The 72,089-nt window shown below is 45.3% G+C and overlaps 1 protein-coding gene across 2 annotated transcripts; it reads right to left on the minus strand.

The window, feature by feature from the left end:
• Nucleotides 1-202: 202 nt before the first annotated feature.
• SLC1A2 (solute carrier family 1 member 2) lies at nucleotides 203-42,142 on the minus strand. Of its 2 annotated transcripts, none has more exons than XM_016206215.2 (10): nucleotides 42,004-42,142; nucleotides 40,043-40,195; nucleotides 38,281-38,531; nucleotides 35,359-35,527; nucleotides 30,610-30,736; nucleotides 22,429-22,662; nucleotides 17,481-17,675; nucleotides 13,766-13,900; nucleotides 4,862-5,093; nucleotides 203-993 (listed from the first exon to the last, which is right to left on the minus strand). In XM_016206215.2, exons 1-10 carry the CDS (start codon nucleotides 42,134-42,136, stop codon nucleotides 922-924), a joined length of 1,701 nt encoding a protein of 566 aa, XP_016061701.2. In that variant the 5' UTR covers nucleotides 42,137-42,142; the 3' UTR covers nucleotides 203-921. The 2 variants fall into 2 exon arrangements, with proteins under 2 accessions (XP_016061701.2, XP_087677938.1); XM_087821812.1 differs by lacking the exon at nucleotides 203-993 and adding an exon at nucleotides 4,551-4,749.
• Nucleotides 42,143-72,089: the final 29,947 nt, after the last annotated feature.

Raw genomic sequence — 72,089 nt, forward strand, 5'->3', positions numbered from 1 at the left:
ATTTGGGGATCCAAAATGTCTTTTTGTTAGAAACCCAAGCAAGAGCTTTATGGGTAAAACAAAGAAAGTGAAGCAGAGACAAAAATAATCTCACTGATTTCACTCTGACAGATGAATGCAAACCAAAGATCAATGAATTTGAACATCTGAATCTGTTTAAAATGTATGTGGACTGTGTTCTCTTACTTTTGTCAACATCCATTATCAAGTTTAGAGCAAATTATGCAACATACTCTGAAATTTCAATAATAAATGTTCACAGACTAGGTAGGACAGGGCAGAGGCTCAGTGGGCTCCATAGCTAGCTGTCTTTAACGGTATGGCTCCCACTGCAACTCTCTCTGAAACACTGAGCTAAAAAAGCAGACAGAAGATAAATTATCACAGTTCCCTAAGACGGGTACTTGCTTTTATCAACACATGAGCAAACTCTACAAGACACTGAAGGAGAATTACTCTGAGAGGCTCCCTACAGAATCTCTTGTGCGTAACAAGGCGAAGCATAGAGAACACTTGGAGAGAGAACACACATGAGATAACTGCTCATTACCCCAAGTCCCTGGAGTGTACCACGGCGCCTGAGTCACATCCCCTGGGGAAAGAGCATCCACGGTCCTGCATCTTGAGGGGAAAGGGAAGCTGGCAAGAATGTGTCTTCAATTCAAACGGGTCCCTCCAGAAGCATCCATTCCGACAATAATACAGGTGAGAAAATTAGACGGTTACGAAGCATTATTTGGCAAAGACACAGCACCATGCCTATCACTGACTCACAACAGATCCTCTAAGCCTCGGGGAGCAGATTAAGTAAACATAGAAATATAGGTATTTTTTTCCTTTTTAAAGAAAGCTTGTTTATATTCTCTTTTACCATGAGATACGTGGGGGAGTTTATTCAAGAAATTGCTGAGAGTCACGTCCTTATTTTTCACGTTTCCAAGGTTCTTCCTCAACACTGCCATCTGCTGACTTCCCATTGGCTGCCAGAGTTACCTGAAAATAATTATCGTCAACATCCAGCTTAGAGGCCGTGCACCAGAGAACCACCCGCGGGTTACATGGAGGAGCACAGATCCCGGTGAGACTAGGCGACTTCAATATCAGTCTTACACGCTGCTCCTCCCAGAGAGATTCTGAGCTAGTCTTGGGACTCAACACTGATTTGTGAACATTAAAAAATACTTACTTGCCTTGGGGGCTATAGAGGGCCTGGAGACACTTGGCGATTGGGGGATAACCTCCACTATGCTTTTAGGGTTGTGGGGTGTCTAACTATCCATAGACCCATCACACAGTGATGCAGTCCTTAGATAACAGTGCCCATGTGCTACTCCATACAACCACAGAGAAAAAATCCAGAGCCAGGCAGCTAGTTCTACTCATGCATGTGAAAGGTTCAGTTGCAAGGAGGCCAGGTGAATTTGATACATGTCCAATTTTAAAATCAGAAAGCACAATGGCCTGGATACCAAATAAGCTATGCAGGCTTTAAAAATTAAAAATAAAAAGGGGGTGTTAAAAACCTGAGATCATTTACTAATCGAATGTAATCACCAGACTGTCTATATCCCACTTCCCCGGCTCTAAGCGAACTGAACCCTTACACAGAATGGGAGGCTCCCCCTCCACTTCTACATTTTTCCTAGCTTACCTTCCATCTGTCTGTCCTCAACGTCATGTGCAAACTTAAACCCACGACTGATATTCCACATAATGGAGGGACTGGATTTATGGAAGCATTAGAATATGGAGACATGACAAACGCAGCAACGTTTGAAAAAAATCTGGCCTTCCCCGAGTGGAAGTGAAACACATGCGCTATAAACACACACAGCATACCAGGAACAGAAAACCAAGTGCCCCTCACGAACCAAGTGAATGAAAAGAAAAACTAGCCATTCCTCCAGCCCCCTTAGGCCCCCACATGCAACAAGCAATGACCATTCCCATGCAGTTACTATAATTAAAATACAGAAGCTATCGGGTAACTTTCAAACTACTATCACCATGCAAGAGTTAGAAAATAGAGACCAACGTGACATGACAATGCTTGGGGTGGTTAAAGTTTTGACCAGAGCTGCAGCAAAGTTGTTACCCCTTCAGTGAACTGCAGGGAGAGACCCCCCCAGGAAGGAACACACTGTCTGCCTGGAGAAAGCTGCCTGCTCACGCCGACCTTGAATGTGCCTACTTGGCTTTCAGTGAGGAACCAGATCCATGGCTGTGCAGAATTAGGAATCACGGTGTGGTGCCTTTGGAAAACCAGACAGCTCTTGGAGGAGGGGGTTGTTCTTTTGTTTTGTTTGTTTGTTTGTTTGTTTAATGCTGGGGCCTGTGTTTCAAAAGTAGTTGGGAGAGCAGCTATTTTGGTATTTCTTTTTCTGGCTGGGTCAAAGAAATCTGGGACACCACTCCCTGATCCATTCTACTCCTTCTGCCCTAACCACCTGGGTAATAGAAAAGTGAAAACAGGGAAGGAATTGCCAGTAAGCACTGATGTCTCCCATCTCAGGTTTTAAAACAATGAGATTGAGAATGGGCCAGAAGGAAATTCAAAGGCATGAATAAATGTGATTCAGATATTCTGGCAAAGTGTGCAAATTCATCGCCATAGCTCTGGTTGCCTCCTCACATTAGAGTCAACTCAGTTAGTTGGTCTAGAGTGAGAAGAGTCAATTTGCCTCACCTAGCAACGGCTGAGGACCAACTAACCTTCACTAAAAAATGCAAACAGCCCAAATACTTATTAAAGCAATATGGCCATTATCATTTCCATGACCTGGTGAATGCTAATTCACCAACAAATTTATAGATGGTTGGTTAGGTGGCCAATTATGAAGAGAGACTGAGCCACTGTTCATGATACTGTCCAGAAAAAAAAAAAAGGTTACCTGAATTAAAGCATAGGCTCAAGATGCTACAAAGCTACATTCAACAGATATTTCTAGAGCACCTACTGCATGTCAGGTGTGGCTTCAGGTGCTAGGACACAGCATTGACAAATGGGGGCACAGTCTTCTCCTTAAGGGCTTACTTCCTACTGATAGGGACAACTGACAAACATTTCCTTTTAAAACTTGAATTGTTTTGCTTAAAAAATGAAGCAGATTTCTCCTGATGTACTTGATGTCCTTTAAGGGAAAAAAAAAATCCAGGAAGTCTGAAATATAAAGATATCTCCCTGCCTACACATCTTCTTCTTCCATACATGTCCTGATCTTTGAGATGCTCCAGAAGGGTCACAACATAGACAATTAACCACGAGGATTCTTCTTATACATCATTGCAAAATTAAAAATATGTGATTTCATTTCATTTCATACTAATATGTTTCTTTGTATGGCAGTAATTTGGGATCAAGCCTTATGGCCACTACAAAATCGTACATTAATTCTCTTGATCTCCCATGGCCCATTCAAGGCTTTATACATAATGGTCACTCAATAAACATGTGATGAATTATCAAAATACACATGGTTATAGGAATGAGATAGGGTTGCTCAACTAAACTTCACAAGGCACGCAATGAATACTTATTAAATATAATGGAGCATAAAGCCATTCCTTGGGAATGTTGACCCTTGTTGACCAAAACCAACATTTTAATGGGGAAAAATCCAGGACATTTATTTAGATGTGAGGAATACTAACTTTCTAGGAGAATGGAGTATACTCTTTAAGTACATCTGAATTTCTAATAATTTAAATCATCTTCACTAAGTCAATTAAGTTATGCAATTGCCTCTTGATGGGTGGGGTCCCTACTTCATCCACATTTGTACTTGATATAGAAGGGAGAAGCAAAAGGCTGTGGCTGGTCCATGAGACTTCTGGACCTATGTTGCAGTCCAGTAAATAGAATTGCTTCTGTGTCATCCTAAGTGGCCTGGCAGAAGCCATTGTGTATATTTAGAATGACCCAGAAGTAACACAGAAAGAAATCAACTATAAATGCAATCTCATCAAAAGGAGTCAAAAAGGTATCAGAAATTTGTGTTGAGTTCAAATTGTCCTCAGATGCTGCCTGGAACCATTTTAGCAACCCAACCCCCAGAGTGGACTCGGCTCACCTGCCAGGGTTTCTCCAAGTTTGCTTCGCTCTGGTTATGTCACTCTGTCTTTGACAATGTAAGTTAGTTACAGAGAAGGTTAGACAGAGCCTATTGAGCTTGAAGACAGCACCCAACAGCTTGGAAGAGTCCAGAACATCCATGCTTCAGGAAAGATGGTGCTGCCTGGCAGTGTGTGAAATGTAGTGTTTTTTAGAAGACATCTATGGATGATTGTCCTGAAGGATAGATATCCTTTACATGAAATTTTTCTCATACTTGGAACAAAGTGACTGCCAGGTCAAAACTCACATTCCCACAAAAATAATTAAGACAAAGATAGCTGCATAGTTATGTGGGGACATTTTTGACCCATTCATGATTCATGATCCACAGCAAGGAGAAATACTTGTGCTATATGAGTCAAATGATTCTGGTATGCCTCTTGGTGCTTCACTTGAGAAATAGAAAACTGAAAGCCAGCAAAACCCCAGAGACCACAAATTCTTGGGCAAAATATTCAAGAAAAACAATCAAATGTGTGGAGTGGGTGAATAGGGGAATCAGAATGACTGCTTTACATCACATGGACGAAAGAAGCAACTGATCGGCTCTTTCACTGTTAGACCTGTTGATTTCCAGTCGTGTTAGACACAGAGTTAGATGATCTGGGACTCACAGAAGCTTGGGTTACATGATTCTTTAGAAAAATAAATGTGACAGTAATACATGCAGGGCTTTGGTGCTCATTTTAAGAAATCAAGCATGCACTATTATATACAGGTCTCGATATCCATGAATTGGAAAGGTACCTTGCACTCATCTACTATGACAGAGTTGTGTGCGGCATAGACACATTGATTAGAGTTGCTCTCCCTATGGTTCTTCATGTCATCATAAATGGACTGAGTCTTGGTCATTTCAATATCTTCTTGCGCTCGGTGCTGGGAGTCAATGTTATCCAGCTCGGACTTGGAGAGGTGATAGACAATCCCAGCCCCAAAAGAGTCACCCACAACATTGACTGAAGTTCTCATCCTGTCCCTGGGGACAAAGAACAGAAAATGTTTAGTGAGGAAACACAATACTATGGCGGTTGAGAGGTCAAGGTCTAGAACCAGAGACCTAGGGTTGAATTCTGGCTTTACCTTTCCCTCTGCCTGATCTCAGGCAAGTTGCTTGACCTTGATTTCTCTGTTTGTTCAGTGGAGATAACAGTCATACTTCTCTCATAAGCTTGTGTGAAAATTAAATGAGAAAATGTAGATAAATTGCTTAGAAAACTGTCTGATGAAGGTTAAGCACCCAATAAACAACAGCAAAGAGAAAGGAGAAGGAGGGAAGGAATGAAATGATTAGAGGGAACTCATGCGTCCAGGTCTCAGATCTCAGAATTAGTACCTGGTTCCAGATGCTCCTAGTTGCGTCCAGCACTTCTTGATTTATACTGTTTGTAGAAGACTCCACTTCAAAGATTACCTCCACTTAATTTATGAATTCGCTAGGAAAGAATGACCACCTGCACATTCTAATAACAGAAAATCCATCTTTTTGTAAGGACTGAAACTAACACTGTCCTTCCCCCTACACCCCAGTCACGCCGCAATAGACACATATACACAGACACAGCTGTTGGGTAAGAAACCCAGGCACAATTTTCTTCCTGACCAATATGTGTAGTGACTATGTGTCTTGGAAAAACCAAAATACTTTGTCTTACTCTCTTTATTAACCTAAAAAAATGAAATCTTCCAGAGTGCCTCTTGAACAAGAAATCGTTAAGAAAAATCCTTCCTCAAATCTTGTTTTTCAAGTTCTGATTTGAAAAAAATGGGATGGTTGATAAGTCTCTCTCTTAGAAGGTGGTGGATATGGAGAAAGATGAATCTGTGAAAGATTTAGGAGACAGAATTACAGGACTTGAGGACTGATTGGTTGTAGAGAATAAAAAAGAAAAGCCAAGGATTCCCCTCAGGGTTCTGGTTTGGGCAGCCGGGGGATAGTGCTACCATAGTTATGGGGCATAACTGATTGTGGTGGGAAAGACTCTGGTGTCCACTTGAACATATTGAGTGTGAGGGGGTCTGGACCCAGCAGAGGGGGGATGGCCTTCAAGTGGCTGGGAATATGGACTAAAGATCAAGAGGGACATCTAAGCTGCAGGTAGTGAATTAGGAGTCAACATCTAGAGAGGCTATGGGTGGATGCCACTGGTGTGTTTGGTTTAATCCCTGGAGAGCATGTAAGGTGAGAAAAGCAGATACCACCTAAGGAATGAGCAAAGAAATAAAAATCATCAAAAGTGAAAGGGGAGTAGAAGAGTTTGGGGAAAGCATGTTTCAAAAATCAATGCCCATCACTACCTAGAGCTCAAGTAACGTAAGAAAAAGAAGTGTCTCTTGGTTGTAGAAACCCAGAGGCCATCATTGACTGGCAAGGGCGCCTTCAATACGGGGGCAGGGAGAGAAGTCAGCTCCCCATAGGTGGAGGATTGAACCAGAGGCGAGGAAGTGGAGACATTATGTATAGTGAACTTATTCAGGAAGATGACTGAGGAGGTGAAGAGAAGGGATGGTAGATGGAGGGACACAGAAGATAGAAGAACTTTGGGTTTGTTTTTGAGGCCGCCAGGGGAATATCTGACCAACCCTGGGGAAGTCTGGCTCTGGCCACAAGCAGGATGTGGGAGTTTATGGTTCACATGTGGAAAATTCCTTTATGGACTAATACTTTCATTTTCTCTCACAGCCAGCTCTGACCATTGAGGAGGCTCTGATGACCTCAGGAGCTTTTAGGCTACTTGGTAAAAATAATTTTAGAGTTTTTGATGCTATCCTTGGGTCTGGATGCTGTGTGTCAGGATTATGGGAAGGAGGCAGAAATGAGAGCAGAATGTTTCATTGGATTAGCTTCATTACAGGTGATATCGCTTTTGGAGCCACTAGGAACCAAACACGAGAGGGGGACTGAATGAGCTGTTTCACACTGAGGCACTGGGGCTGGTTCCTGGAAGAAAAGCCAAGGTGTTCTCTCTCTTGTCTATCTCTCCACCTAAATCCTCTGGTGGGAAGATGATGGAATTGTCTGAAAGTCCTGGTTCTCACAGAAAAACAGAGCGGGGAAGCAAGGTCGCCCAAAATTCATCTGGTTCCTTCTATTGGGTTGAACCACATAAACTTGCCATTTCTATAAGTCCCCTACCAGCAAATATTGGCAATTTCATATGACTCAACTTAACATTCATAGCGACAAGCCATCGTGTCTGCCTCTCAGACGGCAGGATGCCCAGTGTGGTAGAGGGGTCACCTAAGGCCCCAGACCTGACAAGGCTGGCACAATTCTGGGAATCCAAAGACTAAAGCCACTTGAATTTTGGAAAGGGAAGGAGAGCCCACGGAAGCACTGGCTGAGTGTGAATTTGGATTCCAGCCTGGATTGTCATCCTGGCTCCAGCAGGGCAAGTTACTTAGCCCTTCCTGCTCAGCCTGCTCATTTGTAAAGTAGGGAAAATAATATCCACCTCCAAGCATGCTGAGAAGGAAATAACTGCTGACATGCACTGAGTGCTTGTCATCTGAGAGGTCCTCTGCCAAACTCTTCATCTAAAAGGCCTGACCTAGAGCCCAACACAAACTCAGCACTCAACCCTGGCTTTTCATCACCATCGTTGTTGCTGTTACTATTATTATTATTCTAAGTAATCAGGGGAGTATCATTTCCTCTTTCATTCCTCCACTCACTCATAGATTCCTCTTTTTGCACCTAATACACTCTGTTGGGATTTTTTTTGACCACATCTGTCCCCATTACTAGACTGTAAGCTCTTTGAGGGCTGACACCATGGTTTACCTCTTTAAGACACCAGGCTGGTGGGAAGGGGACAGGCAGGAATATGAAGGAGGTGGGGATGGATTGTTAGTTTAAGAGGGCAGATTAACTCTAGAAAAAGAATTATTTTTTTGTTTAGCAAACATCAGTTGGATGTTTTGGTGGTGAAAATTAGGACTCTGGGCGAGATCTGCCAGGAGGAGGAGGGAGACACAGAGAGCCAAATCACCCTGCCTAGGAAAGTGAGAGCTGTGTCCTGAGAGCTGGGGAAAGACACAGAGATGGAGGGAGGGGGGCCCGGCGAGGTGGGGAAGCACTAAGACTGGGACTAAACACAAGTAGGGAGGGATTCCCAGGGGTGGGGAACACTGAAGGATTTTCTTTTTTAAGGAAAGGGATGCCTAATATTAAACTTTTACTTTTTTGCATTACCTAAAATTATTAACAGTGACTACTTCAGAGAAACAACACTTGAGATTGTAGGGGTGGAAAAATTGTCCCTCCTTCCCTTCTAGGTTCTCCAGCTGGTCTAGTAACTAAATGAGCATAATACAGATAAACAGGAAAAAAAAAAATTTAGTTTTGTACTTATAGAAGCCCCATAAAAACATGAGACTTCCAACAAGTCAGGGAGCTGAGGCTCATATACCATCCTGAGCTAAGGAGAGGGGTGGGGGTTTGGGGCTTCGCAGGGAAGGAAAACGATTCACAGGCAGATGAGAGGAGCAGATGTTTGGTAAACAGATGCTTGCCCGGCCATGCAGAGAAGTCTTTTCAATGAAAAAGTCATCTTTGGTAAGAGCTCTCTTCCTGGTACAGGATCCCTTTCAAAATTCTTTTAGGCAGTTAAGGGGGAGGTAAAAAGTTTTTCCTGCCGGCAGGGTCTCGATTGCCTTCAGCTCAAAATAATCCACATGGCAATTGGAATATTTCAGGGGTAGCCTATTCTGCTCCCCTTCAAGATCCAATTGTAGGTGAAGGGAGGTTTGTTTCCTTCGCATCTTATAACTCTCCGGAGCTTTGCCCCTCCTTTCATTTTTCCACGAGCACGTACTTCTCTGATGATACATTAAAGAATGATTTTGCAGTGCAGATCGATAGCCCCATCACCCTGATCTGCAATTACACTGCATTGAATCAGAGACACTTTGGCAGGGAAGGACTGAGCAGAAAAGGGTCACGTTCCACGCTGAGCTTGACACAGACTGGAGATGAGGCAAGATGTAGGAAGGAAAGAATTCAGTGGAAGTGGGAAATCAAAGCAAAAGACTTCAGCGTAAGCCCTTCGAATCTTCAGAGATACGGTGAATGTAAGAATAGCTTCCCTTTTCCACAAGACACGGAGCGGGGTTAAGTCAGTTGTGTGTGTGTGTGTGTGTGTGTGTATGCATGTGTCAAATTAAGAAATGAGAACCCAGATTGGCAGGCCTGGGACCCCCAAAGAACAACCACCTGATCATCTGGGTTTGAAGTCCAGTTTAGTCATTCAATATCCGCTAAACTGGGATAGGTTACTACTCTCTGAACTTCAGTTTCCTCAAATGTAAAACGGGCATAATACTATTAGCTGCCTCATAACTCGTTGCAACTTTGAAACAAGTCCATGTAAAGTGCTTAGAACAATGTCTAATGCTTAAGGAGCAGTCACTAAGTATTAGCTATTCCCATCCTGCATCCTTTGCATTGATTTTCATTGTATGGATGCATGAACTGTCACCTCTCTCAACTGGTGCTCAGGAAAGCATAGAGATGCTAACTCCCCACAGCCAAGAGCTCCTGCTCCCCTTTCCCATCTCTAGTCCATTGCTTCTAGAAGTGAGGTCCCTGCACAGCATAATCAGCCTCCCCTGGGAACTTGTTAGCAATGCCAATTCTTGGTCCCCACCCCAGCCCTTCTGAAGCTCCAGGAGATACTGGTGCATGCTCAAGTTTGAGAATCATTGCTCTATCTCCTTCAGGGATGGATGCTAATGGGGGAGTACCCCCTGCAGGGAGGAGGCCCTTTAAGGCCTTCCTTTTAAGGGCCATCTCAACCATACCCAAACTAGTAAACGGGTTCCCAGAAATGACCTCACCAGCAGTCTCACGTGATAAATGGGCCATCAATCCACTTGGCTTCCACTTTATTTTGGCTTTTCTTTTCCCACCTGTGGCCAGACCCAGGTATTTATCACCTCTCTTGGTACCAGCTGCCAGTTTTCCATTCTGACTCCTCCAAATGAGAGGGGTGTCAGAAAGGCCTCTGAAAAATATCTGCCAAGGATTCCTGACACAAAGAGCTTCCTGGACTTGGGGAAGGTTCTAGTTTTACCAGCCCCACCCATCCGGTGCTCTAGGAGTCTAGGACTCGGGCATTTTTTGGGGCCCAGAATCTTGGTTTTCACCGTGACATTTACAGAGCAGCTAGCCTGCCCTTTGCAAAGCGCCCAGGGCTTGGCGGACAGGGGTGGGGTGGCTGGTCTCCAGCAGTTGGCAAACAGCGTGGCACATGAAATGTCGCTGCAGGCTTTGTTTGGTTTTAAATTGAAAAATTGCTAGAGTTATGAAAGCTTACAAGTCTTGCCTAGAGGAAAAAACATCCCACTCTACCTCGGAAATGAGCAGCCTCTCCCCTTACACCCTATATCAACTCATCCCCTGCCCCACTCACACATTAACGGGCACCCAACAGCGTGGAGCCCACGGCCAAGGGTGTGTTTCCGGAACGCCTCTTGCTGGTGGGAAAGAATGCAGCTTCATTACTAATTCAGAGCAGGTCTGACCTAGCTACAGACCCCTACGCACATTTTCCCAGGATCCTCGACTCTCCCCTTCTCTTCTCCAAAGGAACATTCATGCTTATTTGGATTACAAACCTCCATCACCTGCAGAATCCTAGTGCGGGTCTTACAACTAGAGGGCACTCAAGGGCGCTAGGTCTAGACTCTGCTTTCAAACCGATAAGTTGTTGTTCCCTGGGCACAGGACGTGGTTGAGGTCCAGAGAGTAAGCAACCTGCCCGAAGTGCTACAGAGGACAAGCGAAGGGCTCAGACCCAGGGCACCTGCCTCTTCGCCTCCCTTCCCTTGATCGCCAGAGAGCAGACCCCAGAACTTGAGGACAGCTCTTCATTCGCTCCTTCCTTTCCAACCCAGCCTGGGATCAAGTTTTCTCATATATGGTGTCATCAGTATAGATAATCCCAATGTATCAACCTTTCTGTTGTTGTTCAGCCAACTCCCTTCCACTAGCACGTTTCAGCCCTGGAGTGAGGATGCCCCGCTCTCTGTGCAAGTGTGAGCACGCGAGCGCCTGTGTGGGGTGATCAGGGAGGACCCAGCCCTCCTATTCCATTTGCTAGCATTTAGGTCAGAAGTAGGCAGGGCCTTGGATGGTTCCTGATCTGAGTCTCATCCAACAGGCTTAGAAGCAAATGACTGCCAAGAAGACCAGGCCCACAATGGCTGACCTCCTGGGACCGGAGAACTTGAATTCTAAGAGTGGCTGAGACCTTGATGGTACCCCATTTGTCCCCACTTAGGCTTTTTGTTTTGTTTTGTTTTAATCCTGAGAGGAGGGAAAAAACAGGTCAAGCAAAAAATCCTCTGGTTAGCATGTAGAACCAGAGGTGACCCTAATAGGGCTGCCTTCTCCAACCTTTCCAATTCTGGGCCTCTCTCTGCTCCAGCTTCCCACTGTTAGGCCTGCTTGGGACTAACTAGGAAGCTGTGTGGGCTGGAGCGAAGGGCCCTGACCTGGCCACACAAGCTTTCCTGTGCCCCAGGTAAGAGACCTGACCCTTCTGATTCCCGGTTTCCTCTGTGAAACACACAGTAGGGCTCTTTAGGAATTATCAACAGATGTGAGGAACACTGCAATACCCACAAATACAAGCTCCTTTTCTTCATTTCTGGATAATATTAGTGCATTTTTTTTTGCACTGAAAAGCATTTGCATTATAATGGGGGAGGCAGCCTCTATAATAATAATTTTTAAGACATGAATCTCTAACAGTGAATTTTGGACCTCAGAAACAAGCCCAAGAAAAGACTAGGCAATATCGTCACAGTAGGCAAGGGACCCTTGATGACAACACAGGTTTGAGAGGCTCCAGGGGCAAAGAGGTGGAGGACTCAGTGAGCAAAAGTCATAGGAGAAGAAGATGGGATTGTAATAGCTTTCTCTGTCTTTCTTCTTGTGTAGAAAGGCCCCTGGTTGTTATGCAGCAATTCTGTGGTTAAGTTTAGCATGAATTTATGAGTCTTACTGTGTGCTCTGTCCCCGAACCATTGCCAAGTTTTATGGAGAGACCGGGCTATCTTCTAGCCTTCCCCGATGTCCTTCCCTTAGCCATGCGCATGGTTCGCTCTTTAAGATATAGAGGGAAGGAACTTACTTTAGCACTGGGGAAACCCAAGTCCATAAAATGTGGCTTCTGGTTCTTAAAAGCCAATCCATATCAGAAAAACTGCCCCTAGCGTGTGGAGCAGTTTTAAAAACGTGTAGGTACATGGGCCGTGGACCCCTGCGTCAGCACTGCCACTCTGTCTCTGACATTGAAGTCAATGGCACTCACCAGCCCCTGTCATACAGCTCCAAGACTGGACAGGAGACCTCGGTGCACATCCCACAGAACATGAGCCTGAATGTGTCCTTAGCAAGGATCAATTCCCACCTCCATACTGGGGACCACCTAGCTGGAGGGGCCACCTTTGTGAATGGACAGGGAGCATCCTACACTAGGAAAATATATTTCACTGGGACAGGTAGCTGGGCTATGTGTACAGAGTCAAGTGCAAGCTTCTCCACATGGCCTTTAAGACTGTCCATCTTGCCTCACCTTTTGGCACTCCCTGCCTCACACTTTGTGCTCCAACAATACTAAACCATTCGCCAGTCCCCACCATGCCACCTCAGTGCCTTTGTGCAGACTGGCTTTGATTGGAATATCCTGTTTTCCCTCCCACCTATGTATACCTGGGTAACTTCTACCTGCCAGTTGTGATTCAGCTCAGCTATCACTGCCATTACAAACTTACATATGAATGATTATGAATGTGGTGGCCTCCAAAACCAAGCAGCCCTAGGGTTACATCTCTGTTCATTCTCAAGTAACATTACCTCCGTCAACCTCAGCTCCCTCATCTATAAAATGGGAGTAATACCACCAAACTTTCAGGAGTTGTCAGAGGAAGATGTAAAGTGCTCACTAGAGTAGTTGGCACATGGTGAGTGCTCAAATTCAGTAGCCATTCCCACTGTGTCCTGATTTACCCCCTCTGCCCTACCGTCCTAGACTGGGATGGTGCCTCTATCACTACCCTTTCATGCGTGTGCTCTCTTTTAATCTACCCTGTTGAAGAGGAATTTACGCACAATACATGTACCTATTTTAAATGCATGGTTTGATGAGTTTTGACAAGTGTAGACACCTATGCACACCTGTGCACATAGAACAATTCTGTTACTCCTAAAGATTTCCTTGGGCAGTTTCCCAGCTACTCCTCAAGCCCCTACCCCTGGGCTCAGGCAATCACTGATCTCTTTATATTGCTAGGGATTATATTGTCTTTCATAGAGCTTCATATAAATGGAATCATACAGTATGTACTCCTCAACGTAATGATTTGAGATCCTTTGCACGCATCAGTACTTGGTTCCATATTGCTAAGCTTCTAACCTTATCTTACAATTTATCTGATTCCTCCACTAGACTGAGAGGCCCTCAAAGATTGTGTCTTCTTTGGTTCCCAAATAGGCACTCAGTAAACGTTAGAGGGAAGAAAGGAGGGAGGAAGTGAGGGAGTTGCAATGAGGACTGGCTAAGATCTTGGCTGCAACCTTGCAGCTTCTCCGCCCCTGGAGGCAGTAGTCCTGTCCCCAGCAGAACCCCATCCGCAAGCACTTACAGCAGCCAGTCCACAGCCACCAGCAGGCTGATGTCCTCCGTCGGCAGGCCCACAGCTGTCAGGATGAGGAGCATGGTGACCAGCCCAGCACTGGGGATGCTGGCTGCTCCAACACTTGCCAGCGTGGCCGTGAGGCTGTGAGAACAGAGAGGGTCAGGTCATGGGAAGAGAAAATGGCCTTGGCAAAACCACCTCCGGCAATTTTAAGCTTTCATGTTCCCAACAGTCATAAATTCCCCTTTCCGTCCCAAGAAGTAGAGAAATCTAGAGTACCAATGCCCACGAATTAGGATTTATTTGGATTCTGCTTAACTGTGGTGGAAACTTATAAATTCATGGGTTGAAGTCTTATCCCCATCATGATATTCAAGTAGCCTAGAATATCACAGGGCTCAGATTAAATAAATAAAAAAAAGCCTGGCTCTAAAATCAGGTAAGGAAATATTAAAGAAGAAAAACAAATCGCCTTTAATGCTCCTACGGGAACACCACTCTTTCTGCTTTCGCCTTTATGTCTCTGTGAGCACCAGAGGCTTCTGGACTACGTGGCAAGAGTCTGAGAAGACCATTGCCAATGTTAACATGAGAACTCAGAATAGCAAATATCCAGCCCAACTAAGTGGACATCAGGGGAACAAATCAACAGATTCCAAATGACATTAGGCTTCAGATGCCTGGATGCTTCATCATAGACTGGAAAATCCATTATTCAGACAGCAGGTGCCAAGAAATGATAATGAAATAACGGGATGTTTTCTGTTTGAAGCATCTCGTCATTTGCTTTCCAAGCAATGACAAGGGCACACCCAGCACCATTTTGAAGTTATCTCTGGAAGAAGGGTTTAATCGAGGGTTCAAGCTCCCTGTGGAGACACCAGGGGCCTCTGTGGTCCAGCAAAGGGCAGTGACTTTTCTTCCTCCTTCCTGGAGGCCATTTATAAAAGCTGTCATTTCTAAGTGGAAGGATGCTTCTGAAAATACAGATCCCCAACTTGCTTTTGTGGGTGCTGGAAAGCAAAGGGGGGCTGATTTCTTCACAATAATAAAATTCTAGAGTTTCTAGAGTAGCTCCTTGAGCTCCAAACTAAGAATCAGGCTCCTAAACTGGAGTAACCAAGGTCCAGGCCATCAGTGTGACCAAGCACAGAATCCTGGGGTCTTACAGTTGGGAGGGACCTGAATTTATCCAGTTTCACATATGAGGAAAGGAAGGCCCCAGGACATTTTGTGGTTTTCTTTGTTTTTCCATATTGTCCTCCTTCCATACTTAGGCCTGTTACAGTGAAGATACCTCCCTAGGTGGGGTCTACAGAACCCATCTGTGCTATTCCCCTGCCCCACCGACGTGGAGCTGATGTCAGGGTTTAGAGAACTCCATTTTCCTTGGCTCCATCTGGGTCACAGGAAGGTCACAGACAATCCATCTGTGATTATCACTGAAGGTTCTGGAGTTGAATGGCCGGGGTTCAAATCCCAGCTCTGCCACTTATGAACCACATGACTTTGGGCAACTTTACCTCTTTGTGCTTTGATTTCCTTACCTGTGAAAGGGGAGGAAATAATGGGATCTCACTCATGGGACTCAGGAGCTAATAAACAAAAAGTACTTAGCAGAGGCACATTGCAACCCCCAATAAATGTCAATTATTATTCTTGTCAGAAAACCTCCACAGGGTGAGGCTGCTTTGCAATGAAAAACTTCCCTAAAGCCCCAAGAGCTGAGAGGTGGGAATTCTCAGCCATTTCCCTGACCCGGATAAAGCACCAGGGAAGGGGAACTTCCCAAGTTCCAACAATCTTGGCCTCAATAATTTTATTTACAACCCCAGCTGCTTCTGTTATGAGTCACTCTTACACATGCCTTTGCACTAGGGCCACACTGTCTGGTTACCTCTTGGTTGTGTGTGACAAATTCTACGAAGAGAACACTTCCTGGCAGCTGGTTTTGCCTCTCTTTCTCCACTCCAATCATATCCTCGTGGGCTGAGTGTCCACGCAATTCTAAGTTCTAAAGAAGCGCCCCGAACAGTGATCTCCCCTCCATCCCTTATCCCTTTCTGCTTTCCCTTCCCCTCCTTGGCTCATTTCTCTAGGGCTGGTTCTTGGATGCTGTGCACTCATCTACTTGATTCCAATGCCATGCTGTTTCTGATGTCCTTTGATTCCTCCCCACATTAAAAACTCTAAATAAATGAATTCTAATCACTTGGTCACTGGTCCGTTCTCCCATCTCAATGTTCCCATCGAATGGTGTGAACTTGATGGGCGGTGTGGTTGCCTTCAAGGCCTACAATTTGTGAACCAGAAATCATCTTTGCTTGGCTTCAAAAGAAGGGGCTTCATTAAGAAGCCCTTTTCGTCTTTGAGTTTTAAAGCAAGGGACTCTGGCAGTCTCACATGCAGTCTCTTAGGACATGATTTAGAAGGCTTGATATTCTGACCCGAAGCATGGCTTCCCTCATGACGTCACTGTCACATTTTTTCTTTCATATTCTAGGAGTATTTCATTTAGTATCAATAACAGTAATAATACTAGTAGCTAACACTTATTGACAGACGACTATATACCAGGCGCAATGCTCTCAACCCCTAGAATGTGTGATGATTGCCCCCATTATACAGATGAGGAAACAGGCTCCTCTATAGTAGTCCTATGGACTGAGTTGTATTCCCCCAAAATTCACTTGTTGAAGCCCCATTCTCCAATGTGACGGGCTTCGGGAAGGTAATTAGGTCATGAGAGTGGAGCCCTCATGATGAAACTAGTGCCCTTATAAGAGGAAACTTAAGAGAGCCAGCTCTCTCTGTCCACACATCAAGGCCAGGCCAACAGAGCAGAAACAGTGAGGAGGAGTTCATATGCAAGCCAGGAAGACGGTCTTCATCAGGAGCTGAATCTGCCAGCACCCTGATCTTGGACTTGCCAGACTCCAAAACTATGAGAAATTAATGTCTATTGTTTAGGCATCCAGGCTATGGTATTTTATTATAGCAGCCTGAGCTCACAAAGACAAGTACATACCTCATAGGGTGGTTGTGAGGACTGGATAAATTAATATAGGCAAGTAGGTGTGATCTTTAAGTTCATGGAGAAGCCATGTGTTTTCAATGAACTCTTAGGCAATTGTTCTTTCTGAATTTTAAATGATGAAGACATATGGTAAAAAATACCTTTAGTAAAAACAAAAAGATTTGCTATTTAACTGTAATAAAATGTTTTACGTTGTATTGAGGAATCTCTTCCTTGCAGTATTCCATCATTTCATCCATCATCCCATGGAATGCTAAAGGAAGCACATTTTAATGAAAGAAAAACTGGATCCAGAGTCGGATAACGCTGGCCCCAGACACAGCCCTGCTAGCTCATTACTAGTGATATAGCCTCGGACAAAGGTCCAAGCCCTTGAAGCCTGCGCTTCCTCCTCTGTTAAATGAGCATAGAAATAACTGCCTCGCGACATCACGGGGCTGCTCAGATTCAACTCTCAAGTTTCCGAAGCAACTTCCCACGTGCCACACGAGCAGAAGGCGTTGGCCTGAGCCTGCTTCTGTCCTGCAGTCTCTGCCTTTGAGCTGCCGACAGCTCCTCCTGTCCCTTCTCTCCTCATCGCTCTGCTGCCAGGAGAACTGAAGTTCAAGCGGCCCCGTCGAACGGAGCTCGTGGAAGCGGGGAAGGGGAAAGGCCGGTCGGGCCTCACCCACCCTCCGCACCCACCTCACAGTCACGATCTGGCCTCCGTCCAGGACCACGCCGTTCATCTGGGCAATGAAGATGGCAGCCACCGCTTCGTACAGGGCCGTGCCGTCCATGTTGATGGTTGCCCCGACAGGGAGGACGAATCTGGTCACGCGCTTATCGATCCCCAGATTTTCTTCCAGGCAACGGAAGGTGACAGGCAACGTCCCAGCGCTAAGGGACAGAGAGGGGGAGAAGGGGAGAGAGGAGTTAGGGCCACCGTGGGGAAGCAGGCAGAGGACCTGGCATGCCACCACAGAGTGTTTGTTCTTCTGTTCCAGTTGAGTCGTGTGACACGGAGAAAAAACAGTGTCTGGAGCCAAATTAAAACCCAAGCATTTGAAGGCTCAAATTCAATCTTATTAAGATGCTAACAGGCAGCAAAATCCTCTCATTGGTCCTGGGGTTTTAGATCTCCTCAGAGCTTCAAGCTCTCCTTTTCCTTCCGTCACTATTTCCACCTTGGATTCATATCGAAGCCCACCTGATTGCCCACCTTAACTGGAATGTGAGAAAAAGGATGGCTCAGGGGAAAAATCCGCTGTCAGCAGTGACATGGAATGAGGACTGGCCCGCAACTTCACGTTGGGACGCCGACTCCAGCAAGATGAGGACGTGGGTTGGTGCGGGCCCGGGGAACTGCCCTGAGCTGGGCCTCTACTTTTGCAGATGCTGGACAAACACGCTCAGCGCCGTTAAGCCTGAACCCGAGCTCCTAACAGTTCCCTGGGGACCCTCACAGGCAGTCCAACTCCCTGATAAATGGCCAACTCTACAGGCTCTCCAGCGACACAGGGCAGAGAAGCATGTGCTTTGCAGTGACTTCACCCCCGCTCCTCCCGGGCATGGGACGGGGAATCGTAACCACATGACCCGGCCTCTCAGGTCAGAGCGCCTGACGTGGCCATGTGGCCTCTAAAACAGGAGACCTGTAGGATCGGGTCTGCTGAAGGCCAGGATAGTATTTCCATGGGGTAGAGGTGCATGGGAAGCGAGGTGGACTGGCCTCAAGGTTTACGTAACAAGGAAAGCAGTGCCAAACACCCACACTGCCACAGGAGAGCTTTGTGACCTAGGCTCTTGTTTTTTGGGAGGTTTTCCTACGCAAACCTCCAAAGCAGACAGTGCTTTTTTCTCTCCTGCATTTACACCCTTAGTCACAGTTTCTCCTCCTACTAGTCAGAATTAGGGCTCCAGCCAAGCTGGACAGCACCTGCCGAGGTCTCGGTTTCTCAGAGAGTGGGAGAGGACCCTCAGCTTCAGAGAAGCTACTTGAAATGCAGATTCCAGGGCCTGCTCTGAACCAAGGAATTGGAAGCTGTAAAATTCGGGTCACCTAAACCTGCATCTTATCTAACCACTGACCCACACGTTACTAATAACAACCTAGGGAAGCCAGAGTCCTCTGACTGGAGTATTCTTTGTGATTTCAGGTTAGGGGCCTGCCTCAGGCCCCCTCCTTGGTCTTAGGTAGGGAGAAAATACGTTTGGAGACCTCTCGTTACTAAAATCTTATAAACCTAGGGAGAAAAGTTGGAGTCTGGCTTCATTCACAGGTGGGGATGCCATCACACCTGGCTTGCTAACCCCGCTGCTTTAATAAGAAGCTGGGTTCCCTTTATGCCTCTCCCAGCTGCATCTCCCCCACCCCACGCTTTCCTAGGACCCTTTCAAAGGGTTGCCAGGACACCCTGACTGGTCCGAAATGGCTGCTCAGCTGTGGGTGGCGTTCCGGAATCTCAATGGTATGAATCTAAGGACATTTCTGGGAGGACTGGAATACACTAATTCGTATTATTGCATCCATTTTCCCAAAATGTCATCAAAGGGGTCCTTAGATAATTACACAGATTAGGGAAAATAATTGGTAAAGCATGAACATATTTTCAATTTCTATACCGGTCAGGCTTTGTGTCTTAAAAATCTATATATAACCAACCAATTCGATCTGAGACGTGAGCATTTTATGCTTTCCTGTCCTTCCCACATTCCGACATTGTTTTTTGAGACCCTGGTTCAGTAGCCATATGAGTCTTCAAATGTTGCTAATAATAACTATCAGATACTTGAGATTCTTTTTGTTCCCCAGATTAGTTTTAACAGCATGCACCAAAGTGGGAGGGAGGCAGAGAGGTGTGTCCCAGGCCATTCCTCCTCCCTCCGCCTCGCTGACACTGGCCTCTGTGTCCACTGAGAAAAGGGGGTCAACCGCTCCCTCCAAATCCCCATTCAGTCCAAGGCCCAAGGAGGTGGGAAGGATATTTAGCTAGCTGTCCTGGGCTCCATATTTTCCCGCTGTGGCCATGGTGGCAAAGATAATTCTCAGTACGTGACTCTTATCACATTGGCTTTTTAAAAAGTTTTTTCTTAAAAAAAAAAAAAGGAAATTCTACATCCACATTTTAACTGAAGATTAAAACCACATTGGTTTCTCTCTTTTTTTTTTCCCAAATGAAATACAGGGTAAAAAGCAAAAAAGGGTCTAGCATTTGTGTGGCTTTGGCCAAATAACCCAAGCATTTGTCTGATTTAAATACGAATATGCCCTTTAAGATTTACCTTATCTTATAAAGGTACTGGGATAATTGTCTAGTTATTGAAAGAAAGAATAATTATAATATTTTTGAAATAGCTTAAAGATCAAAACCATAAATGTATTGGAACAAAATATAAAGTAATGTTTCATTATCTTTTGTGGAGATGTTCCTGAGCAAAACTGAAATTCTAAATAATAAAGGAAAATGCAATAACTGACAGCTGCAACAACATGCAAATTAAAAACTTCTATTGGCAAAAAGGATTGTAAAATTTTAAGATAAGTGTAAAGTAGTGGGGGACATTATTTGTAACATTTGACACATGAGTTAATATTATTCTGATACATGAAGAGAGCTGCAAACCAACCAGGAGAGGATGAATGCCCCACCAGGAAATTAAGATCTCAAACAATTCACGGAGTGAGGGAGGGGAGGGCACGGTGGCCAACCAGAAGAAAAAAAAAAAATTCCTCCTCTCGTTCGTAATCAAAGAAATGCACGTCCAATGAGGTCATTCTTCAAAATCAGAGTGGAAAGTACTGAAGTCACTGATAACCCCAGCGCTGTGAGTAGGTGGTGCTGGGCGTGCCCCACACCCATGCAGTGGGACCTCGGCCAATGCGCTTTCCTGAATAGCAATCTGGTGACATGCTTTTAGACGGCCCACGTGCTTACCACTGAGCTCAGAAAGCCCACTTCTAGAAGCATATTCTGAGGGGGTCGTCAGACGGCCTTGCAGAGACGTATTTGCAAAGATGACTGTCACCGTCCCGTTTAATAGACACGCCTTAAATGCGCATCGCCGGGTGGGGATGGGGGTGGTACTGGGATACGTACAGAGCACTATTAAACAGCTTTTAAAACAGTGGAAAGAGCTACACTGATAGATGTAACTTTTAGATGCTGACCAGTGAAAAACAGCGGTTTACTATATCGCTATATAGTAAGAACTGGAAAGATACGTAACTGTAAAGACGAACTAGAAGGTTATTAGCACCAGTGATCACTGGGTGGTGGGGTCACTGGTGATGTTCACTGACCTCTTCAATATTTTATTCATTGTCTGAGCTTTTTCACAATGAGCAGATACCACGCTCATAACCAGAAATCAAAAATAAAATGCAACATAATTACTTTTATGTTTGGAGAAAAAAAAGATTTACTTTTTCTCCAAAGAGAGAGGATCTTTATGGATAGAGAAATTTAGCCATAGCACATTTATAAGCCTAAAAAAGGAAAGGCAAATTTTAAGGTGTTTCCCTTCACCTTAGGAAACTGCATGCAGAATCTACATGCCCAGGACTGTGTATATTTCAGATTTTTCTGGAACCCCACAGTCTACTAGTCCTGGATTCTCATTGATTTGCAATGTGGAAATATAATTTGACTTCCCAGACAGTCGCCACTATTTGCCTGCTAGGTCACTTAAGGAAAACCTGACTGCCTGCTCACTAGCCTTGGAACAGCAGTGGCCCTGTGTCACGGAGCGGCCACCTCGTTGGCAGTGCAACAAGGACCTGTTGACTTGTGACTCGAGAGATAATGCTGAGCCATGGGTTTGCTTGCCTCCCTGCCACCTGCTTTATGACCTCGGTCTTGGTTTGTGACCCAAGGAAATACAAACAACTATTGCAGATGGCAAGAATGAATTGCCAAGCATTTCTTATGTATTTGTCTTTGTTTGTTTTTGCTAAGTTCATTGCAAGGTGAAATAAATAAAATTGTTTTCTCTGAATATATTCAGAGTCCTCATTGGCTTCTGAGGTGCTTGAACCAGGTAATGAAGAAGGAACTGACTCTCAGTCAATGTCTGGTCAAATCAATGCCAGGAGCCTGATTTTCTCAAAATCGATGGGGCAGAATGATCCATTGGAGGCTCATGCAGAGGTCAGAGACTTGACTGACTTATGGTTCGTTTGAAAAATCTCACCTAACATACCATTTTCCCTATAAAATTTCGTTCTCTTTTTGGAAAATTACTCTGATAGGCTGATGTTTTGTGATAGCACTTTTTCAAATCATGGGCAGCAGAGTTTCTTAACTAGAATAACATCTGTTACATCCTTTTGGAAAACATTTAAAACTAATAACTAAATGCTACATTTGGAAAATTAGGCATGTAGATGAATAGCATGCATTCATCTGAGGAATCTCATGTGAGGTCATATTTCCAACACAGTGGGCTACCGGCAAAAATGGTCATCAGAAAGCTCAGAAGTTCCTAGAAGGAGCCAAAAATACTAAGTGTTCACCTTTTTCAAAGATATCTTAATAAGATGTCCAAAATGTTCTCACTGAACGTTGGGATGGGACGGTTTTGGAAACCGAGGAAGTGGTCAAGAGGGAAAACAGTTCGCAGAGAGAAAGAAAGGCAGTTTCTGCTTTTCTACCTGGAAGCGGTGCCCAGGGCAGTGATCCAAGCTTGGAAAATGCCAGCGAAGAAGGTGAAAGGGTTTTTCCTGGTCACCAGAAAGTAAATCAATGGAAGAAAGATGCCCCCGTGGATGATGAGACCCACGATCACCGTGACCATGTACATCCCCAGCTGCCGGGCAACCACTTCTAAGTCCTTGATGGCGATGATCTTCCCACAGATCAGGCAGGCAATACCCAGGGGAGAGTACCTGGAAAACATAAAGGGAAAAGACAACACTGACGAGACTGCGGGACTTGGCACTTAAATCCGGGCCTCCCTGGGCTGCTGCGCCCTGCTGTAAACTTGGCATCTGTTCAGAGTTTTGCTGAGAGGGCCATGACTCAGTAGATGCTACGTGCTCCTCCAGACTAACTGCATTAGCTGAAATCTGGTCCATGGATTTGGTGGTTCCTGCTCTGATATAAAATCCAAAGGCAACCTTTGTTGCTTGGGTGGTTTTTAGGAATAGCAGAGACAAGCTTGACCATCTCATAGGTAAGCACCAAGCTTCAAGTTGGGAGACCCACAGGGCAGGCCCTTGAGAATCTTGTTTGATTTCTTTCCACAGCTCCTTCCTTGAAAATTGGCAACAGATTTTGAGTTTCTCAGAGAGCTGATTAGAGTTTAGGCAAGTTATAAAGTGGTGTTTGCTTTGTTTCTGCCTTGGAAGATAGGAAACATATTTAAGAGGGAGAAAGAGAAAGAGAGAGAAAACACAAAACAAGAAAACCATCTGAGCGAAACAGTACATTGAGAGAAATGTGGTTTTATCACTTCTAAGTCTGAAAGTATTTCTTTCCATACTGACTCTAACAATGATGCTGGCTCCCTAACGGAGCGCTCCGCACACATCACCTCATTTAATTCTTAGCACAACCCTAACATCTAGGTTTCATTGTTACTATTTGGCAAATGAGGAAATTGAGGCTGGACAAAGTTAAATAACTGGCCCAAGACCACAAAAGCAGAAAGCAAGAGGAGAACCATCTCAGGTCTGCAAAACTCCAGGACTAGGGTTTTTTCCCCTACAAACACAATCCACTTCCCTTTAATGAGCAACCGTAGCTTTCTGTAAATAAGCAGACAACTGACCCTATACCAATGTATGTTATATAAACTTATTTTAACTTCTATATTATTATTATCTCACAGAGCTCTGGGAAACAATTTGCAGTTTTCCTCACTCTTGAGTAAACTAACAGAATTCTCTCATCTCAAGTGTATTTGTCACATGTTGGCAGCGTCCCTTTTTTATTACCCAATCTGGGGTTGTTGGAGCTTGGACTTGCTCATTTCAACTGAAATGAAAATGTTTGTGAGAAGGCTGATACCTTATTAAGAGTTATAAGAGGAAGACAAGACTGTGAGGAAAATGAAATCCTGGAATAAGGCTCCTGAGTCGAGTAAGGGAATTAGGAAAGGGAGAGGACGCCTATGCCAGATTCAGTAGTTTGTTATTTTTTGTAATTGTGCCTGGAGCAAGCCCTTCCCAGGCTCAAAGAAAGCTGTAAGGAGTAGATGAGAGTCATATACACAATAACATAAAACATGGAGCTCATCCAGCCACTTACCAGCTGCACGACCTTGGTTGCTGACATTCCCATTTTACAGATATGCAAGTCTAGGCTTAGAGAGGTCCCTCCAACCTCAAGGGGTTGCTGTGAGGATTACATTTGGAACACGCATCTCTATACACTGTCAACCATCCTTCCCCCAGCCCTGCAGCCCCATTGCTTCTCCGACTCCCGATGAAGGGATTCTTGTATGCTCTGTTCTCCTACATACACCCGTGGGCTCTCATCACCCACGCGTAATGAGTCAAGTCTGAGCGCTGAGGCTTTCTAAAACATCTCACAGGCTACTGCCACCCAACTGTGGATGTTTCTACGAGCAAAGTGTTTTCTCCAGAGGAACCTTCTCCTGAGAGGCAATTTGTAACTGACACAAATTGGTTAAAACATTAGCATAGCTGCTGCCCTCCTCGCTGGTGAGCTTCCTAGGGCACTTCTCCTTTCCCTGGGGTGGGGGCTGACCTCCTTTAAGGGCTGCTTTCGCAGGCCTCGGGGTCATGTCATTTACATTCTTCTGGTGTGCCTAGAGTCACAGCATCCCATAGATCAGCAGGGGAGTCTCAGGGGCCAGCTCTTTCTGTTCCCTGGGATTGTAAATAACTGAGCAAAATGTACCTTCTGATAAAGCCAACAAGCATTTATCTTCATAAACCAAGAGATTAATTCTTTCCAAAGCACCATCACCCTTCAGAGATGGCCAGAAAAACATGATTATGAGCTGTTTGGGGTGCCATCCAATTTTCCGGCTCTTCTGGGACAATTTGTAGAATGGAGAGAAAATGTTTCCAAGGCTCTCCGCCAAGCAAGACCAGCTATAGAGTGCCCTGGAGGACACAGCTGAAGCAGAGCCAGATGGACTCGAGATCGGTGACAGGTTACCTCGGAGCACTCAGCTCTCTGAGAGAAACATGAATTCCCACTATAAATGGAGAGTGGACTCAAAGGCCAGAAGGTAGAGTGTTAGGGGGAATAAATATGGCAAGCAGGGCTCCGGCTGACCCAAACACTTTGGTCTCCAGAACTAGAATGAGTATTTATTAGGACAAGGAAAGAGTCTTTGTTTTATGATGTCTTTTAGGGCCATTAATTCCCTGCACCTGTTTTCAAAACAAGCAGTTTAAGCCTCTGCCTAGAAGCTGGAGCTTTTCAGTTCTTGGGTTTCCATGTTAATGAATTATCTCGTTGAAAATGACCCTGCATGGAAAAGAAAGGGCAAATGTCCAGGGTCCAAGGTCACCACTCGAGGCCTCTGAGCTGAAGCAAACAAAGCCTAAACCAAAGTGCATAAAGAAGCTGATAGCTCCAGTAAGTGTTCTGAAGCCAAATGATGCCAAGTAATTGTTGGACCAGCTTTTAAATTAGAAGGAAATGACTACAGAGTTAGGAGGAGGGAATGGCTTCCACACGGCCCTTAGACTGGTTGTATCCTCAGCTTTGGGCACTGTTTTCAAAGCCACTGATTCATCCAGGACTGGCCTGTGGAGTCTTTTTCTTACTGTTGAATCACCCATTCTTTCCTCTGCCCACTTTGTACCTCAGTCCTTGTCATCCTAAGGTTCCCACCAAGATGCCCTTCTTAGGGACTGTTCTCTACTCCACAAACACAAACTCATTCAAAGAACCTAACATACCCAGAACTCCTTCAATGTCTCTGTGCCTTCGTAGACACCTGCTTCAGAATCACCTGGACTGCCTGGTAACAATATGTGTTCCCTGGGCCCATCACATACCTACTGAGTTAGAATTTCCTGGAGCTAACCTTGGGACACATATTTTAAACAAGTTCCCAAGGTAATGTTGACATGTTTGGAAACCAGTGTTTCAAGGAATAAAATCTGACCTGCAACTGATGTAATGCAGATATTACTTGGTTAGCCTTTGGAAACCATTTACTTTAGTTTCAGTTTACTCAAGGCCTCTTTGGTCTTAATCCACTGAATTAATGTAGGACTCTCAGTCATGGGACAGACGGTGGGCCAGACACTGGGAGTGGAGGTAAGGGAGTTACGTCGTTAGGAGCTTTGGTTTCAGTCCTGCCAGAAAGCCACTCTGGTTCTGTCCCGCACATTTCCAACAGCAATGCCAGTCTGTCAGTTTGAATGAATCCCAAGAGAACTCAGAACTGGAAGACTGTGTCAATAAAGACTTAACGATACATTCCAGTTACCTAAAGGCGCTGTCGGTACTCAGGCTCAGGAAGTAACACAAACGTACATTTTGCCCAAGCCACTTAGGCAGAGGTGTTCTGGATATCCAAGGGGTGACTTTTGCTGAGAGTTACCATACGTGGATTAGAATTTTTCATCAGGTTCGAGTAGAAATTAGTTCATAGACCCTCCAGGCTGCTACCCTCTGGGGACTTCCTACTGCAAATTCATAAAAGCTCAACTCACCAAGGTGGCCTGCAGGGCCCCGTGGGCTGCCCGCCTCTCCAACTTCACCAGCCTCCGCCACCACCACTCTCACCAACTCCAGACCTTCCTTTCGACCCTCAAAAATATTCCACTTGCTATTTGTTCTCCCTGGAAAATTCTCCTCTAGGTTCTTCATATAGCTGCCTCCCTCTCACTCTTCCCACTTTCACCAAAAGTCACTTTTCCAGACACCCCTCCCTGACCCATCTGTGACAGTTCGCTCTTTACTTCCATTCCCCCCATCACTCTCTCTCCTCTTTCCCTGTCTATTGACCTTGTAGCACTGGTTACTATACGGATTTTTATTTGCTTCCTTTTATTTTTTCTCTCCTTTCAGTAAAATGTACGTTCCGTGAGGGCAGGAATCTTTCTCTGTCCTATTCACCATTATATCACCAGTGCCTAAAATTCTTACTAGCATTGAAAGGGTACTCAAAAAATATTTGTGGAGTGAAAGAACAGAAGGATGGATGGATGGATGGATGGATGGATGGATGGATGGATGGATGGATGGATGGATGGTGGTGGGCTAACTGGGAGGGAGAACTGAGAGAGTGAGCAGAGATTTCACTTCTCACTTTATGTTTCTATCATTGTGAGACTATAAAAAGTTTTACTTTCTGTTTAAGTTTTTAAGATTAAATATTTTAAAGAACTTTGCAAAAAATGAGGATATGAAAATCACACAAAAATCAAGTGTTTCTCTCTTTTGAAAATCATATATTTTTGCAGGCTTCTTAAAGAATTCATGAACAGAGAGAAACGCAGGTTCTGGATAGAGCTGATGACTAGTAATGGTAATCACAATGTCACAATAATAATACTAGTTCATGTAAAGTGCTTAGACAAGTGCCAGTGCATAGGAAAAGCTCCACAACTGTTGGGCTCAGTTTCACACAATTCTCTGATATGGATTTTATAATCAGTCATTTCACGGATCAGGATGTGGGGGTCAGAGTGCGTCTGACTTGCCTAAAGTCCCACAGGTAGCAGCAGGAGGACCCTGAAGTTGGAGGAGCCTGAAGTCGGACGGAAGTTGAGTTAGGTACCACTTTCACACGGCTCCCATCCCTTAGGCTGTGCAATGCCTGGCAAGTCAGCCTCTGGGCTCAGTTTTCTCATCTGGAAAATGGGGCTAATGAAAGTCCTTATTTTTGTTTGGTATTATTGTAAAAAATAAATGAGTTAATGCATATAAAGCAATTGGAATATTAATAATCTTAATTCAGGAATTTGGTGAGTCTTAGTTATGATTTAATAATGATTATAATAATTACTATCTTCTCAGTAATAAATAGGTAGACTACAGTAATTGAAACAATGCTGAGCATATAGCAAGAATTTAATAACTCTAAGCTATAATTTAGTAGTTATTAGAATAATAGCAACCACCTCAATGTTAAATTGCTATTATTACTATTCTTACTACCACTTATAGAAGAACACGCCAAGAACTCCGATTCTTTAAGCTTTGAAGGGGTCAGTGAAAGAGTGGTTGACTCTTTTATCCAGAACCTTTTCACACTCTTTGTTATCAAATTTTGACGAGGCAGCTTAAGAATGAAAGAAATGTGCAGAACTGGCATCTCATGTCATGTAACACCCTCCTAACTGCCTGGATGAGGTAACTAAACAGCTGTCAGAAATCATTCCGTAGGTCTTGTTCCTGACTCACAATCGCTCTTCATCTCCTGGGATATTAGCTAAATCTTTAGGAGTCCTGGTTTCAGTGAATGGGAAACTTCTTGATCCACACCCCCTCTACCCCTGGGGAGAAAAAGGGCTGCATTTTATCCCATGACTCATCTAATTTCCTAGAAGACTCCCTTTCTTTCAAGGGCTCAGTGGAAATGACGCTGGTACAGATGAAGGAAGGAGCTTTCATACGATGCCCACATTGTTGGCTTCATAATACAGAGATATGAACTGCATTTTTAGAGCAAAGATGCTCACCCTGCTAGAAGTTCTAGGAAACAAGAGGTCTATTCTGCTTTATGTAATACCATTTATTAAATTCTCAACAACCTCACAATGGATCGAAAAGACTTTTTAAAACTTTTTACAGCATCACATTGTGTATGACTTTAAGTCTTCACACAAAAGAAACATTCAGAAATCTAGTGTTGCCTGGGAAGCTGAAGAATCAGTACAATAATCTCAAACAACACATTATTTACTAGCATCCTTTTCATGTTTTAAAAGTACAGTAAAGCAATGATCTGGCCAAGCTAGATCTATTAAATATGGTTCATGAGATCACAAAGAACATCTTCATGATCTGAGACCCTGGGGTCTTCAGCTAGCCCACTCAGACCTGAAGTTTTCATAAGAATTTACTATAAGCACATCAGTGTGTTCAGGTCAGTGGAGATAAAAATTTAAAAAAAGTAACGAACAGATTTTTGCCCTTGTAAGGTGGGAGTAGGAGCCAAAGAAAAAAAAGAAGAGAGAAAGAAGGTAGAATTTCAGTGGAATGCACCTCATAGAAGGGGGCGGTTGAGGGTGAAGGTGGGTAGGCCTGGGACATGAAGAGATGGGGAATTCATCACCCAGAATTCCTGTGGCAAACAGAACTCAGATGTGGTTTGGTCTAAAAATGGTTTTGTTGTGTTGGGTTTTTTTTAGTCAGGCATACGGGACCATCATAAGGGTCTGAAACCAATGCATGTGAAAATCTATCCGATAAGGGACCACTAGGAGGTTCCGGTGACAGAAGGTAGCACAGCTTCCTTGGTGAAAGAATGGGCACTCATGATCTCCAGGGCTACCCAAGGCTTGAAAACCACAGACCATAAACACACATAAAATGAAGTGGAGATGACGTTGCTTAGATGATTTAAACCAAAGCACCCCACCCGCTTACCCATCAAGGATTTTGAAATCAGTATGAACTCCAGCTCTCCCTCGCTACATAACCTTAGGTAAGCCAATTCACCCCAGTGAGCCTCAGTTGTTTTGTCTGTAAAATGGGAATAATAATTCATCTTTGCAGTGTTATTGGGATTACATTTGATAGATACTAAGCTCCTATCATGGATCTTGGCCGATAAAAGAAAGTCATAAGTGATAGCTTTTATTATTATCATCATCATGTGCAAGAATCAAGATTTAGTGTGTTTGGGCCACAGTTTTCTCTTCTGTAAAAGTAGAGGGTGGGGTGAGATTCCTAAGAGTATTTATAGTCCTAATATATCCTCTGTGATTTCACTTTTGCTTGCATGGCCTAAGAACTGCCTCTTTTTTCTTCTATTTGAGTCATGAGTAACCAGGTCAAAACTACACTGCTTTCAGACACCAGAAAACTGGAGCAGTGGGTCATGCCATGTCCCCTTCGGGCTTATCTTAGCTTCCTGATACTGCTCGGTTTCAGTATTACTGATTGGTTTTTCCAGCGTATCTCTCTTCCTCTCTCTTTTTTTTCTCTTTCAGGGCAGGGATCAGCAAACGCTGTATGGAAAGGGCCAAATAGTAAATATTTCAGGCTTTGCAGGCTACACGGTCTTGGTCAGAACTACTCAACTCCACTTTTTAGTACAATAGCCACCGTCCACAATACGCGAAGCGGCAGATGTGGCAGCGGCCCAGGAAAACCTTATTTATGCCCCGATTGTAAATTCCGTATCATGTCCATGCATTGCAGAACAGTGTTACTCTTTTGATTTCCCCCCTCAGCAAAATAAATACACAGAACTCATTCAGGCCATGCAAAACAAACGGCAGAGGCCTGGCAGGCGTGGCTCCATGGTTAGAGCGCCCGCTCTTGTACCAAAGGGTTGTGACTCGATTCCCAGGCACAGGAGCTACCTGGGTTGCGGGTGCAGTGCCCGCCCTGTCGGGCATGGGTGAGAGGCAACCAAGCGATCTCTCTCTCTTCTCTTCTCTTCCTCCTCTCTCCTCCCCTTCCAGTCCCTCTAAAAATCAATGGAAAAAACATAAACAAAACAAATGGCAGATAGAGTTTTGCCCAAGGGCTAGTTTTTCATTCCATTTTCTAGGAAAAGCTCCAAAGAAGAGATTTGCATTCCTTTCTCAAAGTCTTTCCAGAGAGCACTTTGCTTGGTCCACACCCGCCCACTCTTTCCTGCTGAGGGGGCTCAGTATTTTCTGGGGATGCCAAGACCTCACCCCCCCCCCAGCCCACCATGATGAAGTAAGAACAAGCCCACTTACCACATGATCATGATCACCAGCTTCATTACAATCTCATTTAAAATGTTGAAGAATTCCACCATCAGCTTGGCCTGCTCTCCCATCTTCCCCATGGCGATGCCGAAAGCAATGAAAAACCCTATCAGACCTGTTGGGTGAATCACATTGCACAGAAGGACACATTATAAAGTCTGTGTTTCTTCCCGCTTGCTCTTTACCTTTCCCGATGCATGGAGCCACATGCTCGCACCTGCCACCCACTCTGTGAATGAGGCCTGAAAAGACAAAAGCGTTAGATGTCGTGCGGAAAATACCTTCCCCCCAATAATGACGGCATTCCTCAACACTCTACCTGCGCAAGCTGAACTATCAGCAGTGTTAGCTGCTTGAAGAAAATGAATTTATTTTCATTCCAAACTAAAAAGTGCTCTCTTTTCTCTCCTCCTCATTATGAAATCATGTGTAAGCAGATTTTATTAGCACATAGATTAATGAAAACCAGGCTTGCTGGGACTTGGAGATTAGCATGCAAACGTTGGAGCAATATGAGAATAGCAGAGATCAATTAGCCAATAAAGCCTCTGCCAGGGTTATGTCTATATTGGTTTGCTGTTACCCCAAATTAATGCGTGGCTGGTATGGTTTATTCTAGGGAAACCCTGAATGTAAAATTATTTTTCTGTGGCTAGACGCCTAATGTAAGAAGGAGGGTGAATGTCAAGAAATCAACTGGAAAGCAAAGAGAAATCCAAAACTGATGGGAAATCCCAGCTGACCTAGTATGTTTGGGTTTAACCTGTTATTAATTAACTCATTGTAATTCCTTTCTTGGTCAAAATGGTTAGAATGCTGTTTTTAAATTGTATTTTTTTCAGGATCTTAAAGACAGAATGTAGACTTTGTTCCTTCCGAGCCCCTCAGCCCTTCTCCCTTGGCTTGATATCATTTGACTTCCATCTACGCCCAGCCCCCTCAGGCTCCAGGGCCAGTCCTAGCCCCCGGCCAGGGCCAGAGGATTCCAGGAGCTCTGGGCCTGCCGCAGGGTGTCGGCAGCAAATTGCAGTAGGGCCTGGACCGCCTGCTGCGCTCAGGCTTGGGTGATATTTCCGTGCTGGTTTTGCCTCATTCCCTGTGCCTGCGTTTTCAGTCCTGGGAACCTACCCTATACTTTAGTTCCTCCAAGGCCTGGCTTTTCTCTCCTTACCAACCCCGTGCCCGGCCTGGAGTCTCACTCAGATCACCCTGGGACCAAGTGCACCACATGGCTAACAAACGTCCCCGTGACTGCCTGAAGACTGTATTTCTGATTGCCAGTCACCACGTGCCCACCCCAACTCCTGGCCCAGTATTGCTGCTCTTGGGGTTCCAATTCTGATGACTTGCATGGGCTATAAATCAATGTCACTGTCCCCTTGGCTACAGGATCTTGCGGACCATCTGACTTTTCTCCGATCTACAGTGTGGGCCAGCTTCTCTCCTCTCTCTCTTCCTCCTCTGCCCCACCCCTACCCTGTCCCAGTTTGGCAGACCTAATTTCCAGACCCTCCCTCGGATAGCCAGTTTCCTGAGGTGTCCAGTTATGCCTAAAGTCTTCAGCTATATCAGGGAAATTGTAGCATTATAATCTGATTCTTAGAGGGGAATTCTTTCTCTCTGAGTCCCTGATTTTACCTTTTCCCTCATCACCAAAACTTCTCACCACCTCACACCAAGCACATATCAACTCAGATTACTCAGTTGCCCTTCACTGGACCCTGTCCATCTTCAGCAGAAAGAATCCAGTACTTGCACTTGGGATTGTTAATCCTTGACATTTAATATTTCCCCTTCTCAGTCCTTGGCCAGAAAGATTGACAAGTGACTTACAAGGAAATCATTGGCCATGAAGACAAAGGCTCAGTGAGAATTAGATCCAGGAGAGAGAGGCCTCACTCAGCAGTAATGTATGAAATCAAATCCAGGCTATTCTCCAGCCCTTCTCTGGAACCCACGGAGACGAGTTTGTGAGGTGCACAGTGAGACATAATCCGAACATTCTGACCGAGAGGAGCTAGTATTACTCAGTTAATCCCATTTGGAAAATTTAAGAGAAAATGAGCCAGGTCTCAAGGTCCCAAAAACCTGGAATTAAAAAGTTCCCCTTGCAGGAGGAGCAGAAACTGGACATATCCACAAGTGTGAGAGAGAACTGTTTAAAGGAGCAATCTCTCACAGGTGATTTAAACAGCTGGGATTAGAGGGGAGCCCAGAAGTGCTCTGGACATTTTCTGGGAAAGAAATGAGTCTTTTAAAGAAGTGCGAGGCCAGAGCCAGGGTTTTATCTTTATTTATTGCAATGCTTGATCCTTGGGACTTTCCAAAGCCCAAAAGCAAAACACAAAGAAAGTCACCATCTCTACCTTTGGAAAACTATGGAAAGAACCGTTATTTCAGCCGTGATTTTTTAAGTGGGAAGTTTCTCAACGGTCTAACTTCCCTTGGCTTTGTAGAACCTCACACTGCACTTGGAAACCCACGTCCAGCTCATTATTTCCCTCTGGAGACACTGACTCATTGAATTCACTCTGGAACAGGGGTGTTTCGTCTGAACAAAGCCCTCTTAGACTTGGCCACTGGGATTGAGAGAGTAGTGTGCTGTGTTGAAACTCCCCAGTACAGTCAAAGGTTGCGTGACTTCCCAGAATCCACCGAGACTCTAGAAACGACCTTGAAAGTCTTCTGAATGATTCACTCCAAAGCTCTGGCCCCATTCCTCAGAGTGTGTGGAAGACTACGGAGCCACGCTGACCACAGAGTCTGGGAGAGTCATGGCAGTTGGAAGGTCCTGGAAGGGTCACAGGTATCTGGGCAGGGGGAGACATGAGCTACTGAGGGATGGACGCTGGGGATATGTGCAAACCCTCCTTCTCAGAAGATTCTCCTACTCTCTCCTCTCTCCTTCCTCCTTCATCAGACACTAATGTCAGCAGTGTTTGTTTACCTTCCATTGCCTGGCAACTGAGTCCGCTTATCAGCACCCTCAATCCCACTTACCCAACAGTTACCCAACCAACTTCCTGACAGGCCAAAAGAAAAAAAAAAAAGGAAACAAAAGAAAAAGATCCCCGACTGATGCTTCTGCTTTTCAGTAGCTGGATAATCCTGCCTTTCCCCTCCCCCCACCTCTCCCAACCATTCTGGATAAATAAGAGTAAGGTTATCAATTTTAAAACAAACAAATAAGATACCTAGTTAAAATCTGAATTTCAGATAAACAATGAATAAAAAAAAAATTTTAATTGATTTTAGAAAGAGAAGAAGGGAGAGGGGGAGAGAAAGAAACATTGATGTGAAAGAAACATAGATCCACTGCCTCCTGTATGCCCCGTAATGGGGATCGAGCCCACAACCTGAACATGTGCCCTGACCCAGAATCAAACCAGCAACCTTCTGGTATATGGGACAATGCCCAACCAAATGAGCCACACCAGCCAGAGCAAAAAAAAATTTTAATATCAGTATGTCCCATGCAATATTTGGGTCATATACTAAAGAATTATTTGTTGTTTGTCTGAAATTCAGATTTAACTGGGCATTCTGTATTTCCTCTGTCAAGCTGACTAAAGAGACAATGGTATTCAACCTCCTAGATGGCCAAATAGAGGGCCCACTGAGCTCATCCATTTCTAAACAGCGCTCATTCAGATCCTTAGAAATTTTGCTCGCATGGATCATCAACATACTTCCTCCAGCCAGATTCCCCGTTTTCCCCAGTTTATAGTCAAATGTCCCTCTTTCTTGTTTTGGGACACCATTCTAATAGTGGATGGGGGTTAGTGTGAGAAGTGGACCCAGGGGTTGGGTGTGGAGTAAACTGAGCAAACTGGAGTCACTCACACTATGGGGGACTCTATCCTCTGTGGAAAGGAGTGTTTTTATTGAGTTCCTCAGCTCACTTTTAGTAATGATTGTAGCTCACATCAATAAAGCACATGGCATGTACAATTGTGTTCTACATACACAATCTCACTTAATATTCATAATGATCTACAAGGGAAATGCCCATCCCATCTCCACTTCACCAATGAAGCTCAAGAAGTGGGGTAACTGCCCATGGTCAGATAACCAGTGAGTAGTCTTTAAGGGACCCAAACGTAGTCAGTCCAATTACAGAGCCAAAGAACCTCCAGGATGGCATGCTAAGAAGGCTCCAGACTAGGGGAAAGGGCTCATTAGAATTCCAGAAAGTTAAACAAGATAATCTCCTTTTGATATGCTTTTTTTGACATCAACAGCCAACACTCTGTACTCCTGATAGCATTGCATTTGTCTATAGACTGTGAGAGTTGGGGAGGGACATCCTCCATGCCTAGCACAGTACTGGTCTCCAAGGACAACTCTAACAAAAATGCTTAAGAAATGAAAGAATTGGATGTGTAACTGCATGAAATGGAGAGTCAGAGAAAGTGACTTGCCAACGCCACACAGAAAGTCAAAGAACGTGCCCAGTGAACGGTCATCCTGTCTTTCCCACACCTGACCTCTAGTTGTCATGTCCCCTCATGGCAGTGCTTCTGCCCACCTCCCTCTTCCTAATCCCTCAGCTCTCGGTCCCAGTGACCCTTGAACCCCTCCCAGAGAGAGCCTCCTGTTCCAGCTGGAGGACACCAGAGCCACTGTTTTCCTGAGAAGGGAGTGAGGGATGCCCAGCTGCTGAGATGCAGGAGAGTTGAGCCACTGTCTCAGAGACAGAGACGACTCCCCCGGGGAAATGAACACCGGGTTGCCTACCTAAGACATTCATGCCGTCCTTGAACTCCAGGCCCTTCTTGATAACCACCTTCATTTCTTCAGGTGCCTCTGTTGCCGTCTCGGTCAACAGGGAGACAACAGAGGTGGTTACATTGCTCTCCTCTTCTGACTGAGGTGCCTCCAGGACTTTCTTCGTCACTGTTTGAATCTAATGGAGTGAAAGAAAAAAAACCCATAAAGATGAGGTCACCAAAAGCATGGCCACTTATGTATTTTAAAGTGTCCAGTTATGTTAAAAATAATTTTAAAATGCCAAAACAAGGTTATGAAAATTGGGGAACATTTTATGTTTGGGCTTAACAAAGTGAGGTTTTATTACTCATATAGGGTGGGACACGACTGTCCTCATCACATGATAATTACTGGATTTGTAACATACTACAGACAGAATGGCTCAGTAATGGGACAAGAGCTTCAAGTTGGGGGGTGGATGTCTACTTCTTTTATTCCCATGGCTGTAGCTCTGTCCCTCAGGACAACATCAAACATGGGGGCCCTGTTGGATGACCTTCCCAGCCCCTCACGATGGAACCTGCTCAAGAAGAGAAGGACAAGTGTCCTGGTTGGGGTTAGATCAGCACCTCATGACCTGCCTGGTTAGTTCCTTCCTGTCTGGTTCCTGCAGGACAAAGTCTTCACAGACCAACCCATGTGGGTCCTTCCAGGGCCAGGCTCTGCTGAGATCTCCATCTGGGTGCCAGATGTGCCAGCTGCCAGCAGCCTCCTGGGGCCTTGGCTTGTATTTCAGATCCCAATGTAAGATGGGAAGACACCTGCTCCTACTGGATAGTGAATGCCAAGCATTACTCAATGTTCCCCAAGCATCTCTGTGCAAACGGTCTCCCAAGAACCTCTCATGTTATTCCTCGGCATCTGTGGCAGCCGTCCTATTTTTAAAGGTGCCAGGCACCCTGTACACAGAGCACAGTGAAAACTCACATCTGAGCCCAGAGAAACACTACCGCCAGGGGCATGATATTAGAACTTGTGTGGGACCCTAGAATGTCAGCACCGGCATGTAGCAGGCAATAGATGGCTGAATCCTGAATAGATACGGAAAAGGAAGCACGGAGAACTCAAGTGACTTGTCAGACATCACAGAGTTATTGGCAGAGCTGGGACTTCAACTCAGATGGCCTGACTGCGCTGAGTTCTTTCCACCACATGTGCCGCGTGATAAACTGTGTGGGCCCAGTCCCACTGCGGCTGGGCCCAAGAGCAGGCCATGCTTATCTGAGCACTTGTCTGAAGTGGGGGAGAACACAGCACAGCGCCCTGCTCTCGGGGTGAGGCAGGGTGTTCTGTCCTAGCCTGGCCACATGTTCTTGCTAAGGGAGGGAGAAAGCCCAGGCTAAGTGTGTGAGCTGGGGAACAGGCAGGCATGGGGCCCTTGGTCTGGGCAATGTTGGCGTGAAGAGAGAATTCAGGAGTGATCAGAAGGGAGGCTTCTGTGAGCAACAGAACCATGCTCCCAGGAACAAAGCGGAGAACAGAAGCCCACTGTAGACCCATGCTGAGAATACAAAAGAAACCCAGGCTTGAGTTCAAAGCAAGAGACTCCATCTTCTAAGCAGGCTGGCTCAGGGCCAGCACATTATACGGAGAGTGCCAGTAAGCACCCCTTCCTTAGCCTGCTCCCATCTGCTCCCCATCCACTTCCCCGGCCTGTTAATATAGCTCTTTGCTCCAAGTGGCACCAAAGTGGCATTGGGAATCGGAGACCATATCCCACCTTAGAGTCATCTGGGCTCAGCAGTGGCTGGCAGTTGCATTTTGGGGGTAGCTGGGAATACGGACTTTTCCTCTAAGGGACCTGTTTCCTAAGACCATTCTTCTGTGATTCCCTGGGAATGGCTGAAGGAAGCTTCTTAGTTCTAGTTTAGTCCCCACTGGAGCGTATCGGAACTGAGGTTCCAACCTGAACTGGCCTTAGGGCCAGACAACAGGCTGGTGAGCGGGGCCCAGGCAGCCATCTCAGTGGTTCCCTCCCCGGAATCATGTTTTGAAGAATCACACGTTTTTAAAAATAGATGCCTGTATGCAGTTGCTAGGAGTATACATCCCTGTAAACTATTGTAGGGCTATGTTGCAACACCCTGCAAACTCAAAATGCAAAACTCTTTGGCAGGACATTTTAGCTTCTAGGAATTTATCCTTTAGAAGTGCTATGTGATCATGACAAAAGGAAGCAGGAGAGAGACAGTGAGAGAGAGACAGAGAGAATGGGGGGGAGAATGCTAAAACACTTAAATGAAAAGGTGAGATGCAGCACGCTACGTATAATGCAGAAGCGCTTGGGTGGAATTAAATTTTAAAGACTATATACACATGCATTTTACACACATACACACATGCCAAATTCTGAACATGAGTAGCTCTAGGGAAAGGAACTGAAGACTTGAATTTTTTTTACTTTATGTACATCTATACAATTTAAATTTTTCACAATCCTCACTTGTTACTTCCACAATTTAAGAAATACCCCATTCCCAGTCCCACCCTGGAAGCTTTGATTCTGTTGAGCATGTGTATTTTTTAAACACACCGGTGGCACATGGTTTGGCTATACTGCCAAGATTGAGAACCACTGGGAACTCTAGAGGGCTGTGAGCAAAGGTGATAAGAATGTGCCCTTGGATGATGCAGAGGCAGGAACTAAAAAGAAAAACAAAAGAGGGGAAAAAGGAGAACGGTATTGTGAGCAAAAAAAAGGGAGGGGGGTAAAAAAAATCCACAAGACTCCAGGCCCCAAGGCCTGCCCCAGATCACCTCATACACTCCTAGACAGAGCTAATGAAATATTAAGAAACTCACTCCCTAGAGCTGGTGCATTGAAACAAACTCAAAGGAGCACCTGGGTAACGGGGAGCAGGGCGCGGGAGCCTCAGAACTTCGGGTTACCTGTTGAAAACAGGCTTGGACAAGGTTTTCCGGGAAGAGGTTTCGAATGAGGTCCAGAAAGGCATCCAGGCTGGACACTTCGTCATTCTTCTTCCCAGGCCCCAGCTGCTTCTTAAGTTTGGGGTTCCCTGGGTGGATTGCCAAGACCAAGATGACCCCCAGGACGGCGGCGATGATGGTGGTGGACATGTAATACACCATGGCTCTCGTGCCCAGGCGCCCGCTGGCTTTAGCATCCAGGCCCGACAAGCCTGGATTGAAAAGAAACCCGCGAGGGTTAACTCTGTGATGTTGCTGTTAACTACCCATCTCTGCATGCCTAGAACTTGGCTTCCTATTATTCAAATGCATGAATGCTTAATTAAACCTCTTTCTACTGAATAGCTGGTCAATCCCACAGTTTGCGATTTTATTTTCCAAAGATATTTTTGAGACTCTAGAGAACTGCGGAGAGTTGGTGATCTCTGACTACTTTTTGTCAGTCTACAATATGGAGTTAAAATAAAGTTGAATAAATTCAAGTATTAATTCTGAGATTATGTTCTTCCCACTTATTTGGTATCAAAATATCCTTTCTTTTATGAAGGGATGGTGCTGGAGCATGCTAGATTTTTACTTGTTTTCTTGGTGGTGGTTGCTTTTAATATCCTCACTTGGGAAAATAAGAAGCTGGTGGCCCTACATCAAGCCTCAAAATTTTTGACACCGAGTCCCAGCATTTCTGGGCTCTCTGGTCAACCATCTATGAGACTGTAGAACAGCCAGGTTTAGCATCAAAATCTCTTCAACTACCAGAGCCTCACCTCCTTCACAAGGTGAACTGTCGGGAGGGACGACTTTCCCAAGGCCACCTAACCTATTGGCACCTAACTACAGACCAAAGTCCAGAGTCTCACCTTAATTCAGAGCTTAGTCTCTAAACTACAACAATTTATACGCTGTTCTAGTAATATCATTTGGTAAGGAGGAGAGCACCAGTATAAGGCCCTGGAGGGGGAAAATTCTTTCATATAAAACATTTTTTTTCAGCCAAAAACAAGTGACCATGATAGAAGAAAAACTTTCTTCCAAAAAAGCCAAAGAGCTTTCATATCTAGTATTTCATCTATTTTATATATATATATTATTGATTTCAGAGAGAGGAAAGGAAAGAGAGATAGAAACATTAATGATGAGAGACAGTCATTGATCGGCTGCCTCCTGCATGTTCCCAGATTGGGGATCAAGTCCACAACCCGGGCATGTGCCCTGACCGGGAATTGAACTTCGATCTCCTGGATCCTAGGTCAATGCTCAACTGCTGAGCCATGCCAGCTGGCTTATTTATTTTAATACTTACTTCCCTCCACACCCAATTAAATAGTAAAGAAAATTTTCCTTTTCTATTTATTACCTTTATCAGTTTCTGAACCAACCAGAATTTAGAAAATGAGAAAAATATACCTTAAAAATTAAAATCACTGCAGATACTATCATTTTTATTATTATTATTATTTTTTTTTTTGATACTATCATTTTTAACATAATGTTGTTTCCTTTTCATCTTTTGTTGCTGGACAGACAGATGGGCTGACCAATAAGTGGAAACGTTTTTTAAGGGTTGACTGTCCCCATTTTAGAGGTGGGAAAACAAAGGCTCTAAAATGAAATGACACAGATGATCATATTCATTCCTTCAACTAAATTGAGATTCAACGCTCAATCCAAAAGCAAGAGCAAGGGTCTGACCCACTTTGGCCGCGCACCAGAGAGGTGGACTTACCTGTGATTAAACTAGAGATGATTAGAGGAAGGATGAGCATCTTCAGCATCCTCATGAGTATGTCCCCTGGGAAGGCTATTAACATGACCACATCGGGGTTGATAGGAGAGGCCAAGCGGAGAAGCCCTCCACAGACTGCCCCCAGGATGACACCTACAAGGAAGGGAAAAATAATCTGGATCTATTATTATTATTATTATTTTTTACTCTAGTCACATGAACAGCTTTAAGGACTTGTTTCAGTGACATCGACCTTTTCCATACTCCTCTATTATCAGGTGATAAACAATGTGTAATGAAAACACCACCAGATAAGTGAAGCTGATGTTGATGGTGACTAAGAGAATATTTTGTATCTCCAACTAGTCTAATGGCTGCTCTGGGAGAAGCAAGGAGAGCCTTCTCAAGGCTTTGTGGGAAATACATCATGGCAACTGCACCCCACTTTTTTTGAGACTATCTTCTACATGTAGAGTCAGAGATTGTCAGCAGAAATTATCCAAGTGCCAAATATTGCTTCTCCTTTCAGCCTAGGCCTGGCCACGTGGCATGGTATTTAATGTATTTCTTCTCTTTTTAACTGGGTACCCCATAAAAGGAACATTTGACTGACTAAGCTGATGTCAGTTTCCTTTTTTCTTCTGTTTCCTTTAACTTCCAGTAATTTCCCCATGGCTTATCCTCGAGAGGTTTTGTCCTTGCCTTCTGTAGCCTCTTACATAATCTCTAGACTTGCTGATCGTATGGAAGGTCAGGGAAGATTTCTAAAAATATGTCCTTTGGGAGGAAATGATTTGGGCAGAGATGCTGGCAGAAGCCTTTCAGTTTGCGTATTCAGAGATTCCACAAGAAAAGCTTCAGATCTCCCCAAACAGGTGGCCAACATAAACAACCCTTGTGGAAACCACAGATCAGGTGAAAACACCACTAGCTGCAAGGGAGGGAGGGAGTGCCAGGTCTATGGGTGAAAGTGTTAGCTCCAGGAATGCAGAGGGAGGAGTGTGGCCAAAAGCCAGATCTTTGCTTCTTTTACAGGCAAAAAATACACTTCTCCAAGACCTACGATGAACGGCTTGTGCTTCTGTGGAGGGTAACCCTTGGAAAACCCTACAAGGCCTGTGGTTTCTTCTTCCTAAGTGAACTGGGCTATGGCAAACTCCCACCCAAGGTGACGGACTCAAAGCAGAAGCCATGGGCTGAAGGGGGCCGGTGTGTGCTGGGGGTGGGAGACGGGCTGTTCACTGCTCCGTGTGCGCCCAAGAGAGAGCTCAGGAAAGAGGGAGGGATCAAGAAAGGAAGTGGTGTGGCTGTCATTACAAGAAACTGCAATTCACTGCATTTTCAATAAACCCTGGTTGAAAACCTAGGACCAAAATTATATTAACAGTCACACAAAAAAACAGCTACGGTGTGGGTGAGGCCTGAAGCAGAGGAGTGAGACTTTCGAGATAGACCAGGAGCAGGCCAAGGCATCGGAACAAGCCTCCCCCACACTGGCCTCCTTAGCTAATGTGCGGAATGAATCTAAGTTAGTGAGATGTTCAGGGAAGGTTAGAGCTTGGAAGCCGTCTTAGTGGGGTTTCCTGCCTTTGTCTTGATGTAGGTATTTCTCTCAGTGTGGCACACTGGCTACTTGCTTTGGAATCATCTAGAAGCTTTGTTAAGATACAGAGTCCAGGACTTCACTTCAGGTGGCCCAAAGCCAAGTCTCCACGAGCAGGTGGCCCTGGGGACCTGTGTACCACCACACTCAGGGGCGGTGGCTGTGCACAGTGAAATCTGAGGACCACTAGACCCCCAAAGAGGCAAACTCATGGCCAGGGCAGGTGTGGGGAAGGTGATACCATCGAGGCAGCCGTGCCTGGGCAAACGGGGCCTTAGCAGAGCTGCCAAACCAGCTTCTCCATGGAGCCAGGAGGCACCAGAGAAGAGGGGCAGGCGGGGAGGCCCCTGTCACCTACCAAACACCGTCAGAGTGAGCAGGAGGTTCTTCCCCAGCTTGTCGCACATTCGCAGCCCCAGGTTCCGGCGCTTCGGAAGCTCTTCTGAGCTGAGGTGGCTGTCGTGCATTCGCACCTCGACCTGCTTGGGCATGTTGTTGGCACTAAAACAGAAGTGAAGGCCATGGTTAGAGACCGCCAGGCACCTCCCCTGTCCTGCTGGAGGGGCACAGGCAGGGGGGCGAATAACAGGCCGCCCCCAAGCACAGCCAGGAATCTGGAAACACTGGCAAGAAAATAAAAACAAAACAAAAGAAGCAACTCAGAGTACCCTGAATTCCAGTTCACCTTTAAGCAGGACACTAGGTCCCACCCAATACTTATGAGCCAGGAGCTTTTGTCCCTATGATCTTAGATCATCATAGTAAAGAAAGGCCGCAGGCAGAGGTGAGGGTTTTCTTTTTCTTTTTTAAAATATTTTTTCTTGATTTTTAGAGAAAGGAAGAGAGAGGGAGGGAAAGAGAGAGAAACATTGATGTGAGAACATAACATTGATCAGCTGCTTCCTGCAGGCCCCCTACCAGGGATGGAGCCTGCAACCAGGCATGGGCCCTGATGGGGAATTGAACCAGCAACCTTTTGGTACCTGGGATGATTCCCAATCAACTGAGCCACACCAGCCAGTGTAAGGTGGGGTTTTTCTAAGAGTTGCCCACCCTGTAACTCTCAGAGACAAGTATCCCTGTCTCATTTCACAAAAAGTCACTTGCCCAGGTCACAGGCTAAAAGAAATGGAGACCAAACCCAGATATATCTGGCTCCAAACCTGAGCTCTTTCCTTCTGCAACAACTGCAACATGGTGACCACTGAATAATTAATTAAGGTTCGTAGAGCCACAGCCTAAGTTGTGCTAAATTAAAATGCCTCCAAGCTCAGCCTTCCCCAGCCTGGACACAGAAAAGTCATAAATGTTGATAGTCCAAGTTTGGTCTCTCTTTCAGAAAAGATGGTTTATCCAGTTTTTAAACAATTTAATCTTTTGCGGTTTTTAAAAGATCACTCACATTACCAAGGCTCTGCTAAGCTGCCCAAGAATCCACACCACTCAACGTCAAAGAAGTATGGTTTTAGGAAGCATGCAAGCACCTTCTTCCATGGGTACAGCCCAGCCCTTTTCCAGATAAGCCCCCTATGATGCCAAGCCATGCTGAGCATCTGCAATGGAGCTTTTGCTGTGATAATAAGCGGACTGCCTTTTTTCCCAGCTTGGTCATAAGCTTTCAACTTTGAGCTTGAGGATTGACATAAAGAGGCCAAATTTTCACTTTGACAACTTAGGACACTTTCATTAGCTGCCATTTGCAATTACCATTGTTTGATAAAAGAAAAAAATAGTCTTTCACATCTAGAAAGACAGGCCACAGCCTCTGAATAAATGACAAAGCCTTGTAAGAGGGGCGCTAGCTTTACCCAGATATTCCCACCACAGGCTGGAGAAAATGGCCTTCAGAACCAGCACCAATCTGCAGACCAGTGGTTTGCAATCACTGGTTATAATGGAAATAGCGAGGTTTTTACACTCCGAGCGCCTGGGTTTCAGATCCTGGCCCTATCATCTGAAGCTGTGTGGTGTGTAGAAAAGGGCTTGATGCCAACCTTGCAGAAACTAAACATGATCATGTCCAGTAGAGGCCGGGCCGGCCCCTGACACAGGTAGTTCCTTTCTCCACAGAGGATGAAGAAAGGGCACACAATACTCATCAAGTTCATGACAGGGATCTACCCAGGCGCACCACCATTCCAGTAAGACACCACACTTAGCTTCCAGCCTCGGAATTAAGGACAGGGGCCCAAATACAACTACGCACTTACTTTTCCATAACAGGCTGCTTAATATACTTGCTACCAAAATGCTTTGAAATTGGGGAAAATGTTGTGTGGTCTGATAGAATACTCAGATGAAATTATCAGTCAACATACAAAGCTTTTCATGTCCCCTCAGTGGCCTAATTTTCTATTCATTTAGTTAGTTTTCAGGCATCCTCTGACTGTCTAATATCTGTGTGTGCTGATGATCGCTCAGACTGTCTAAAAAGGAAAACAGGACATGACTGCTCATGTCATGTCAGGACATGAGGTCCCTTCTGATCATCGAGCAAAAATACCGCTTCTTCTCATCACCAAGTGACACAGACAGAAAAGTTCTTGTTCCAACACAGCAGGGGAAATGATCAGAATGATCTTTTCAACATGGATAGACCACAGTTTTACGTTTGCATGGGGATCTTTTAGTATTTTTAAACACTTCTCTAGCCAGTAATCTGAAACTCTACACCAGAAAACTGGCAACAAAGAACAGAGGTCATGTGTGTTCTGAAATGGTCAATGTCTCCCATCAGCCAGCCCTTGGCAAAACCCTGTGACCCCCTTGAGGCTGTCATCCCACCTTCTGTTTCAATTGAATCCCTCCTGCCGTTGAAGCTAGAATCAGGCACATGGTTGGTATTTAAGTAAAACTAACAAGTATTTAAAGCAAACATTCTCACGAGATCCATATGATGTAATGAGAGTGTCAAGCATCAGAACATCCACGTCGAAGGGAAAACACACAAATGTCAGGTTAACATACACACCCCATCCAGCAATGTGGCTGGATGCCTGTTGCACACGGTTCTTAGCCGCACAAAGCTGCTGCATGTTTAATAGTGTGCTTTTTAGGCCATGACAAAATGTCCCTGAAGCCCTGAATCAAAACAGCCACATCAAAGTAGCAACATCAAAATGCTATAAACCCACAAGTATTTATTGAGAGAATTCCTGTAACTTGCCCTCTTGGCATTAAACAAATGCTCCAGGCGGATAGGAGCTCCTCACATCTGCACGTAGAAAATAGTTGTTAAAGTACATCAAGGCCTCAGCTTGCATCTGGGGACACAGGGAGTCCCCTGAGAACTCTCTGTAAATATTCTATGCCAATCTAAGTGATCCCTGCATCCCAGAGCCCCCAAAGAGCCTGAACTGGGGGATAGGATAGGATATAGTGTTATCTAACATTATATAAGACAATACAGAGATGCTGCTAAGCCTTATATATATTCAGAAGAACAGACACAGTTTTTAAATGAGATTACACACATACAGAGCTATGTAAACACTGGTTACTGAATATACCTAGCAACAAGGCAATAAGAAGGAAAACTGGTATTTATTGCATACTCTGAGTCAGACACTGTACTCCATAATGCATAAGGCGGAATCCTTGCTCTTAAGGAGCTCGTACGGGGAGACAGAAAGGACACTGCACCTGACTTGCCTGCTTCACACATGGGCCATGATAAAGCTCTTCCCGGGAGCACATGGAAAATGGTTAAGAGCAGTGCCTGACCTGGCTTTAGAGAAGAGTGTTCTAGAACGGCTTCCAGGAGGGGTGGATGCCCAAGTTGGATCTAAAAGGATGGACTGGATTGAAATGTCTGCACCCTCCACCAGTCTGTGAACCCTGGGCGAGCAGATCTTTAACACCTGCACCAAGTGCTTGCTAGACATTTGCTCAAAGAAATGAAGGCCTGGAAAGCAGCTGTGAAGGGCACCGGGCTCTCTCCTGGAGCGAGGCCCTCCGGTGGTAGGTGGGAGCACCCCCCTGCAGCAAGCCTCTGACCTTCTCACTTCTGTTCCACAAATTTCTGTTGGGCACATATTATAGGCCCCATGCTGTTCTAGGAGCCAAAGATATCACAAATCAATAGAACAGACAAAGACTTGCTCTCGTGGGGTGCACGTTTTAGTGGAAGAACAAATACATGGATAAACGTATTTCAGGGGTCCTAGGAGGAAGGCCCTATGGGAGGAAGCAGCAGCTTCTCCATCAGGAGGCCAGAGAAGGCATCTGGGTTAAGGAGGCATCTGAACAGAAACCTGGAGGGAATGAGAAATATCCTAAATTAACTGTGCAAAGTGTCCAGAGCTTAGCAAAGAAATGGAATATACACAGTTTGGAAATCTGTATATCCAAGCTAGAGCCTGAAGCTCCCACCAGATGTACCTCCTGGTGTCCACGTGCTTTTCGCACGGGCACTGGCTCAAATGAGTGACACATTAGTACTGCTGGGCCATATGACCACCATGCTTATGACAGACTTTCAACGACTCTCCCAGCTCCTAGTGGAAGAAAAACAGTCCCAGGGAGAGGAGAGCTGGACACAGACAGAGGTCTGAAGTCACAATAGCCTGCAGTTTGCTTTCCTGGCAATGAGCAGAAAGGACAAGAGCTGGTCTGGGTAAGTCCACTGGATAAACACAGTAATTTCTTCAAGTGAGCACACTTTCGCCTTATGAATGCTCCCTTCCTCCCACCTGTGGCTGTGCAGACAGATGCAAACACTAAGGAACTGGGAAGGCCAGGTATGGCTTAGCTATACCAAATCCACCAAGCATGGTGCTTTCCAACGCTGGGGACCGCCTCTGTTTCTACCGGAGTGCCTTCTGGAGGGAAGATTTCACACTGCAATTCCTCAACGGCGGCGGGAGTTTCTGGAGCCCACACAGTCAGATCTCTCTCCATTGGCCAGCAAAGTAAGGCCATGTGAGGAGACAGCTGTTTGGATAATTAGGAACTTGAACAATGAACCTACCATTTCCTCCAGCCACAACTTCTCCATTAAATTATTTAAACAGCTGTTAATTTTCCAGCCGCTGCCCCATTCTTTCTCATGCAAATCCACTCGTCCTGCTTCAAGGACAAGCTGGAAACATTTTTTTGTGTGACTCAAAAAGGAACATACAATGGGGCTGGTGCTAAGTTTTAAACTGTTCTCAGAACCTGCTTCTTATTAGCATTCGATTTCCCCTGCTCCGTCAAGAGCCTCTAATAATAGGTTCATTACATGTGGTGTGGGATTCAGATTTCCTGCCTGCACACTTCAGCGTCCCCTTATCTGGCACCGAATTTCTTCTTCTTCCTTCATTGGTTCAGTGAGGTGATAACAGAACATTCCCCGAGGAACCTAAAAGCAACTGTTTCGCGTGGAGAATGTGAGGTCTGCAACGAGCAGCACCCACAGGCCTTCTGCTGCCCAAGACCAAGAACCAGGGGAGGCAGCAGAAGCCAGTGGCCAGACTTTGCCCTAACGGAGATACTAGGTCAGACCCTTGAGAACAAAAATCGTGTTTGTTGAAGGGGCTTTCCCCTAGGATATCTGGCGTGTCTGGAAAAGAATGCTGGAAATGCCAGTGGTGTCAGCTCTGAGCACTGGGAAGCACAGTGTGGTGATTACAGCTGGGACGGGCCTACATCTGGGATTTTCCCAGCTCCCTAAAGAATATCACCCTTGCAGTAAAGGGACTGGAACCCTAGGACAGCTGGGCATTTCCAGCAGCCCACCAGTTCCTCCACCCTTGCTACATCCTGGAAGACCTGGTGAAGGTCAAGGATGTTCACTGACCAAGAAGTAGAATCTCTCTGTGACACTACTGTCTCATAGATCCTGAGAAGGAAACCTAGAGGTCGACAGCCTTCAGGTCTCCTGTGGTCCCTTCTTCTGATCATTTTTAGTGTCCATTTCTTGATCACAAGAATGTGTTTGGGAAAGGTCCTGCCAGTGAACTCCAGGCTTCACAAAGGATCCATCTTTTCTGTAGTTTCTTCCTGAATAGTGGCTGATCCGGCTACAGCACACGGCCCATAGTTATCCCGAATTGTGACGGGATCGGAATAGTGGACAACGTGAGACTGACAGTCGGGGGAGGGGGCGGTCTGTGCTCTACCTCCAGGGCTGCTGCTGTTGGTGGCAGAAATACTGTGAGTACAAAACAGATATAAAGTTACTTGACCAGAATCAACAGGCTGAGGGGAAGGACTACAAAGTGATAAAAACACACTCTTACTGTAAGATACCAATAGGGCTTAGGTATCATTTTTGTCTGATTTTAATTTTTTAGGTCCCAGGCTCTTAATATTTAAAATGGGAAGATTGGATTCAAAATTCTTTAATGTTCTAAAGGAATAATCAATGGCTGGCTAGCAGAGAACAGAGGGTGGGGTAGGGTTTTCATTGTCTTCGAAGCACACCTCCTTGTTATCAATAACTGCAGGATTAGAACTCTCTAGAGTAAAGACTCAGCATGTGCTAAATGCTGAGAGTGACCTCAGCTTTTTTTTTTTTTTTAACAAGCCTACAGTGCGTGCAGATTTGGTGACTGGACTCTAGCCTGTACAGTTAGGCTGGACAGCAGATCCTCCCAGGATCTCTTAACGCAGGTATATTATACAATGTGAGGAGTGATCATTAGTCATTTTACAGATCAAGAAACAGGATTAAGTAATTTGTCTGTTGTCAAATAGCTAGGAAAGAGCAGAGGTGAGAATCACACCCTGGTCTGTCTCTATCAAAAGCCCAATCCTTTCTCACAATGATATAGCAGCCGGCAAGACCCTAGAACTTCAAGACGAGAATATACAATTCTTAGATGTTCCTTTAGTTGCGGCCTCACAGACCAGCCTCAACCTCATAGCTCATAATTCTTCAGAAATACTTACAAAACTAAGTTATTAAAAGCTATATTCCCCCAGGATGTTGAGCATATAGGCAGCTTTAGGCTCATCAACAGCAGTATTGATTATACCACTATCAGTTAGAGAGCACAGGAGCTCTGCAGTGACTTTCTTTGCTTGATCCTCAAAACAAGTCCATAAGGGGGACTACTAGCATCCCCATTTTATACACAAGGAAACTGAAGAAATTAACATACCTAAAGTCACCCAGTAAGCAGCAGACCCACAGAGCTAAGCTTACATCTGGCCAACTTCAAAGCCCAAGTTTTAAGGACTACATCAAATAACTGAGCAACCAATTCAAATACCCCATCCTTTGGTCTGTTCTTTCTAACTAGAGCTTAGAGCAGGAGTCAGCAAATACATCATGGCCCACCAGATGGCCACGAAGCCTAAAATATTTACTATCTGACCCCATACGAAAATGTTTGCTGACTCTTGGCTTAGAGGAATGGTAAACCAAATACCACATGTCTTGTTCTGTTTACTGAGTTCTCTGTAGTACTTGGGTCCAGAGGGTTCTATGGCTTGTTTTTGATTCATTAAAATATTTTTTCATTGACACTGAGTAATAAAATAAACTTGTGGGGGAAAATAAAAGCTAAAGAGCTGTGGTTCTAAGTATGTACCGCCTGGGTCATTACAGGGCTATTGGTTAACCAAAACACAGGAGGGTTTTGCCAGTCATGAAGAATTTGGCCAATGGGGCTGACCCACTGCATGTAGATCAAAGTGCCCGCGGGCCTTTCTCTTTCCATGTTGATGGGAGATTTGAGGGACACCCTTTCACCAGCTTGCAGCCAAACTGAAAGCTAGCCTTTTAGATGGCTGCCAGCAGGCTAAGCCAATAGAAACAGTGACAAAGAGGGTAGTAAGTAACGCAGTGAGTGACCATTCATTTTATTCATTGTTTTCAAACATAGCAAGAAGTGTTTGGTGAGTTTCATGTAAAACAGACACCTGAGTCATCCCAGAAGCAAGGGGTTCTAGAGTCGTAAAACACTTGGTGGTCCAGAATCAGGTCTTTCCACCGACTTAAGAACATGCCAAGAATCCTACCAATATGAAATTGCCATGCAACCCAGTTTGGATGCAAAAATAAAAATGTTCAAAAGTCAGTGAATCTTTATTGTCTGACTCCACTTATGTGCCACAGATTGATCTGTAACATGAAGCATTGGCATTGGATACCTCTGTGGTTCCTTCCAGCTCTATGAGTATGTGGAGTGGAAGCTCCCCTAAGAGTGTAGAAATAATCCTGGAATACATTACTGTTACTCATAATTCATTATAGCTCATTTACCCAATTGGTGTTATTATAATCATCATCAATGTTATCAGTTATTAGCCTTACTTACAGCAAAAATAATGATATTAGCCGGCATTTGTTAAGTGTTTTGAATGTACCAAGTGCCATTTGTTGAGGTGTCTGGAATCTGTGTGAGAACATTCTATGGTCTGCCTGTGCATTCTGCCTTTTAGACCAGGGGTCAGCAAATTATAGCCATGAGCCAAATCCAGCCCACTGACTGTTTCTGTAAATAAAGTTTTATTAGAACACAGCCAGGCCCATGGTTTACCTATTGTCTGTGGTTGCTTTGGCACTTACAAGGGCAGAGTTGAGTAGTTGTAGCAGAAACCCTAAAATTGTTATCTGGTCCTTTACCAAAAAACTTGCTGACCCCTGCTCTGCACACTTGATCAATTTACTACTCCTCTGGTTGTAGCTTCTTGACGTCTCCCAGGGCACCTCCCTTCCTGACCCTGTGGTTTGGGTGGAGCTGACCCATTGCTCATCTCAGGTCTGGAAAAACAAGATATTCCCTCCCCATGGCCACACATATTCAACGATGGGAATGTGAGATGCAGTCCTAAGAATTTTGTTGGAAATAGTGGGAAGGAGAATCTCTTTGCTGAGGTTTCTGAGCTGCTAAGATGCAAGTCCAGAGCTGTCAAGAGTCTGCATAGAAATAAGCTGCCTCTAGTTGAAGACAAAGAAGATGGGGAAAGAATGAGGTCTGATCACAAGATTTTAGCTTCTGGATCCAATTATGCCTGAAGCTACCTCTAGACATTTCAGCTAAGAAGCCAATACATTCTCTTGTTAGCCTAAATCAGGTTAAGTTTCAATCACTTGCAACAGAAAAACAATCCTTTGAAATAGACATAGTTACTTTCCCAACTAAGGCTTACTTGCCCAAAGTCACACAGTGAGCGGCAGAGGTTAGGACCCAGGTCTACACTGGGCTCTACAAGGTGAAGGAACCAGAGTCTAGAGCTCTCCAGAAGATCTAGTTAGGACCAGGAACAGAACTAACAGGTAATTTTCCTGTCTTTGAAGAAGGAACCTCCCAAACTACATCACTGTTCTCTAGAGAGTGGTTCTTTAGGGATCACCTTGTTTTCTACTTGTGACTATCCCATGACAAGGCCCAGTAGAGCACTGGCTTCTCATGGCAATTTGGAGGAAGATATAGAAAAAGTGGTGTGATAGCCATTTTTCAGCCCTTCATTCTTGCCATACCCAACTGAGAAAAGAATTTTCTGGGGACAAAGCTGACTTCCCTCTGATGGAGCACCCAGTTGTCCAGCAATCAACATATGTAAAAGGCAGTCTCGATGCAGGGAGCAGGATTGTGGGGCAGGACCCTTCTACAGAAATAAATAAGTGAGGGTAGCCTTTGCTGAAGCACAGATTCCATGAAATCTCACCTAACTAGAACCATCCATCCTATACGGCACCTTCTTATATTCTGCTTTGAAGAGGTGGACAGACTCCAGGAGAAGTATAGTGCAGGATATGGAAACATCTCTCAGGGAGGTCTTTGGTTGGTGTGCAGCTCAGTGCTACTCCATCCACCAGCTGGAGGACTTTAAAATGAAAACTGGGCCTCATTATAAATGAGACAAGCATCTTGGGGGACGTGCAAGACCCTCTGCCAAGAGTGTTCTGATGCCAATGCACCAAACCAAGAAGAGAGAATGAATTTGGGAGTTTCTAATAATTTTCAACCACAATAGTTAAGCATAAGTTCAAAAGGAATGGAAGGGAGGGAGGGAGGGAGGGAAGGAGGGAGGGAGGGAGGGAGGGAGGGAGGGAAGGAGGGAGGGAGGGAGGGAGGGAGGGAGGGAGGGAGGGAGGGAGGGAGGGAGGGAGGGAGGGAGGGAGGGAGGGAGGAAAGAAGGAAGGAAGGAAGGAAGGAAGGAAGGAAGGAAGGAAGGAAGGAAGGAAGGAAGGAAGGAAGGAAGGAAGGAAGGAAGGAAGATTAGATAGATGATAGATAGATGATAGACAGATGATAGATGACAGATAGATGATACATAGATAGATTATAGATAGAGATGATAGATAGATGATGATGATAGATGATAGATAGATAGATAGATAGATAGATAGATAGATAGATAGATAGATAGATAGATAATAGATAGATAGATACAAAAACTACACACTTACATTTGTACCTACAAAGATTACAGACACTATTATTTCTGGAAGGTTCACAGGGCACTGTTAGTAGTGGTGGCCTCCGAGGAGAGGTGGCCTCAGGTGGGAGGGAGCTTCGCTGATCAGTGCACACTCTCTGGCATAGCTTGAATGTTTGCCATGTATTTATTACTGTTTCAATGTAAGAATTAAAAATAAGAGGGAATTACCAAACTATTTAATGACAGACCTCTCTTGGCTTCATCTCCTAATGATCAGAATTCATTTCCACGAGCTTCCTGGTTAAGCTTTCTTCTCTGAGCCTTTGTTGTATAGGCCACTGCAGAATTTACCCTGACGTGAGCTCTGTTCATGTGTCACTTCCCTGAGCAGAGAGAAGCAGCTCGTGCCAGGTAAATAAAGTACCTGCTTTTTGGGGGTCTGCCTTAGCTCAAAGGTAAAGGAGAGAGGGTGGCATCAGAGTCCAAAGTTCCAGCCACAAAGCCTCTGGTCCATCAGGGCACAGCCAGGTCCAGAACAGAGTTTTGTTTCCCTGGTTGGTCTCGGCCTGGGCCCCAAGGCACTCAAAGTCCCCAGAAAGATCTGAGCTCCCTATTGACTTTAGATGGGGGACAAAGCTGAAGGCTTCAAGACAAGGGGATACGAAACAGAACTGTCCAGCATGACTCTGAACCACTCCAGGCCTCGTGCCTCAGACACACACACACACACACACACACACGCATGTGTGTGTGTATGTGTGTTCCATAGGAAGAACATGCATGGGTCTGGCTTCATAAGCCCCGGGCTACCACTCTGTTGTTCAGTGAACCCAGCACCTCCCTTTCACACTGAAAGCCTCAGTTTCCTTTTCCACACAGGGGAAGAGGGTTGCAGAGAAGATCACTCTGGATGCAGTGATTTCTATTAATTACCTGCCACATAACAGCCATGCTGTCCTCTCTCATTTCCCCTCTCCCTTCGGCTATTCCAGAAACGAGAGGATGCTTCGTAAAGAATTCAGTTAACTGAAAGACAGCATAAACCTCTGTCCAAATGAACTTTCAGACTTAGAAAACTCTGCGACACTCCCCAGAGACTCTGATCTCTGTCCTCTTATGGAACAAGTTACATCAGGGCCATCTTACTCCCTCCCCCCACATGCCCACTGGGGTTAGGATGTGCGGGCTGAGGCCAAAGGAGGTTATGCAACCTAATCCCGGGCAATGGGCACACAGCAGGGACCAGCTCAGGAGCAAACCAGGGGTGTGAGCACCAATCGCTCAGAGACCAGAGGCCGCTAAACATCATGAAACACACGGCCAGCACATTTGGTTGAGAGGTGGGGAGGAGAGAGTCAAATTATTTTCTAAATGGTACCTCAGGGCACCAAACAATCTGAATAGAGGCTGGGACTGCAGCAGAGCAGGGTCTTGAAGGTCACCTGCTGCATATTAACCTCTTAATTGCTGCCTCCCATAGAGGTGGGGCCAAGGGCCAGAGGGGCAGGGGGAGGAGTGAGGGAACTGAGACTCGGGGCAGGGGCACTTTGCCAACAAGTATGAAAATATTTCAGTATTTTAACCACCAGCTCTGGAGGAGAGGCGGTTCTGAAACAGTCCTATTAATGAAAATGTTTGGGACCATGTCAAAAAACCACCAACATATGAAGCATCACAAGCAATACACAAAAAGATCCTCAATCACCTTAGAAATCAGGGCAAAGTAAATTAAAACAATCTTTGCACATCAGGTTGACATAACTTTTTTTTTTTTTTTTCAGTTATTACATCTATGATTGGCAAGGGCATGGGAAAACTGACATGGAAGTCTAGATTGGCAAGGCAGGGGTGGAGGGAGATGTTGGTAGTTACTATCACAATGACAACTACGCAAAATATTTTTCTTAATATCCGTCCTAGAGAAACGTGTGTGGACAAAGATGTATATTCTTTGTAGAATGTTTGTGACACTAAACCCGAAGAGTAACCTCAATTCCATCAATGCGGGGGTGGCTGAATATCTGATACACTTCCATGCAATGAAAGACTAATACACCTGTTAAAAAGAATGAAGCATTACTATATGGACGGACATGGAATAATGGCCGAGATAGCAATAGATAGAAATTCTATTTGCACCTGTACCTTTGCTATGCATGCAGAGAAATTCTGGAGGCAGCAGCAAAAAGCTGTTTGCAAGGATTAATTGGGTGAACGGAAGAGGATTTTAGCCAGGTATGAAAGGGGGCCTCTACTATAGAGAGCGGAGCAAGTAGATTTACAGCTGTTCGCACGGAAAATAGTACAATAATTAATAAATAATACAAGAATAAACTTTGTGTTGCAAGTACTCACAATTGTAAACCTACTTTTGCCCCGCCCTGTATCTTTGTAGGGTTGGGGTTGTTTTTTTTTTACTTTTAAAACAATGCTATATTCCTGTGTCATGCTGTATAATTAAAATTTATTTTGAGGAATGATGAATCAGCTCTCTGAAATGTTTGGAAGAGAACAGTACATATTTTTTAATGCTGGAAAATATTAACTTTTTTTCAAAAGGACTAAAAAGCTGTTGTTTATAAAGGGGGTAATCAGAGGGCTCTCAGTTCTGTGTGCTGAATTTACTTCTCAGCTCGCCCAACACAGATATTGACAAAAGATAACCTCTGTCTGAAATGATTTTGAGGTTTCCACTCCAGAAACAAAGCAAGTAACCTGTCCAGAAGAGATCAGAGCTTATTTCCCTCAGAGGGAATGTACCCCCTGGAAGGGAGTGGTCCCTTTCATTCTCTTTAAAATTAGAGGAAATGCAGAATCTCTTTCCTAGCCTTAGCTCTCCTTCCCCTTGATCAGACCCAGAGGCAATGTGACCCATTCATGCAGGAGTTCATGCATCAGAAAACAGGAGCCCATGCTGGTCCTGGTCACTTCAGGTCAACCCTGGGACATCTTCTCCAGAATTAATAATTCCAGGATGCAAGTGGGACTTCCATCATGGCCCTTCTCTGACACACTATGAGCCTCAGATAAGTCACAAACACCCACATTGATGTGTCTGTAATGTCAGTACACCATCTTCAAAGGACAACCCATTATCTGTGCACCAAAATAATAAAAATTAATAATAACACCTGTGCACGAGGATCTGGATCCTCCATTTACACGCACACACGCATACAGATCTGTTGTATTCTAAAGACTGACAAACTTAACAATAGGTGCACCAGCATTGTCAAATTAATTCCTAGAAGACTTCTGCCTAAATATCTACTACAGTGCCGAGGTGATCATTTCACAACAGATGAAATAAATATTTGGGGCCCAAAGTACATGCCTGAGAAGTGGCCCTACTGAGAATTCAGACCCTTGTTTTCTGTCACTTAAAAATATACATATTTTTTACATCCGAGACCCAAATATAATCAGAGTCATTAATTTGTTCATTTACACATCCATTCAGTAGATATTTACTGAGTATCTACCCTGGGCTTGGCATTGTTTTACATGTGACAGATACAGTGACACACACCATAGAGGTTTAAGTACTAAAGGAGGGAGAAAATAAACAAATAATGTCATATAATAAGTACTGTGAAGAACAATAAAGTGATGTAATGCTGAATGGGAGAGTGAGTATTATTTTATATAAGATAGTCCAGAGGGTGCAATTAATCAGCGATGAAGAAAGTGGGGGTGACCATGTGAGATCTTGGGGCAAAGTATTCAGACAGAGGGAACAGCAGGTGCAAAGGCCCTGAGGCAGGAAGCAAGCTGGTGAATTCTGGAAACATCTAGGAAGATCTCCTCACTACTCTGCCCACAGGCAAAATTCTCTGAGTGCTTGTTTAGTGGGATTAAGGGACTCTCCCTGAAAATGCACATACAGAAAAGTTTCCCTTACAATTTAAGATCCCTGAAGCCCTTTATCCATGGCTCCTGGTTAAGAACCTCTATTCTATTCAAACCACTGAAGATTGTAGCTTCATAGCAGCTCCAAAAGACTGAGTGCTGGATGTGAGGAGGCCACAGCCATTCTTTACATAATCTGCTGGTTCTGAATTTCCAAAAGAATAGGAGGCCCTGCCTCAGTTTGGGGGACTGAGAAATTAACCTGGGGCAGGGAGGGGCACAATCATGGGCCTGCTCACTGCCCCTTTCTCTGTATGGGAAGAGCCTCTGAGCACCTGATTAGACCTGATTCCACTACTGCTCTGAGTTGGAAGTGACTTCAAGGCACTTTCAGTCTCCAGAGGTAGTCAGGGATTTGAACCACTCCATTAGGCAAAGTAGCTCTGTTTCAGTCAAGAGCAAGTAACTGACAAATACCTTGGGTTTGTCTCTAAGTTAAGCTTTGAATTCTCCAAGAGCAAAAAATTAATAACAGTAATTTAAAAAAACAATAAATAAGGTGATTTAAGCAGCATGCTGAATCCCAGCAACCCACTCCATGAGCTTACGGGGCCTGTTTCTCATTCCAGATTCACTCTGTCCCCACAGAACTCTCTGTGCTAAGAACATCACGCCCAATAATTCTTGCTAAATACCAGGGTTCCAATTACAGTTTCACCATAAAACACCTCATAAAACGTGTGGACTTTGCTCCTGCTTTTTGGAAACACAGTCCGACCCTCCCTCCTCCCTCCCCTTGGCAGGCACACCACCCTTCTGCTCTCAGAGCCCTCTGCGGAGTCCCAAGGAAACCCGCCCTCTGCCTGCTACTGTACTGCGGATGATGGCATCTCTCTGTGGAGGAACCGCTAGGTGATTTCATCCCCAGATCACAGTGCGAGACTCGCTGGGTGCCAATCATGACTCCATCCAGGAAGGCTGGAGCCTCCCTGGGAGACAGCTGAGACTGGGAGGGACCAACAAAGTCAGGCTGGGGGAGGAGCGTTGAAGCTTACCCCATTCCACACACCAAGTTCACCAAGAAATACATGCCTGGGCAAGGGGCAGAGGCTGGCAGGGTTAACTATGACCCCCTTACCCCCAGACTCTTTCCTTGTCTCTTAAAAAAATAAGAAATAGTTTTATCATATGTTTTTCGATTATATAAATAACATATACTTTGTTTACAGAAAGATATAAAAAAGTGAAAATCACAGTAAATTCCATTGCCAGGGAAGTCTAATTCATAGCCAGTGTTTGTACCAGGCACTTTTTAAGTGCTTTACATTCATTTAGGTCATTTTCTCTTTGAAACCTCACAACCACTGTATAAGGGTGGCATTATTTTAAGACCCACTTAGCAGATGAGAAAACCGAGGCACAGAGAAATTCCATAACTTGCTCAGGTCTCATCATTATTAAGCAGAGGAGCTGAAACTCAAACTCAGACCCACGTTTTTAAGGCTAGAAGAGCAGGTGCTTAACTATGACTGCTTTCTATTTGAGGCTCCCAGATCTTGCAGCTCTGGGATCTGGCATAGAGCACAGATGTCTCCTTCCAGCCCTCCAACCCTTGGTGAGCTTCCCTGAGGACCGCAGACTCGTCAGAGTCTATAGCAGCCCACTCAGAATGCGTTGAGCATCTAGTAGGTACACAGGACTGTGGGTAGACACAGTGACAGGAACCCAACCCTTGGCCACAAGGGGTTTGGTTTATAGCAGGGATGTGACATATAAATCAGAGCAACTAACCATAGACATGTGACCAGATCCCAGGCCCCATGAAGGCAGGTTCATATCATATTCACAGCGGATTCATAGGTGCTCAGGGACAGTTGTCGAATGACTGAAAGAAAAAGATAGAACCTCAGCCCATGACACTTGCCTTCTTCTGAATAATAAAGTCAGGAATGACCTTCCAGGTGAAGTGACTGTTCAGCTGAGACTCAGAGACCTGATAAGTTCTGACAAAGCAGAAAGAAGGGGCAGAGGATGTGCTGAGGGAATGGAATAAGCCTCTTCACCCTGACTCCACATGTCTGGGACCGAGGCTAGAAGAAGAGCGGGTGCTCACAGCAGAGGTCCTGTAGGTAAGGGGCAGAGACTGTGGGGTGGCTGGAAAAATAAAAAGATTCGGATCATACAAGTACCCCGACGCCGAAGGAAGTTAGACTTTGGGAAAAGATGTGTCTGAAGATAAAAATTTGAGAGTTAAGTACTTCAATTAACTCTTCAAAATGAGAGAACAGGCAAGAAAAAAACCTTAAGAAGGATGAGAGTTGACTCTTGAAAAAACAGCTCCCTGTGGGGGAAGCAGAGGAAGAAGAATCCTCCAAAACTCAGACAGGAAGAGCCATAACTGAGTAGCAGAAGCATGAAGGTGTCACAGGGGCAATCTTAGCGGGCTTCCCTAACAGCAGTGTTACTTTGGAACACTCCCACTGAAGGGCTCTCCTGGTCTGCACTGGACAGATGTGGCAGGGCTATACACTGGCTCTTCTGAGCCCCCTCCCTCTATCTTAGTGGCCTTTGGACCACCTTAAGGACAAGAATGGATTACAAGCTGATTTCATCTCATGGGCAAAATCAATTCCAGTAACAGGTTCTGCCTGGAGCAAAGTGTTGAAAAGGATTCTGAAGCTGAATCCAGATTCAAACTGACTGAGTTCTATGATTGATGAGCAATATCTGCCAGGGATACAAAATTGTGTCATGGCCACATATGCGCCTATATTTGCCACCTTCACTTTCAGCAATTTGCATTTATTTTATTTCTTAGTTCCAGATTCATTTAGAGCAGAGACTATCATTACCTCTGTGTCAGCCCCCTGCTATGTGGACACTAACTGATCACTGTGCTCAGCAAATGTTTGTTAAATGAATGATCAAACTCATTTTTCCTAAGGAAAATACAGACAGAGAAGCTGGATGCTGTGAGCCTTAGAAATGCAAAAGTGGCAGGAAGGGCCTCTCTCTGAAGCCAGCTTCCCATTCTGACCCTGCCTGGGGCCAGACTCCCTATGACAGGTCTAGGCTCCACCTGGGTCAAGGTTGGGTCATTCAGGGATGTGCCCAGCCCGTGGACAGCATCCAGCCATTGTCACCAGAGGAGGTGTTACTAACACAGCTAGTGATTCTGCAACTGATGAGTAGGTCCTGTAGGAGCAGGCCTGTGAGCCCAGGCTAACAGGGAAGCATTCCTCAGGTGTCTGCTTTTACAGAAAGAAGAGATACAGTGCAAAAAGCAGAGGCAAGCCGGGCTCAGCCTCCCTAGGGCTGGTGACAGGACTGTCTTGAACTGAGTTGGGCCAGCGAACACTCATTTCTGAGGGTCTCCTCCCAAGCAGTTATTGATGAGCAATCCCAATATTCCTCTTTGCTGTCCCCCAGCCCTGAGCAGGGTGCCTCATAGGCAGTGAATATTCAGTAAATAAGACAGAAAAATTACATTTAAAGAACTCACTAGATGGAGAGGAAGGCACACAGGTAAGACGTTATGGTCCAAGAGATAAATAAATAATGCTCGAGGAGTAAAGAAGAGGAAGATATGATTAATTGCCCAAAGGACCGATGTACATGCACATCAAAGCTAGTGAAGTTATGAAGACAGAGATGGATGGAACAATTTGAAACAGAGTCCCAAACGGAAGGATAGGTGCGGTTGGAGACTGTGTGTAGACTTTCCACAGGAGGAGAGAAGGGAGAGGAGACACCAGGCAGAGGAAATGAGAACGAAAGCCCAGAGAGGGATGGGAAGGGCAAAGTGCAAAAACAGGTGGAACACTGTGGGAGGTTGAAGCAGAAACATGAATTGGGGGTATTGCAGGAGCCCAGGCAGTGAGGTGTGAAGCTTGAATTAAGGTGTGGACTATACAGTTAAAAAGAAAGATTGAAAACCAAGGCCACATTAAGACAGGGAATCAGGAAAGAATCAAAGATGCAGAGGAATCAAAGGCCTACAGGCCACGGTGAAGAAGAAATAAAAGGAAATGATGGATTAAGGGGCAGTTTTCTCTGAGTCCTGAGAAACATGGATTCTTCTTGTGGCCAACGGAGCACCACAGCTCCTCCAGCAAAGGCCGAGGGCTTGAAAATCAACAGCTCAGATGGTTCATTCTGGTGAAACTGTGGAACTGTCTTCCACATCTCACTGCCTTTTCCTCTGCCTTGTCCTCCATCCCTTCGATGGTAAATAAGAAAGAAAAGCCCTTTCTCCCCAGATTTTCAGGGCCCTCCACTCCATGCAGCCACCCAGGAAAGTCCTGAGAAAGTACTGATCTCTCTATCAAAGACAAGTATCTCGTGCACTTACTCCTCAAAGGACACCTGCATTTTACAGAAGCCTGGCCTAGGTGCTTAGCTTTCCAGTGTTGTCTGTCCGTGATTTCCTGCTTGCTGCATGCCTTGGAGGGGAGGGAGAGGGGGACACACAGTCCAGGGCTCAGGGTGTTCACAATTTAGCAGCTGAAAAGGCCATTCCAGTCCATTTTGAACTTATTTTTCCCAGGAGAGGGCAGAAAACCATCCCATATTTGGGATGGTTATAAACATGGCTCTAGAGGCAGAGACCTAGATACAAATCCCAGCTCCACCTCCTACCAGCTAAGAAACCTGGGGTGAATTTCTTACTGTCTCTGAGCCTCAGTGTTTCTCCTTTATGAAATGAAAGCCCTGAAGGGGCCCATCCATGCAAAGGGCTCAGTACAGCACCTGGCACATGGTACATACTCAGTAGCTCTCTGCCAGGATGTGCCGGGAAATAGGGGAGGCTCACTACTGATTTTCAGGAAACGTGGACTGATAGTCAATGACAAGAGGACATCTCCCGGGTCCCCAAAAGGCTGAGTGAATCTGTAACTCATTAACTCTTCTTGTTCTAGTTCCTTATTATAGATCAAAATCCCAAAAAACTCTTTTCAACCTTGTTTTATCTTAGAGGATGAAGGGGTGGGGGTAGGAGATGTATCAACATTTACTGAGCATCCACGTTGACTTCAGCATGATGCTAGCCAAGTCACAGGCTTTATCTCTTCTAATCCCTACAAAAACCTGGAAGGTACCAATGTTTACCCTGGATTAAGAGAGAAGGTAAAGAGAGGCTGAGGTTGTGAAACTTGCCCAAGGTCCTAGAGCTAATAAACTGTAGAGCTGGGATTCAAACCCAGGTCTCTCTGACCACATCAAGCTGCTTTCTGGCTCTTGACTTGAGCCAGACCTGAACCGCAGGTGCACACCGACGGCAGCCCTGGCCACAGGGATGTCAATAAGCTTAAAACAATCTGGTTTTCAAGTAATATCTAATGAGCTCATGAGATACATATCACTGTGAGTGCTTTGTGTGTACATTTAAAATGCAGGACAGAAAACTGCATAGGATCGCAGTTTTGTAAGAACTGTACGTTGTATCGAGGTGTGAAATAAAAAGGCACAGGTTTCCCATGGCTGTTTGTAATGCTAGGATGTCGATGGTTTTTATTTCCTTATTGACTCATTCCTTTATGTTCTGACTTCCTCCAACAAACACAAATGAACCTTTGTAATAAGAAACCAAAAGTTACCAAAATAAGCTGGCTGGCCATAAAAAGTGTGTACATTGTTCAGAGTAAAGACAAAAAGCTGCTTGATCTATAGGTCACCTCAAGGACCCCTGTTCCCTCACCTGCCGCTCATATGATGCCTGGTCATGCACTTACACCTCCTTGTAGCACTGCTCGGCTCCTGAGCCTGCCTCTGAGGCTGAGAGGAGCATGTCAGTGCTGGGAGCGAACCACCTAAACCTGTCCATAGCCCGCTTCCAGTCCAAGCCACAGCCTTCTGCAGAGGGAAGGGTTAGTTACTGAAAGCCCTGTGACGCAGGCAGCCTATTTTTGGCTGGCAGGCAGGGCAGGTTAGCTCTTTACCCACTCCTGCCTTGGCTGAGCCTCAGAGGTCACAGAGAGGAGGCTTTGCCATCCTGTCCTGGTGCCAAGCCCGTCTTTCTAGAAGCCGCCCCAATGCTGCCTCCCGAGGAAGCAGCCAGGCTCCAGCTCACTTCTCCAAAGGACTGGGACGCTTTCCCTTCCTAACGTTGTCACCCCCAGCTGGAACTGTGGAATGTCTTGGGGTGTGCTGTACTCAACCAGAGAGAGAGAGAGACGCCTTGGTTTGCAATACACCTTAATGGACACATTTCACTATGAGGATCAGGCTGAGGTGGTGGGAGTGAGATGAGATGCTAAACCACACAGCAGGAGAAATAAATGGAAATTCGGGGGACTGGGGAGCAGTGATCAAGGGAGGAAAAGGGAAGGGCCTGAGCAAGGAGCAGACAAGCAGTCTTAACAACACATTAGGGAGCCACAAAATAAAATGATGGCCAGCAAAGACGATCCCAGCTGGTACAAGTGGCCAAGGGACCTTCAATAATAACGATGAGAGTAAAATCAATAATAATGTTGACAGTCATGACAGCGAACCTTTACAATGCACTGACTATAGGAATTCTCCCAAGCACTCGATGCCCACAACAATCCCCTGGGCTAGGTACTATTCTTATCCCCATTCGACAGGTGAAGAAACAGAGGCACCACTAAGTAATCTGCCCCAAGTGACATAGTAGGTGGTGGAGCTGGGTTTTGAAATTCTCAGCCTGACTTCCGAAATTCTGTTATTAACCAAATGCCAGCAGTGCCAAGGTGGAAAGACCCTGCCCTCAAAGGGTCAAAGAAGCCAGAAGGACCCAGAATGAGCACTGGGCTGGCAATCCCTCCCACTTCCCACCCCTGACCACAGCCCACTCCCCCGCCCCACCGCACACCTGAGCTTGTGCCTCACATGCCAAGGGACTCAGCTACCCCCATGTGTACAGGAATATACCCCAGCAGACAGGCCCAGCCCTATCAGAAACATGCCACTTCTTCCAAGAGCAGCAATTACGTTCAGGATTCGCTGAGATGCCTCAATTCTTATACATTGTTCTCATATTTTAATATTTCTGAAAATAGAATGTGATTTATAATTAGTTCCCCCCAAAAGGCTGTTATGAAATCAGTGGAAGCTGCTTTGAATAATTACATATTAGATCAGAGAAATACGGTAGTTAAAGACATAATGTTTATATTGAAATAGACACAAACAGATGATGGTGCGTGATGTGAAATTTGCTTGAATTCCAACAACAGAACACAAGGCTTCTGAGAATTTCCCCCTGTGCAGGCTCCTTCGGCCAGTGTGAGGTCACCCTCCCCCATCTGGTCGGAAGAAAAGCTCCAAGTGTGCACTTTGCTCTCAGGGTGGAAAAGGCCCCGGGGCCAGGGGGTGGGTGGGTGAGACCACCCCTAGGGGCTCACTTTGAAGCTCAGCCTCAGGGAGGCCTGCTTTCCGCCTCTTGGCCCTCAATGCCTTGCTCCCCATTCTCCACTCCAGCCACCCCCAGGGCACCTTCTTTGTTCTCTCCTGTAACTAGCATCATCTTCTGGGGGATTAGCAGTTAGGGGCATCGTGGGGCTCACTGAGAGGAAGCACCCGGGTGGGTCCTGCCTGCTGACCATCCTGTCTCACTGCAGGGACGGGGAAAAGCAGCGGGAGGGCTCACCACGCCAGCTTCGGAGTGAGGCCAGCCCCGGACCCACACTCAGCACCCTCGTCCACTGTCTCCCTGGACAAGCTAAATAGCTCTCTGGGCCTCAGTTTTCTCCTGTAGAGAGTGGCAGGAGGTGAATAACAGTCCTGCCCACAGCAGACTTGTTTTTTCTCTTTAGATATAAATAAAATAGCCGTGTGAAATACAGGGCTGTGGCCAACTGCCCACTACAATTGGTTGGGTCTTCTGAGCAGGTGGTAAGACACCTAGTGACAGTGACTCTAAAGATCCTGCAGTGTTGCTCGTGTCCACGCTTTGGGTGTTCCTGAGTGGAGGGAAAGCCATCAATACACCGAAGTGAGGGGAGCCCATGACTTTTTTTTGTTTTCCAAATTCATCCTCACAAACCTATAATCAACCCATAGAAATCACAAATTGATTTTTAACAGGGCTTTGATGAGCAAGTATTGCTTTGCTCTGTGTAATTTATAAGGATCTGGTGTCCCTGGGTCGTAGGAAGGCTCAGTTAGAAAGGATTCACTAATGTTCATGTGCTTCTCTGGCCAAGTGTTAGGGCCGTGTATATGCCAAGATTGCTAAGGCTCCGGGCAACCCCAGGGCTCACATGGAACTCTGGTCAGAAGGCCCTTGGTTGGGATGTGAGCAGAAAGGGGGTGCATTTCAAGAAAGCCACTTTTGGTCAAGAACATATTACAACTTTTCTCTCTGGGGCAACAAAATTCAAGGGCCCTCCTTCATCACTTGAAGTGAAATTGGTTCTGAAGATCTAGACTATGACTTTTCTCTTGTTTAGGCTTGTCTGGAAACATTTAGGGCAAATAGGTGAATGGCACTGAGAGATGTAAAATTTCTGACAATTTGGAGAGAAGATTAAAAAAAAAGAGGAGAAATGAAAATAGAAGCAATCCTTGTTCTTTCAAAATTTTTCCCAAACATAAAATCACTATGTTAATTTTATTACTCAAGTAGAAACTAATTTTTTAATAACACTAATTTTTCAAATATAAAGTATTGTTTATTTAGGTAATAATTAACTTGTTACTCATTTAACTTCCATATTTTTATTGTAAGCATTATATGTATCTCTTGTTATAAAAAGGTAAGAGTTTTGAAAAATAAATTCAAACCTATTTAACTTAGTTTTAGATCCCTATTAAGGCAGCAAATATAAATATGACTTTCATCAGACATGATTAGGGCTTTGTGCAAACAAGTACATTTGGAAATCAAGGGTACAATATCAACCAGATTTAGTTTTTCTGGAAATAGGTAAAAAGTATTATAAATCTGTTTATGTTCATGGACCTTGTAACCGCATTTTGGAAATGGTGCATGGAACAATCTCCAACAAAAACAAATTCAATTCAGACAAAGATGATCATTTGTAGCACTATTTATAAAACAAGAAAATTGGAAATAACCCAGTTCAATCACTGCAAAAGGCTAAGTAAATGCTGCCACAGCATTATAGTGAAGTATAATAGAGCCACGAAAAGATATACTTTCTTATCCATGTTCCCATGTGGCAACAGAGTGCATGCCCATAAAGCAGATTTTATACATGGCCCACACATGTAAGAGTGGACATACAAAAGGAATTTAGAATAAGAATTTATACTAAAATGGTTTACGTTCTTTTTCTTGAAAACAAGGAGGGGGTTGGCAAACCAAAAAGCAGACAGAAGACTCAATAAAGGTATGTACCATGATATCAAATATGTACCATCGTATATTATGACCAGAAGGAGATGCGTTTTAATAGTGATTATTTGTGGTTGAAGGAATTGCAGGTGATTTTTTCCTTTATGTATACTTTTAAATATTTTAACAATGATCTCCAATGAGCACATTAAACTTTTAAAATTGCAATATCAATAGCCTTTAAAAAAACAAAACTCTAAACAAACAAACTTTAAGGAAATAGTTTTAAATAGTGAAACAAAATGGGCCAACCTGTGAACAGAATAAGTCACATATATTATTGTTAAAAGGAAAACATTAGGCTTCACAACTCTGGACCATCCACAGTGCCAGGCACCAAAAAACCCTCACCCAGAATCCAACTTTTCCACGCTTCATGCTTTCTAATTACTTCAATTGCTGCTATCAGCAGTTTCTGCTTCATTCGGCCTATTTTCTAACCATCTCTTTGGGCTTCTGAAAATGGAAATCAACATGTAAAAAGATGGAGTATTTGAATACTGTCCCAAATCTGATAAACCCGAAAACTGTGCCCAAAACAGAGTGAACACTCAATAGAAATGTATTGATGGACTACATGAACATCACAGCCATTTTCTCGCCAATTCTGAAGCAAAAAAGGAGCAATGCGAAGGGAGCAAATAGCGAGAGGAGCTAATGATCATTGTATCACCCACATTCTGTGTTGCAAGAGGAAAGATACATGCTTCACAGGGTCCCAGAGCGGAACATTGGGCCAAATACCTTATATATGCAGCACATCACAAAATACGCCTGCACCGCGCACCGAGCCTGCGGGCCTTCCCACCGCACCGCGCAGCAGCGCCCCGGCCCTCACGCCGAGCCTCTCACTGCGCCCCGGCCTCTGCAGCGGGCGAGCTGGCTGGCGGCGCGGCCTTAGGGAGGCCATGCCCATGGCCCGGCGCTGCGGCCTTAGGGAGGCCGTGCCCATGGCCCGGCGCTGCGGCCTTAGGGAGGCCGTGCCCATGGCCCGGCGCTGCGGCCTTAGGGAGGCCGTGCCCATGGCCCGGCGCTGCGGCCTTAGGGAGGCCGTGCCCATGGCCCGGCGCTGCGGCCTTAGGGAGGCCGTGCCCATGGCCCGGCGGCGCGGCCTTAAGGAGGCCATGCCCATGGCCCGGCACTCGCAAGTGGAAATACAGTTACTACACGACAGGGGAACGGCAGAGGTGGGATTCGTGGGGTTTTATCCGGATCAGTTTCTTCAACAGGGGTTGCCAAAGACACTAGCTTTAGAACCTCTAGAAGGAGACCGGGGTTGAACGCAGAAGACGGATCCTCTCATACTTTCTGGGTGCTTAAGTTCTTCAGGATGCAATCAGGTGATGATTTTGGTACAAAGTACAGCTTTTCCAACTTGTCGCTAAACATCTTATTAATGTGTTACTTAAGCAGTCATCAAGAGGGGGAAATTCTATATGGAAAGATAGAAATGTCATTTATCCGTTCATTGATTCACTTACTACGTATCCATTAAGGAGCACACCATGTGCCCGGCATATCACCAGGCACTGGGGGTGGAGAACTGCACACTTCACCCGCCATCCTGAGACATTTCAGAACCGATTGCTTTTCTGATAAACTTATTAGGCTTTCCCATTTTTCCTCTTCTTTCTCTGAATCTTTACATTTCTAGGGAAGACCTGGTTCACAGGAGGAAGTTCACATTAGTTCAACCCCTAGGAAAAGCAAGTGTTTCTGCCAAATACCAAACTAGGCTCTACTGAGTGTTTTATAATAACCTACTGTTCCACCTTGTCGTTTTCTCCAGGAGTATAAAGCCATCCCTTCCTTCTCAGTGGCCCTCGCAGCCCACCGTACCCCACCCAAGATTCCTGACCTGACCACCCTCTCGCCTCCAGGAATGCACTGGCCACCGTGTAGCGCTGGAATGAGCTCTGTCTTCCATCAGGGTCCTGTTGCACCTCAGAGGAACATCTGTCGGGTGCTTTAAAGTTTATCCAGCCAGTGTTCGATGCCAAAGAGGTAACGAACTGTTTACTGACTGTTGTCATTTGACTAGGGAGCTCAAGGCCAGCTGAGTGTTTGAACATTGGGAAACTATGGGAGTGAAAGACCTCATTGGGCTCATTGCAGGCCTTTGATGTCCTTTCCTCTCCTTAAGCAAGAACATAGGCTATTGACTTTCTAAGTTTTGTGAATTTCCCAGCGGCTAACTGGTACCCTTCCCAACCAGTCACTCTGTCACCAAACGATCCTCCCTTGTCACTTACTTTCATCCCTCTATTGCCATCCTTCCAGCCACCCGTGATCATTAATTAACCATTTTAACCCTGGAAGCTTTGCTCCCTGACATTTAACCCGGACTCATCAAGGTACTTTGTCTTTAACGTCTAATTCCCAATGCAAATGAAAGAAGCCCTTTGTTTTCAAGGTCCAGAGATGTCCCAGCCTTCCCATCATTTCTCTATGCTTCAATTCTAAATGTTCTATAGCTTAATTTATTCATGGATTCTGTTGAGGGACCTCTGTTCTGTTTTCTAATTAAATTTAAGATGAAAGATCAACTCATTGTTTTGAAGTGGATTTGAACACCAGTCCCCACCACGTTCAGTGGCTTCCATGGATAACGGCATTGTTTCTAAGAATATGTCCCTTGAATGGTTCCTGGATACAAAGGGTAAGGGGCCAAATAGGATTGGAAAGAGCCACTCACCCTTGAAGGCTCACAATGTATACTAGTGTACTAAAGGCTTTGAGAAGCTCAGCAGGAAAGAAATGTGCTCAACCAAGCCATACCCAAGGTCACTGGAACCCAGAATGGATTTACTTTTGTTTTGTTTTTCTTACTTAAGAACTGTGTACATATTATAGATCTGGGGACCCAAGGAGCACTCTCTGGGAAGTGATGATCTGCTCTATGAAGACTAGAAGGGCTTTGAACCTATGCTTCATGATTGGACTTATTCTTGCGATAGGGTCAAAGATTAGTAGGCTTCAGGCCTCCTTGAATTACAATCTGACCGCAGATTAGTACAGAGAATGGAGACTGAGTTCTTCTCAGCTGGGATAGGTGGCAGTGGGGAAGGGCTAGGTGGAAAGCTCAACCATCATTCACCCCAGGCAGCAGACATCCAAGAGGCTTGCAGGTGACCTAGTGTAGAGCTCCCCACAACGGCACCTTTATTGGATCCCGTATCCTCAAGTCTTGAGCCACACCATCTGTGGCTCCTTCACAAGCTGTTTCTGGCCCTACTGTGGGACATTTCAATCCCAATCTGAAATTTTCACAAGAGCTATTGCATCTGGGACAGGGTTACATTTTAATTAGTTTCTTATTGCAACCATAGATCAGTATGTAGCATGCAGGGCATATCTTTCGGAGCTTCGCCTGAGATTTCAATCCCACTTCCACCACTCATGAGCTGTGTGATGTTGGGCAGATTACGTAACAACTCGGAACCTCAAATACCTCATACATAAAGACGGATAGCCCTGGCCGGTGCGGCTCAGCGGTCAGAGCACCGGCCTGCACAACAAAGGGTCTCAGGTTTGATTCCCAGTGAAGGGCACGTACCCTGGTTGCAGGTTCGATCCCTGGCCCCAGTCAGGGCGAGTGTGGGAGGAAACCAATCGATGTGTCTCTCTCACATCAATGCTTCTCTCTCTCCCTCTCTTTCCTCCTCCCGCTCTCCCTTCCACTCTGTCTAAAATCAATGGAAAAAATCCTCAAGTGAGGATTTAAAAAAAGTAAATAAATAAAGATGGATAAAAATTAATAATAATCTCATAGGATTGTTGTCAATATATATGAAAGCGCCTAGAACATAGACAGCATGCAACACATGGTAACTATTATTATTATCACCATTTCTTATTTATTCCACAAATATTTCTCAGCCAAAATAGCCACTGCCTCTAGGAGCCCTTATTGCCCTTTAAGCAACTGTGCTATTGAGAGTTGCCATTAGAAGCCCTGACGAATCCAGGTCAAAATGGACTTTCAGATATTACGATCTCCTCGGCAGCTTGACTACATTCAGTTCTCCTAGTCGCAGCTTCTACTTCCTCTTCTGGTGACATCTGTCACTGTAGGCTGTTGATTCTAGCTGACCTTCACTGAAGACTTACTCTGAGCCAGGCACATTCTAAGTACTTTCTATGTGTTTAGCTGGTTTAATTCTTTCAGCAACCCTATGAGGTGGGAACTACTGTTATTTCCATGTGTAGATGAGAAGGCACAGAGAGGCTAAGTGACTTGCCCAAGTTCACACAGCAGCTCAAAAGAAGAGCTAGGATCCAAACCCTCGAAGTAGGACTCCTGCCCATAATCATCGCACTGCCCTGCCTCTCCCTGAAGGGGTTCACTGTCTCTCTACGGCAGGGGCAGTGTGAGGTGTGACTGTGCAAGGAGGGATGGAAGGCGGGCGAGGGGGAGTGGGTGAGAGTGAGGTGTCACGCAGAGAAAGCCACCAGCTAATCAATTAGTCAGGCACGGGCTGAGCGCCATTCGCATTCTGCCCCAGCAGATGTCAGAAAGGAGGCAGACAGCAGGCCGCTGCCTGGCAGCGGGGAAGGGGCCCGGCCAGAGCCTGGGACACAGCTAATAAGAGCAAAACTGCTACAGATGCCTCTTTTTCTGGGTTGCCAAAGGTTTTGGATATTTGTAAAAGAGGGGCTCATCAACGAGGGTTTCAAATATCACTTAAGATACAGAGCCAGAGGGTGCCCTAAGATCCCTCCAAACTGTAGAATTCTAGGATGCCAGCTCCCCCGGACATCGCCAACAGATCTGGCTGATCCAAAATGACAAAGGAAGAGCTAACACTTAGAGCACTTTCTATAAGCCAGGTGCTAGAGGCTGAATTCTTCCAGCAGCCTTCTGCACAGAATTGTTTTCTCCACCTTACTGACAGGCACAGAGAGAAAACGTAACTTGCCCCAGGACATGTGATTGTCAAGGATCGGAGCCAGGACCTGAGCCGTAATGGGAGGAGCTCACATCCAGCTGTAGTCTCTGCGCTCAGGAGGCGGTGTTGGAACAGGAGGAGCGTGCACACCTTTAATTCACTTTATCATTTTCGTTGGAGCCCCTTGGTGGGCCCAGGACACAGAGCTGCACACAGCGGACCAGGTGCAACCCCTCACTGAGTTATAGTTTTTGTTCCTGCACGGAGAGCCATCAATGACAGCTTAGCAAGCCCGGGGGCAGAAGGAGGGTGTCCCTGGGGCCCTGGGACCCCGCCACTCTGTACACAGAGGCTGGATTTAAAACCAGTTCCTGGAACAGATTCTGCTCCCTCTCACACTGAGAACAGCATATGTGTCCCCACACAAAGGGAGAGAAGACAAACTCCCTGCTGTTCCCGAGGTGGTGTCCAGCAGGCTGGCAAACTAGCCCCCTGCCGTTTCCTTCAATAGCCTGGGGGTGGGGCGGGGGCGAGGCTGCGGGGAGAGTTCAAAACTGAAAGTTTCCCTTTGTGTGGCTCTCACAGACATTTCTGGAAGGGGTCAGTTTCGAGTGATTCATCATCTACCCAAGTTGGCTCCCACTGAGATGCCAGCTCAGACACTGTGGTTAAAAATAAATCTCTGCTCCCCCATTTTCTTATTAATATTCAGTAAGTGTACTATGGCCCTTCCGCCAACAGTGAGAAAAGTTCATTTTAGCTAATAGTTGCTACACTGGCTCTGATAAATTGGTAAAAAGTAACTCTATAACTAAGCCCTAATTTCATTTCAAAAAGTGATGGAGCCCTGGCCAGGTGGCTCAGTTGGTTGTAGTGTCGTCCCATACACCACAAGGTTGCGGGTTCAATTCCCCCGCCAGGGCACATACCGAGGTTGATGGTTCCATCCCAATTGGGGAGCACACAGGAGGCAACCAACCGATGTTTCTCTCTCTCCCTCTCCCTCTCCCTTTCCCTCTCTTCCCGCCTTCCTCTCTCTCTAAAATCAATAAACATCCTTGGGTGAGAATTTTTTTTAAAAAAGTGATGGAGAAACACTAAGTACTAAACTATCCAGGAAAGCAGTTACTTGCCACTCACTAACCATACACATTACTCTGTGACTCAGTTTCTCCATAGGTAAGCCAGAGATCATCACAACAGCTACTGTACTCATAGGTTACTACATACGGACTCTTATGATGGTGCTTGGAGCAAAACATGCACTCAGTACAAGAGAGCAATCATTACGTAAACTCAACCTAAACACAACACTGATGGGAATGCTTGTCATTTATTCCTCTCTTACTGTGTGCCAGACACAGGGCTGAGAGCTCACAGGCAAAGCACAATTCAGTCCTCAAGACAACCCCATAAAGTGGGTATTATACCGTTTTTACAGATGAGAAAATGGAAAGTCAGAGAAGTCCACCGTGGCAGCTGGCAGAGCAGGGCTGGAACCAGATCCATCAGGACTCATAACCAATGCTATGTGATCCCATTTTATGCTTAGAGCAAGACTGTGAGGCTGGCAGGAGAGAGAATCTGATGACCCCTGGTTAACAGGTGAGGAAACTGAGGCAGAGAGGTTAAATAATGAAACCACATCCAGTTGCCTTTGTGGAATACTATGTGACAAACATCAAAGTGGTGGGAACAGGAAATGATACTGAGGGAGACCACAGAAATAAATGGCCTTCTCTCTTAACCAAAATAGTAGAGCAAAGGCATTTCCTGTGCCTCTGAGTGTGGTGCCATGTGGGCACCTCCCCTAAGAGCCCCCAAAGCCCTTGGCAATGCTCCTTACACATAATCGATCCCGTGATAAAGCCGATTTAAGTACAGTCCTCCAACCTGGCCTTTCTGAGCGTGAGAAGGCTCTGAGGTCAGCGTTTCCCACATCAACTCTTACAGTGTCCTCAAGTCACCACAAGCATCAAAGATTATATTTAGCTTCTCACATGTGGTATCACTTATCTGTAAAACTCCTCTTCATCCTTCAAAACCTGTTCAGCGCCTCTGCCTCAA

The sequence above is a fragment of the Miniopterus natalensis genome, chromosome 11 (assembly GCF_054644295.1).
Source record: "Miniopterus natalensis isolate mMinNat1 chromosome 11, mMinNat1.hap1, whole genome shotgun sequence".
NCBI lineage: Eukaryota > Metazoa > Chordata > Mammalia > Chiroptera > Miniopteridae > Miniopterus > Miniopterus natalensis.

What these genes read in the sequence shown, in the direction of transcription:
- SLC1A2 (XM_087821812.1), bottom strand. Translation starts at nt 42,136, where the DNA reads ATGCCCAAGCAGGTCGAGGTGCGAATGCACGACAGCCACCTCAGCTCA. An exon ending in GGACGGCATGAATGTCTTAG is followed by an intron (nt 30,737 to 35,358) that starts GTAGGCAACCCG and finishes TTCACCCAACAG; the next exon opens with GTCTGATAGGGTTTTTCATT. An exon ending in GCCCTGGGCACCGCTTCCAG is followed by an intron (nt 17,676 to 22,428) that starts GTAGAAAAGCAG and finishes TCTGTCCCTTAG; the next exon opens with CGCTGGGACGTTGCCTGTCA.